The sequence below is a fragment of the Vigna umbellata genome, chromosome 7 (assembly GCF_029865625.1).
Source record: "Vigna umbellata cultivar VRB3 chromosome 7, Vumbellata_1.0, whole genome shotgun sequence".
Classification (NCBI taxonomy): domain Eukaryota; kingdom Viridiplantae; phylum Streptophyta; class Magnoliopsida; order Fabales; family Fabaceae; genus Vigna; species Vigna umbellata.
Genome location: NC_142171.1, coordinates 21,166,862 through 21,238,950, shown reverse-complemented (window position 1 = coordinate 21,238,950; position 72,089 = coordinate 21,166,862). Strand labels below are relative to the sequence as shown.

Here is a 72,089-nt window from a genome sequence, read left to right as displayed (position 1 = left end):
CACACACTGTTTCCTCTCTTCTTTTTTTTCATACGCTTTTCACTAAAGACAAAAACGCCCCCTTTTCCTAATTCTTTTTTTTTTTTAGCAATATTAATTAAAATAAGTAAAGGTAAAACTAAAAAAACAAAACTAAAGACAAAACTAAAAATATTCATTCATAAAAGAAAGATAGAATAAAATAAAATAATAATAATAAAAAATAAAAATAATAATAATAAAAAAAAAATAATAAAAAATAAATATAAAAAGTTAAATAATAAAACATACGAGAACAGTCTACGGTAAAGCCAAAAAAAATCCATCCGGACGAAATTCGGTATTGACAATAATTAAGCTCAATAATATCCTCCAACTTTCCATAATAGGATAAGTCTGCTTGCCTTAAGTTCCTATCAACAGTACTTGAAACACAAGCTGTATTAGATGTTAAAAAGACACCACTATTTTGTGTTCTCAATCCCTCATCACGAGTCAATTTTCGAAATTTGAACCCATTGATGTTGTAAGCAGTAAATCTTCTAGCATTATCCAATGGACCTCGTGCTAGAAACTTCAAGTCAGTAGACATTGAATTTATTGTTTCTGGATTCATCATCTAAATAAGGAAATAATGTTAGATATAATTAAAAGAAAACTTGGTAAGTAAGAGAAAGTGTTCTATTTGATCACTGCCTTTGAAACCAATCAACAAACTCTTTAAACACTCTAGTTTCTATCTCAGTAGTTGAAGGTCGCCTTCCTCTTGATCTTCTTTTCATTAGATCTCTAAATTCACTACAAAAATTAATTACATTATATGCATAAAATACAAGAATAATGTAGTTCAATTTGTTTAACTACAAATCACACACTTAATGTAGTGTACTTACTCAACAAACGGTGTGACTATCGCACAATTTAAAAGCACGTATCGATGGGCTTGTAGCTTTTTCATATGAGTTAAAGTAAACATTGAGCAACCTCCTACCACCTTCCCACCTAGTGGGAATATAGATGAAACAAAACACTCATTATCATCTTGGTTATCACAAACACGTCGTTGTCTATTGAACCTTGTCTCTATATCTTCAATGTATCTAGAACAAAATGTAAGAGACTCTTCAGCTAAGTATCCCTCAGCTATAGAACCTTCTGGTTGTGCCTTGTTTCGTACAAAGGTCTTTAAATGACCTAATTCCCTATAATAATGATAAATAGTTACATTAAATAAATTGGATACATATAATATCATACCTTGAACTAAAAGTAGTTAGCAATTACCTCTCCATAGGATACATATATCGATAATGAACTGGACCTCCAAGCTTTGCTTCCTCTACCAAATGGATAGTTAAATGAACCATAACTGTGAAGAATGATGGTGGGAATAACATCTCTAAGTGGCAAAGTGTAACCACAATACGATTTTGAAGCATTTCAAGGTCTTCAACATTTAAGCTTTTACTACAAAGGTCCTTAAAGAATGAGCAAAACTCCACCAAGGTTGCAGTGACATGGTTTGGTAACAAATTACGTATTGCCAATGGAAGTAATTGCTCCATAATAATATGACAATCGTGACTTTTTAGTCCTGATATTTTTTGTTGAACATCATCAACACATCTAGAAATGTTACTTGAGTAACCATCAGGTACTAAAACATTTTTCAAAGTTTTGAGAAACAACTTTTTCGTATCACGAGTTAGTGAAAACAAAGCAAGGTGGTATTTTCCATTATCATCTGGCCAAAGATCCTGTCTTATGCCCATTTCCTTCAAATCTTTCCTTGCATTAAGATTGTCTTTGGATTTAGGCTTTTCATTCAACAAAGTATAGATTAAATTGTTAAATACATTCTTTTCAATGTGCATGAAGTCTAAATTGTGACGTAACAAATTAGACTCCCAATATGGAAGTTCAAAGAAAATGCTTCTTTTATTCCACTATTTAACTTCTTGTCTACATCTTTTTTCTCTACCATCCAAATGAATTCCTCTCCCGAATGTAACATTAATATTTTCCACTTGCCTAAAAATGTCAGATCCAAATTATTTTATTCCGTTCTTCAGTGCTTCCATCAAAGCGAACACGATTCAATCTAAATCTATGGTTTCTACTTAAAAAGCGACGATGTCCCATAAAACACCACTTCCTACTATGAGGAAGACGACAAGGTTCTGCATCATAACCTGTGTGTGTGTTCCAACCAGATAAAATACCAAGGCCAGGGAAGTCACTAATTGTCCACATAAGAGCTGCTCGCATTCTAATAGTTTCATTCAATGAAGAATCAAAGGTCTCCACCCCATCATTCCATAGCTCACGTAACTCATCCACAAGGGGTTGTAAGTACACATCAATACTATTTCCAGGCATCTGCTTACCTTGAATGATCATGGACAGGATCAATGAAGTGTGCTTCATACAAAGCCAAGGTGGAAGATTGTATGGAATTAAAAACACTGGCCAAATACTATAAGTAGAACTCATAGTGCCAAAAGGATTAAAACCATCATTGGCAAGGCCTAAGCGAACATTTCGAGGATCTAAAGCAAATTCAGGATGCATTACACTAAATGTCTTCCATGCCTCACCATCCCTTGGATGCCTTATAACTCCATCCTTGTTCTCTGAAGAATGCCATCTCATATGCTCTGCAGTCTTAGAGCACATAAACAATCTTTGCAATCTTGGTTTCAAAGGAAAGTAACGTAAAACTTTTGCAGGTTGTTTTTTTTTCTTCTTTGGGTTCCATCTAGATGTACCACAATGTTTGCATGTTTGCAAATCTTTTTCATCATCTCTTAAATATAACATACAATGATTCGGACATGCATCTATTTTGGTATAGTTAAGACCAAGTTTGTTGATGATTTTCTTAGCCTCATAAAAAGAAAGAGGTAACTTTGCTTCACTAAATGCATCTCTTAGCAAATCTAGGATCATAGTCATTGCCTTGTCACTTAATCCACACAAAACCTTGATATGATATAATTTGATTACAAATTCTAATTTTGTGTACTTGCTCCCATCACACAATATTTGATTTCCGTCATTGAGAAACTCATTAAATACATTATGATTCTCCCTTGGCCTTTCATTACTAACATCATCTTCACCTAATGGTTGTGATCTGCCTGTATTAGTACCTTCTTGCCTATAATGTCCAAATGCTTCATTTATCATTGTTTCCATTGCATTTTCAAAATGAAATGCCTCTTGTGACTCATCTTCATTTCTAGAAATATCTTGTCTTTGCCTTTCACCATCAAGATTCCAAATAACATAATGTCGCAACCGGAATCGCGACGGGACGACAATCCAAAAAGAAACGAGTTTTGGAAAAGAGATTTGGAGTCGCCACCATAGTTTATTCTGGAAAACTACGAAAAAACCATAAAACGATAAAGCACGGTCCACGAAAACCAAAGATTGGGTTCGAGAGTCGGTTACGCGTGGGGAAGGTGTTAGCACCCCACAACGCCTGCCCTAAGGCAGTACCTTTAACTAAATGCACGAATATGATGTGGTTTTCAAAATGTTTAACTATCCCCTAAAATAAAATTCTAAATAAACAAAACATATTTTTTTAGTTTTTTGGGCCCGACAAGGATTGACCTTTCTCCTACGTATTCTCATTCAAAATGAGAAATCAGGGTTACGTAGTTCTTTTTGAAAATGTTTGAGAGATTTGTTTGAGAAATTGGTTGAAAGATTTGTTTGAGAAAAGGATTACGGATAAATTTGGATTTTTGGGAAAGTGAACCTGACAAGGGCTAGCCTTGCTCCTACGTATCTCCACTTTCGATGGAGAATCAAGGATCACGTAGTTCTGGCAAGCAATTTGTTTGTTGTTTGAAAATATGGATGTTTTTTTAGTCTTTGAAGATTTTATATTTTTTTGAATTTTTTGTATTTAGGAAAGAGAAAAGGTTTTTAGCACAAGGACGATGTGTGCGATCACACATGTGCTTAACCTATAAAACATATTTTGTAATTTTATTTAAGAAAGAGAAAAGGTTTTTAGCACAAGGACGATGCGTGCGATCACACATGTGCCTAAACCTTTAAAACATATTTTTGTAATTTTATTATAAAGAAAGAGAAAATGTTTTTAGCACAAGGACGATGCATGCGATCACACATGTGCCTAAACCTTTAAAACATATTTTTTTTGTAATTTTAATTAAGAAAGAGAAAAGGTTTTTAGCACAAGGACGATGCGTGCGATCACACATGTGCCTAAACCCTTTAAACATATTTTATTATTATTTGAGAAAAGAAGAAGAAAAGGTTTTAGCACAAGGACGATGCGTGCGATCACACATGTGCCTAACCCCCTTTAAAACATATTTTTGTAATTTTTAATTTATATTTTTATTTTGTATTTTCCTTTTTGTTTTGTCTTTTAATTTTAATTTTTTTTCATATTTATTAGATTTTTTTTATGAACAAACCTGGCAAAACGTAAGATGCATACATAGCCACATACAATAATATGAAAAGAAAACAATCAAGTAAAAGCAAAAAAACATTAAAGAGCATAAAACAAAGCAACCAATAAGCATAAAAGTGTAGAGATAAAAACCAGAGGTGTGGAAAGAATTGAAGCTCTTTGGTTTGAGCCCAAAACTCTTCTTCTTCAACTTTGGATCTGCTAGGGGTGTAAACATGAAATTGGAGGTGCATCCCAAAATAGTGTGCACAGGCCCAATTCTTCTTTTATTTTTGTTTGAAGAAACAGAATGGGCTGAAGCCCAAAACGGAACAGGGGTGCGAGTGGGCAGTGGGGGTGCGCTACGTAATTCTTGGCCTAGGCCCCAAAGCTTCTTTACTCAGAAACTCATTAGGGGTTCTTCTTCCTTCCTCTCATTTTATCACTTGCACTCAATATCCAAGATCCAAGTCTCTCCCTCACATACTCGCTCCACCACTCAAACACCCACTTCATCCCATAGCCTCGCCGGTGACACCGAACGCCACCGGATCCACTGTCGGCCGCGGCGCCACCACCTTCTCTCCCTCTTCTCCGTTCGAAAACGGCAACCCAAGGAGGGGTTTGCTTCTTCTACACGTGCGCCGCCACCTCCGCCAAGACCGGCCGCCGCCAGTGCGTCGATGGCTGCCTTAGATCCTGCCAGTTGCCGCGCCAAGCCCTCCCTCCTCTACCTCCCTCCTTCGAATGAGGTTCACACTTTCCTAGGTTCACCACCACGAATCGTGACTCCTCGCCAGTGCTGCCGCTCACCGCCGCGACACCGCCACACCACAACGTCGTGACCGGGAATGCCTCTGCCCTTGCGTGGAAGTGGCCCTTGGGATTTTTGCTGGGTGATGTTGGGGTGGTTACGGGTGTGTAAATGATCATTGTGTTAGAACACGTGATAGAGGCAGAGGTTTTTGGTCAGTGGTGAATGATGGATGCTGTGGGAGGTGAGGAATTGGGAGTGAAAGCGAAATATGGTTGGAGGGTAAAGTGGAACAAGATGTTGAACTGAGTCGTGTTCATGAATGGGTCATGGATTGATAATGGTAATGGAAGTTCTGTGTGTGAACCGTTTGTTTTTATGTTTTGGGTGTTGAGATGGGTTGGGGTGATGATGATAGGAACGTGGTTACGCGAAGCTGATGGTGATGGAGGTTCGGTTCAATCTTCACGATTACGGGTGGATGCTGAAAGGTGTGTGAATGACGATGAAGGTGATAGGCTGTTTGGCCAAGGGATAAAGTGTAGTAGGGGATGGATGATGATACGAAGAAGAAAGGGATGAAGATTAAGGTGCTGCCATGAAATGGTATAAGGATGAAGAAAGGTGGCCGTGAGGTGTGTTGGAGATGAAGGTGATGATCTGGGCTGTGTGTGAATATGGAGGATGGGTGTTTGGCCGTGTCAAGATGGCTGTGGTAGTGGGTGAATATGGAGGATGGGCAGTCCCTAATAGCTGTGTTTGGGTTGTTTGGAATGGATGAAGATTGGGTGATGGATAATGGAAGTTTGAGGCTAGGCCGTGATCACGTAGTATTGGAGGTCCAGTGTTGGAGATCTATGGTGTTGGAAATGAAAATTGATGTAGAAGGTGGTATTATGATGGTTGTGGTAAGGTGAAAATGATGATGTTGGCTGGGAGGAAAAAGATGAAGAAGGGGTGATAGCAGAGAGGGATCAGTGCCCCTGAATGGCCGTGTGTGTATGATGATGGTCATGGGAGATCATCTTGTTGAGTTCGAAAAATGTGAGATGATCCCTCCCCCAAGAGGACCCCTGTGTCTGTTGTAGTGCCCGCCAGACTTTACAGATGGAATTTGTACAGGCACCACATGGGCACCCGTGGCAGACAAAAGTGAAGGTGTCAGCCAAAAATATTCTCTTTTTCAGAAACCCATGCTGTCAATAACTTTCGCTTTAGACAAAATCGAAGGTGGGAATCATTACTGGGAATAATTTGAGACGTAGTGGTAGGCCCCTTTTAAAACACAGCCAGCCCCGCGAACGACCATTAGAAAAACTCAATATCTGTTTGGACGAATGCCATCAAGACCGAACGTTAAATTGAGAATAAACCATAAAGACCGAACGTTCAACTAACATAAGAAAATGACCGAACGCTATTTGCTGAACACCACTTGGTTGAATTCTATTTCGACGAACGGCAAGAGATCATACACAATTAGGACGAACGTTAAAACCGAGTCACCATACTGGATTGAATACTATTGGGCCGAACATTGTGAGATCAAAACATACTAGGCCGGACGCTCAAAACCGAACGCTGAAGAGAAACATCGTGGAGACCGAGCGTTCAAATGAGAATAACATCACCAAGACCGAACGTTCAAAGGAAAACCGAACGTTCACTGAAACACTATGACCGAACGGTTGACTCTCTGCATGGCCGAACGTCCTAAAGGAATGAACGCTTGAGGACGACCGAACGGTTGAAGCTGAGAATTGCCGAACGTCCTGAAGGTAAGAATGGACGAACGGTCGAATAATGAACGCTTGAGGACGACTGAACGGTTGAAGCTGAGAGTTGACGAACGTCAATAAGACGGGATGACTGACAACACGTGAGAACGAACGGCCGAGCGCTTGAGCTCCGTGATATTTTTCAATAAAGAACGAACGATTGCATGCAGGGTGAAGGAACCGATCGTCAAAAAAATATGGAGGAGAGAAACGCATGGTAAAGGACGAACGGTCTCGATATTGGTAAACAAAGGACGAACGATCGCTCAGTGTACAGGACTAACGGCTCGGTCGTACAGTACAAGGCCGAACGCTTTTTTTTTTTTTTTTTTATTATTATTATTATTTTTTTTTTAATTTATACTCATGATGAAAATAAAATACAACAAACATATTACTCAATCCGGACGAAATTGGGTGTTGACACATAATTTATGGGAAATTGTTTTAAAATCAAGTGCTCTTCAACTATGCCTCTAGTTTGCCATTTCACAAACCCACATTTGGGGCACGGACATCGAATTGTGTCTCCAGAAGCTCCATTCTCAAAAGCAAAATCTAAGAATTTTTCTAAACCAATTGAATTCAACTGTATTTCGAGGATTAGTTATCCAAGACTTATCCATTCAAAAATATTCCTAAACAAACTTAAATACACTAACACATAAGAAAGAATACAATATTCATGGAAAATAAAAACAAATAATGAAGTTAAAAAAATTAAACACTTGTTTCTACTAACCTTGATAACTGTGAGATTGCAATATTTAAAAGAGAAACCTGCAACATCAATTAAGTAGTGTTTTATTATGACAATTTCATTCTGAAATATAACAAAAAAATACACAATCATATAACAAAAGATACAAAAATGCCTATTGTAAACATTACCAAATGAAAGTATCATTATATCCCACACCCATTCTTTTATCAGTTTGAATAATGCATGCATACTTTAATTAATCTTTAATATCTATGTTCTCCCAGTTCTATTTCTTTATAAATAACTCACTTTTATTCCGAAACTAGCCCCTATTGCTCTTCAATTGATCATTGGCCTCCCAAAGTAAAACAAAAAAAAAATACTTGACTTTCAATGACCTTGACTATATTGCTGAATGAAGTCAAAAACTATGTAATCCAACATATGGGTTAGCTTCAAAGAAGGAATGTTTTAAGTTTTCTAAATATAAGCTTATTTGATTTTAATATTTGTAAAGACTGTTATATTTTGACAGCTAACACATTTTACTATTTGTTAAAGTAACGTTTTTTTTTCGAAAAAAAAACAACTATATGCCAACAGCTAAGAACACTGATAACACCACAAATCAGGCAAAGTGTTTTGTAATTATTGGTTTGACGTATTTTTTTATTCTAATTTCTTTTTCAGTCGCTTATTTTTTTATACAATTATTATGAGAGTTACCTTGGACGTTTGCAACGTCTATGGGACCCATGAAACATGTAGTATAAGGATGTTTATGATAATACTATTATATAAAAAATATTGTATTTTCATCAACTAACACAAATGAAAATGGAATAATTCATACAAAAGTATTTTTCACAAGAAAATGGTCATTGGCCATTTCATTTATTTATTGATATTTATATTGCTAGCTAACCACAACCACCAATAAAAAACTATGTAATTCAATAGATACCTTAAAACAGTCAGCCTACGGGGCATGCTGTTTTGGGGTTAAGAAGGAATGTGTTAACATAAATTATTAAGATCTGAAATCACGAACCTGAGAATAACACAATGACAGGGTAGAGATTGAAGCCCAGAATCGCCCATCAAGAAGTCTATCTCACCGCTTCAATGAGCGCTCCCAACATTGTGTGATAGAAAGATGGTATAATCTTTAACTAGGTAGAAGCGGTTCTAGGAAATGATAAAAAAATCCAACAACCTCTAAATTAGAAGAATTTTAAATTATTGTCACCATTACCACTACATACTATCTAAATCCAATAAATAGACTCCAGGTTAGTCAATAAAGCCAATGTACCATAGTGGAATATTCTTGGATACTTACGAACGAAATTAATACATCCTTTCCATCTGTCACAAAAGGTTACCCTAAACATAACGTAATCCTACTCTCCGATCTCTAGGTCTCAATGAGAAATGGAATTAGAAGTTGAAGCTACATTATTATACTATGTTTCATCTTTTAAACTATTTTCCCTTTAAACTGTCTACCACATACTTTGTTAATAATCTTTGCATGCATGATCCCAGGTCCAAATATATGGTAGGCGGTCAAGAGCCAACATAAACGTTGAATGTGCGTCACACGGATCAATAATACAAAGCTTATTAGTCATTTTTTAAGTAAAACATGTATAAAACAACTTTTGTACACCAATTTTACCAGTTTTACCATTATTTACGTATAGGACGCCATGATATGCCAGTCATAATCTCATTATGCCTACTATACTCTCAAAACAAAATTACAACTCCCAAGTAATGAAGATTAACCAAGAAACAGAGACACTGAAGCACTACAAGGAGTTGGTGTACCAATGACAAGGTTATGTGCTAATAAATCAAAAACCTTAAACCAAACGATGACTGCAAAATTGTATTGAGTGATAAAGAACATATAGCTCATAAACACAATGCTCAACAATGTGAGGTAATGATAAAACTATGATACACATCCTTTTCTACTTCATCCATTAATTAAAATGAAATGTTGCTTCATATACAGAAGTCAGACGGGGGCAAGTTTTAAAATGAATTGTCATACAGATTTCCTTTGATCATTTACCCTACATTGACAATTGACTGAAAACAAAGCCAAACGACCTCTTGTACATCAGATGAAACTACAATGTACTAGTTACCACAATCTAACAGAACAAACAGCATCATCCCACCTAGTACAAAAGAATCTTAGTATATGTCTGTATACTGATGAAAATATTGGTCAAAGTAATTCTCCCAGCATTCCTATATTGGGAAAGTTCAAGTGAAGAGCTGACATTACCCCACCGAAAATTTATAATTATGTTGGAACTAAAGAATAAAACTATACATTACATACTTTTGTTATAAGAAATCCAGAACCTAATCAAGGTCAAGGAAGTGAAAGGTGAAAGTCATCAGATCCTCAAATGTTTTGAGGTAAGAGGTACCAAAAACGATCTCCTGATTTGGGGAAAAAAGAAGGAAAGTATAGAGAAATGAAATTACTACAGGAAAAAACAAAATTAACGTGATTAATTACTTAATTTTTTTTACATAAAATGTTAAATTTTAAGATGGAGTTTTGCAAAAGGTCACAAGTACATTCAGTTCAGCAATCAGAAAAGGATGTGGCAACCCAAAAAGCGGCAACAAGGTAATGAATATATTTTCATAATTAATTTTCTAAGTGTTTTATGATGCACTACCTCTTTTGTCTACAACTTATTTCTTTATCAGTTATTTTCTATTTTAATTAACATAGTTCTATTCTTTCTTTTTTAAAGACAACGTTCTTATCATTCTCACTAAGTTTAATCTTTCTCCACCCACTGACACTAGCACTGCCACCACTGAAGAACATCATTTTGCTAACAATGCACTTACACAAATACAAAATTTCATTACTATACGGATAACCAAGAGAAATTTAGTCTACACTCCTCAACTAGAATCGGTGAGCTTTATGTAAGGCAATTCAAGGTATGTACACCCATAGTCATTGAGATAAGGTTTGTAGCAATTAACTATGAGTAAACGACCAAAGCACTTGGTGTTAGATTTAAACCTTAGGAATTGGGGATTCTGCAGAACCTAGGTGTTGCCGGTGCTGGTGCTTTTTTGGCTGCTGCTGGCTGCTTCGGCTGGTGTGGGGGATGCTGTTGGAGTAGGTAATAGTGGTGAGTCAGCTGGTGGTAATGGCAGTGGTGGAGGTGAAATAGGTGCTTCTTTGGGTGGTTGTGGTGGTGGGAGTTTTGGAGATGGGGATTTTGGACTTAATGCTGGTGTAATCTTGGGAACAGGTGGTTTTACAGGTGCTGTTTTGGGAGCGGGTGGTTTCACGGAAGTGGCGGTTGGTGGTAAATCCTTCGGGACTGGTAATTTAACTGGAGCAGATGACGGTGGTAAAGGCTTGGGATCAGGTAATTTTGCAGGAGCAGATGTTGGAGAAGTGTCTTTTGGAATTGGTGATTTCACAGGAGCAGATAATGGAGATGTAGGTTTTGGAACTGGTAATTTCACAGGAGCAGATGATGTTGGGGATATAGCCTTGGGGACTGGAGATTTCCCAGGAGATGATGTTGGAGATGAAACCTTAGGAACCGGTGATTTCACAGGTGCAGATGATGTTGGAGATGAGACCTTGGGAACCGCTGATTTCACAGGTGCGGATGATGTTGGAGATGAAACCTTAGGAATTAGGGATTTTGCAGAACCTAGGGTTCAGGTGAGCGGAGTGAGCGGTCTACAATCTAAATGAGAAATGAAAGAAGAGGGAGTGAGCGAATGGAATGAAGGGAGAAACTAGGGTTCAGGTGAAATGAAGGGAGAAATTGTCAGAAGATTTTTAGAGGAAAATTAACTTTTAGAAAAATAATGGCTTTAGGCAGAGATGGGTGATAGGCTGTCGTTGAAGCTATCAAATTAATACTACTTTTCAAGGCAACTTTAGTATTGCCAAGTAGTATTCAAGAGAGTAGACAAGGTTGAAGTAACCCTGAGTTGTCTCCCAACGAACACAGAATTGCTTTTAAATATCTGTGACTCTTACGAATGCTATGCAATGCTTATAAAAGTAATGGTTGAAGAGTGTTTAAAGAATAAATAAGAAACTTAAAAACAGTTACGATGAAATAGGCTAATTCCACTGCTTTTCCAAGATAAATTCATCATCGGTTATTCACGGATAATTGTTCAATTGATTATTGTTTAAGTTTCAAATTAATTAAAGTACATTCTTAATTAACTTGAGGGCGATCATGCATTTAACAAAAGTAAATTCTCAATCAAATGCAAAACCTTTCTAGATTATTCACAATAAATTCAACCAAAGTACATTCTCAATCAAATTCTATTGTGTTTAATCATGTCTATTCTTGAATCTCCTAACCAAATTAAAAGCTAATCAATCAAAGTAAATTCTCAATTGATTATAGTTGAAATTATTACTAATCAATCAAAGTACATTCTCAATTGATAGTAAAAACCATTTAATCATATGAAAGTTCCTAAATTAAATCAAAGTAGATTCTCAATTTAAACCTAGAAACCCTAAAACTCATATAATCAATATGCATGTAGATTCAAACATATAATGATGCAAAAATCTTTGCTTTTAACAAGATAGAGAGATGAAAGACATAGAGAGAACAACTTAAATCAATAATCAAAGTAAACAATTGCATTAACTGAACGTAATCTCAGAATCCGTCATGGAATTACAGCAGAATAGCCCTAGATGCTTAGCTCTCTATGAATGGAGTTGAATACAAGATGAAAGAAAAGTGAAAGGAATATGAGAGAATGAATTAATTGAAGTCCTCTGGGTCTCTTTAAATAGGGCTTGATTGGGCTTGGACTCTGAGTATTCAGTTGATAGAATCTTTTATCTTATATCTTCCAAATAACTAAAAGATTTAGATAATTATAACATTATTTGGAAGATATTTTCTGTTGATATTCCCAAATTAAATTAATTCAATAACTGAATTTTATTTTTTTTCTTTTCTGACTTTCCAAAATTGCACAAATGCCCTGAAATTTTCTCTATCTGCACTTTAGCCCCTTCTGAGTTTCTGAAATTGCAAGAAAGTCCGTTGACCAGACTTTGACCAGAGAAGGCTTATTGACCAACTTTGACCAGAGGAGGACGCGCCCAATGGGAGCTCGCCACGTGGCTGAACTCTCCCCTCCCAATTAGGGTTTCAGAACATTGGGGACGGGAAATTCCTACGCCGCTTTGCTCCTCTACGCCGCTGCTCGCGTTTTTGCGTTTCTGGTTCTTGATTGGTTTTCTGTTTGCAGGTTGAGGTCCGATTGCAGAGCGGGAAGGTGCGGTGGCGTGTGATGGCTGCCATGGAGGTTGGGCAACGGCGATAACGCGAGAAAATTGGATCTCTGTGGTTTTTCTGAGTGTAGGTGCGACGTTGGAGAAGGTGAACGAAGCTTGGATGGCAGCGGCAAGGAAGCTCGCGAGGTGATGGAGGTTAGTGGTGGTCGTGGCATGGTTGGTGAAGATCGCGAGTGAAGATCCGAGATGAAGGTGCGATTGGGTTCCGAGAATGGAGAAGATGAAGATGGTGGCGGAGTGGTGACCGGCGACGCGACATCCATGGCAAAATCGCGATTGGATGAGGATGGTGGCCTCTCGCAGATGGCAGCTTCGCGATGAAGAAGGAGATGACGGCGAGGGAGAAACTGCCATGGTTGAGGCGCTGTGGTGGTCGTATTAAAGGGTTTCGAAAGCGGCGACCATTTCGCGAATGAAGGAGGAGCTCGTGGGTTTGATGGCAGCGGCCTTGGTGGTTGACTGTGGTTGCTGTGCGACGGCGTTGGCGATGAGGTGGTCGTGGTGGTTGTCCGGTGACGGAGCGGCGTTGGGGCTTGAGGCGGCGGAGCGGCACGGCGGCAGTTGACGGCATTGGCAGCTAGGGTTTCTGTGGAGAAGATGGAAGATGATGCTCATGGGTTAGGGCTGAGGTGGCGGAACATGGTTGACTAGATCTGTGTGGGGAGGATTTGGACACGTGGCATGATCTGGTGGAGTCTAGCTTAGGAGGGGTATGGGTAAGGAAATTTAGGGGTGCAGGAGAAAAGGCTTAGTGTTTGGGCTTGGTTGTTGGTCTGTTTCAGAAATAGGAGTGTATGTAGGAATTTTAGGGGGTGTAAGGATAAAATTTGTCATTTTGGCCCATTTGTATATTACTTTGCAAATAAAATCTGATTTTGGGCCTTGAATTGTCATTTGAACCAATATAACTTATATTCTCAGCTGCACAAATAAACATTAGAACATTCAAGAATAATTTATGCACTAAAACTCATTTTTTACGTGTCTTTAATTTCCAAACCCAACAATTCCAATCATCACAAATTCATTTAAAATCAATCATTTAAGCACAATTATGTCATCAAAAATTTGAATTTAAAAGCATAAATGTGGGCATAAATATGCACTCATCAATGGGTTTTAGATCTGGAGGGAATAAAATTTTAAAATTGCTAAAATGAAACTTAGTCTAAAATTTTTAGAGGAAAAAATGTAAAAGAATTAGAAGATGATGAATAAAAATATATTTTTATTTGAAGAGGTTATAAACCTCTCTTGAAAGGAATTAAAACCCTACAAATATTGTCAGTTAGATAATTTAAATTAAACATCTTAAAGTATGTTAATTTGAGGGGGTTTTTTATAACCTCCCCAAAATAACCTCCTCTAAATAAGGTTTTTTTTGTAGTGATGTAATCAACACAAAAGTTTATGAATTGGATGAAAAGCCCATTCATTTTCTCATAGTCAAACCGCCTTACCATTTTCTTATTTATTTAAGATGATTAGTTGCACTTATAAGTATTTGATCTCAATTTTCCGATTTACAAAAAAAAAATAGATAAAAATCCTACTCGAAGCATTCCATAACACTGACCAGATTTTAATTTCCTGAAAATTTAAGTCACAATTGTACCGTAATTTTTAATCATTATCTGATATCAGATTTTACAACTAATCAAATCAATGATTCACAGTACTTATTGGCTCGTTCTCCTTGAACCTCATCACTTTCTACCTGTATTTCCAATTTTTGAAAATATTTGAAATATAATATTCTGACAATAAAAACGTTTTTATCAAATAAATATTCTTTGACCAAAGTAAAATGTATATTTTACTTGTGTCTTCCTACACCCTTTTAAATTTAAATTGGTTGTATCCTTGTGTCGTTGTTCCTTGCTCTCTCCTTTCTCCCTTGTTCTTTACGCGCTGCATTCATTGGTTTGGTTCTCCTTCTTTGCCTTGTTTTATCTCATTTTTTCTTCTGCTCTTTCAATCAATAGTTTGTGCGTTGTGAGTGCATTGCTGGATTTAGGAACTTTTGGACATCTACTCTTCTTTTTCTCTTCTTTTTCACTGAACGTACACCACTCTTTGTCTCAATACTGGTAGGTAAGCACTACTTTTAAATTTCGTTTTGCGTTTTGTTTTACGATTGAGACATGCGATATTGATTTGAATTTAACACTGGAAATGACTAGGAGATGTGCATGTTTGTGGTTCATGGTGATGGAAAATGAAGACAAAACCTTAATCCACGTTCGAAATTTAGTTAAGGCTTCGTCGACTTTCGAAAGTTGATTAAGGCCTTGTTTGATGGAAGCTTGCTAGGCTTGGAACTTGCAGGTTGCAATCTCCAAACAACAAGCCTTGATGGTGCAGCAGAATGAATGGCTATGAATGGTGTTTTGGTATGTTTTTGAATGTAAGGAGTGTGTATGTAGAGACCTCTCAGCTCAGAAGGCCTTCCTACTATGGAAGGAAGCTAGAGGAAAGGGTAGAGAAAGTGAAGAGAAGGAGTGACTCAAGAGCAATAGGGCTGGAAAACAATTTCTGCAACATTTCACTAAGCTCAAAAGTGAGAACCCTCTGTCTGAGGGCGCTGGAGCGGCCCTGGTGCTGATCCCTTGAAGTGCTTTTCCGAAATCTGATTGGTTGACCATGGCTTTTGCTTTTATTGTATCCTACAAAACATTATTTACAAATATTAGTTTTTAGACAAGGGAAGAAGGATTTTCATAAGTAACCTTCCATAGAAGTAAAGTGTTAGGTGATCCTTCTTCTTCTTGAATCTTCCTTGCCATGGCTCTAGTAAGAGGTCCAATGTGATTCCTTGATGTTCTTCCATCATTGTTAGTTTTAAAAATTTATCATGAAAACAATATTAAATGTATTCAACAAGTGCATTATAGCAAGATGTGTCCAAAATATTACCAATAAGGAACATTGGTATCTTGAAGATAATGATTTTGATGATGTTACAAAGTGAAGAATAAGAAGACTTATGTTGTATGAGTTTCAAAGCATTTATGTATAAGAGAAGACACCAGAACCGAGTGATGAGTCACCATTTTTCACTATACACTTAGCTTCAAGCACCATATTTTGTTAGTGTTGTGCTTAATTATCAATTATTCTTGCATTTTCATTATTAGGGCTCAATTTCAAGACTGATTCTTATTTTATTTAATTTGAATTATTTGGGCTTAATTATTTCAATCATTTTATGCAGGACAATCACGGTTCAAATGCTGAGAAAGGATCTGTTGAAGATGACCGAACGGTCTGCTAAAGCCTTGATTGAACGTTCTTCTAAAGGAATGAATACCGAAAACGGTCCTGGAAGCATTGATCGAACGGTCTACTGAAGACATGGCCGAACGGTATGTTAAGAGCCTGCAATAAATGGCCGAGCACTACACTACCGATCGGTTTGCTGAAGGATTGGCCGAACGGTCTGTGGAAACCTAGCTCAACTCATAAACCCAAACGGTATGTGGACGCATATACCGAACGGTCTGTGAAAGCTTACACTGAATGACCGAAAACTCTTCAAGCGAACGACAGTGCATGTGTTCCTTGAACCGAACGACATGAGCCTTTCATGACCGAACGGTCAGCTACCACCTGAGCACTATTCAACATAATGGCGAGCACGGGAATGGTTTTGTAGTGACCGAACGGTGAGCTAGAGCCTGAACTGAATGGATGAGCACCATAGAACGAACGGTCTCAGCAATTGCTCTTGACCGAAAGGTCTTGTAAAGACTGCAGTGCACCATCTCCTACGCCTACAAACCATTGTTGACCGAACGGTGGAAGCTTTTAGTGACCGAACGGTCAGATGAGATGACCAGAGAACTCAACAGCAGCAGTATTGGAAGCACATTTTGGGAATTCAAGAGGGTGGCCACGTCAGAGTTAGAATGTAAATTGTTGGGTCAACCTTAGGACTTGGGATCCAAATTTTAGGTCATGGGTAGTTTTGTCTTTTGGGGGTCTATATATCCCAAAATTCACCTTCACTTTACATAAGTCTTCCTGCCGCCACTTACGTTTTCTGGGGAGCATCTTTTTTCCTCCTTCCCTTTGGGGAGGTTTTGTTTGTTTTCATTTTTTATCTTCATGTATTGAATCTCCTCTATTTTTAATTGCAATTTCCACTTTACTTTCTTTATCTGATGTTGTTGAATCTTCATTTTCATCTACACATTGCCTTTCGTTTCCAATCCCGTTTTCAATTGTGCATTTTAATTCTGTTAGATTTTTGTTTCCATTTCACGTTTTTCAACTTTGTCTCTTTATGTTTCTCAACTTATTTTCACTGCAGCCTTTGTTTGTGTTTTGATTTACGTTTTCTAGTTGTGTTTAGAAGTTTGTTTTGCTTCATTCCAGCTCTACATGTTCATTCCAGTTCTACTAGTTTAATTTACTGTTCATCGCGTTTTCTGCTTCATTTCTGCAACGTTTTGAGCTTCTTCATTTAGACCGTTCGGTTTTAAATTAATATCGTTCGGTCTCTAACATGCTTCATTGTTAGAGACCCTTCGACTTTTTTTGCATTCAGTTTAGTTTTCAATCTCATTTCTATTGTCTTGCTTTATTATCGTTCGACTTTTACACTGTAATACTGTTCGGTCTGTTAGAGACCGAACGACCCCCTTATCTCTTGCTTTATTACCGTTCAGATTTTACACTGTAATACCGTTCGGTCTGTTAGAGACCGAACGACCCCTTCATCTTTTGCTTTCGTTACCGTTCGACTTTTGTGTTTTGCTCATTTCTATTTCGTTAATTCAAAGATTGTTCGGTCTCAATGTTAAGACCGTTCGGTATATATATGTTTTGCAGATTTCTACTTTTAATTATGTTTGGTTGTCTTTAATTTCCAATTTTAATTTAATTTAATTTTCCTTGTAAAAACACTTTCAAAACCCCTCCACTACGTGTTTGACCTAAGTCTCGAACCACATTTGGTCCTTGAGAGACGACCTAGGAGTCACTTCCTAGCACTATACTGCATTCTTATTTGCACATCAAATTTGATGGGCCGCGATAGCCGCATCAAATTTTGGCGCCATTGTCGGGGACCAACGGTTCGGTCTTAGGTCTTTTGTTGTGTTAGTGTGTGTTGTGTTTTGTTTTGTGTTGTGAGTGTGATGTTTTGTTTTGTGTGTGCGTTATTGTGTGTGCGTGTTGCATGTTTAATTGTGTTGTGTTTTGTTTGTTTCGTAATATTTAGCATTTCCTTTCTACCTTCCCCCGTCTTATTCCATGTCTACCTATTTTGATTTTGTGAATACTACTTCTTCTGCCTGTGCCTATGACTATGATTATCCTTCTGCATCTGACTACAATCCTCATGTATATTCTGCTGATTTCTATGTTCAGAACAATATGACTCATGTATATTCTGTTGATTTCTATATTCTGTTGATTTCTATATTCTGTTGATTTCTATATTCTGCTGATTTCTATATTCTGCTGATTTCTACTTTTAATTATGTTTGGTTGTCTTTAATTTCCAATTTTAATTTAATTTAATTTTCCTTGCAAAAACACTTTCAAAAACCCCCACTACGTGTTTGACCTAAGTCTCGAACCATAGTTGATCCTTAAGAGACGACCTAGGAGTCACTTCTTACCACTATACTGCATTCTTATTTGCACATCAAATTTGATGGGCCACGACAGCTGCATCACTGAGAAGTTAAGACCGAACGGTAGAAGGCATGAACGAAGACCAAGCGGTTGGAAGGTGAAGTGGTGGTAGAAAGAATTGAACTTGGCAACCGAGCAGATGCATGACTAAGACTGAACGATCACAATCAGTCAAAAATCGAACGGTATGTAATAGTTGAAGGCTGCACGGTGTATACTAGTTCATGGCCGAACATTGTTTAAGACCGAAAGGACACTGACAAGACGGAACGGAGTTGAACATTGGCCAAACTCAGTTGAATATCGAATGGTCACTAACAATAAAGGTCGAACAACGTACAACAGTTAAAGGGTGAACACTGTTCAAGACCGAATGGTCATCATTAGTTGAAGACCCAACGGTCGTATCAAATAAAGGTTGAACGGCGTATAGCAGATTAAGGCTGAACACAGGCTAAACACAGGCCGAACAATTAGTGACCGAATGGTGTCAAACACAAGCCGAACATAGTTACGGACCGAACGGCTTTGTCAAGCAGCTGAACGATATTGAGTCCAACAAACACTAGAATAAAAAGTTAAGTGTTGGAAGGTATATGAGAAATAAGCCAAGCGATGGAAAGCTATGGGAAAGACCAAGCAAGGAATGACCAAGATCGAGCAGTTAGCACCGACGCTAGAAAGCTGTGAGGAACCGAGCCGAACGCCAAAAGATCATAAGGGTTTGAACCGAACGGCAGGAGGTTGTGTTGAATCAAACCGAGCGGCAGAAGGTGAAGAACTGGAGCCGACCGGTCGAAGAGTTAAATATCTTAACTGTTCCAAGTCGTGAAACTGTTATTGTTCCGGTTGCTGCATTCTTCCGATTCATTTGTCGAAGGAATGTGTTTTTGTTATTTTCTATTCACTTTCATTGTAACTATGAAACTATTTTAGTGAAAAAGTTAATCACTATTGATAGTGATTAATGACTGGACGTAGAATCTTTTAATTCGAACCAGGATAAAAATCATTTGTGTGATTTTTCTACTCCAACACTCTTTATATTTACTGTTCATCAACTGTTCGATAAAACACTTATAAGAAAATTAAAGGAACCAATTTTTTAATTGGTTTAATAGGTTTGGAGGTCCCTATATTTGCGGGTTCGTTTCAATTGGGTCTTCCAATTTTGGAAGTGATCAATTGGGTCCCTAATTTGGTCAATTTGATTCAATAATAGCATTTTCGTTAAATGCAGTTAACGACATTAACTTTTTTAACATGTGGCAAGCTGAGGCATCCAGATGGCACCGTTTGAGCTGTAAAGGTGGATTTTTAACATTTTTAATTGTTAAATATATTAATAAATGAAAATATAATTAGAAATTATTAAACATATTAAATTATTAAACATATTAAAGCAATTTTTCCTATTTTGAATAAGATATACGTTGCTTTTTCATTCATTTGAGATCTGTGACTACTTGAGATTTGGTTTACTTATATCTAACTAATTTGAGTTTGTATTTGTTATGGAGGGGCGGATGAGTTAGCTGTGAGAAGATTTAGTTGTAGTAGTTGATTTTTTAGGTTTTATATTTTGTTTTTAATTCAAGATTCCTAATGTATGTATGGAACTTTTGTCTCAGAAAATGGCTTTAGGTGGAACAACTCCCCCAAGAGGAAGTGCAGCTGCTACTGCAAACATGAGGAGGAGGAGAACAGCCGGTGGTGGGGCCTCTAGAGGAGCAACTGGAACTATGCTCCAATTTTACACTGATGATGCCCCTGGACTCCAGATCTCCCCAAATGTGGTTCTTGTAATGAGCATTGGCTTTATAGCATTTGTTGTTATCCTTCATGTGATGGGAAAGTTGTACTTTGTGCGTAGGGAGGCTTAGAAGAGAAAAGATTTAGGTCGATTTTGGAGATCGAGACCAGTATCTCCCCAAATGCCAGCACAATGCCATTTCCAGCAACGAACCCTAAGTTCGCAGATTTCCCCAATTTCTCAAACACAGGCTACCCCAAAATAGGAAACATTGCTTTAATATGTTTAATAATTTAATAATTTCTAATTATATTTTCATTTATTAATATATTTAAAAATTAAAAATGTTAAAAATCTACCTATACAGCTCAAACGGTGCCACCTAGATGCCTCAACTTGCCACCTGTTAAAAAAGTTAACGTCGTTAACTGCATTTAACGAAAATGCTATCATTGAATCAAATTGACCAAATTAGCGACTCAATTGATCACTTCCAAAATTGGAGGACCCAATTGAAATGAACCCGCAAATATAGGGACTCCAAACCTATTAAACCTTTTTAATTTGACCGAACACTCTTTCTGTAAATTTTTTATTCCGCTGCGCGACTCGAAGATACCGGTTGTTTTGACCAACACAGAAGAGGTCACTTACCACCTCATATTTGTCACCACATCTACTCCATTGGATGTATTTATCTCGATTTAACATCATCATCAGCTATTGCATTTTCAGTTCTCAACCCTCTCAAAGGTCGTCTATATGTATACCTTGCGTTATAGATTTGTTTTATTGTTGTCACCTTAGAATTATTATGTTTTGAGATTCAGTAGAATATTTGAAGACATTACTTGATTCTTAGTCATGTCAACATGTAATGACGATCCAACATGATTTAACCTATCAGCAAAAAGGCGATCAACTAAAGTCTCGGGCAATTCATGGTTGTGATATCCGCAAATTGCCTTTAACACCCAACCCTCTACATTAGAATAAGATTTGTCCCTTAACTTAAAGGGACACTCACATTTTCTTGTGCCGAATACACACAATTGAACATTAGATTTGTACTTCTCACTCTTTTCACAACCTAACAACACAAACGTCTTTTCTCTAGGTTCACCAGTTATTGTATCAGATCCTATAATAATCACAATAAATCTAAGATTAAATACAGTTCCTCAAACCCATTCATTACTGAAATAAGAAAATTCAAATACAAAACTCAAATTTATTGGTGAATCCATCAACTCAAATAAATAATTATTCATCTTAAAATATTATTTATCTACATGTTGTTGGTTACTCCATACTTCACTTAATACTAATACTAATATCAATATTAATAATAAAATGCTCGGATATTAAAAATTAAATAACTAGCAAAAATACTAAATTATAATAAAACTCTAGAAAAAATTAAAAATAGTTAACATATTTCGAAAATTGTTAAATTCTGACTTTTGACTTTTGAAAGTCGACGAGTTTTTAATTAGATTTCAAAAATCGATTATTTCAAAAGTTGATTAATGTTTTTACGGTTTTTAAAATTCGTTAAATTCTTAACTCATTTTCAAAATTCAGTTAAGAGTTACTAACTTTCGAAAGCTAGTTAATAATTTAAGAAATTTTGAAATTTATTAATTTTTTAATTAATTTTTAAAATTCCTCGACGTTCAAAAACTAATTTAAAGTTTTACGATGTTTTATAAGGATTTGGGTCATACGTATTACCTGAACCTTCCATGCACCTCACGAGCACAGACAGAGATCACCAATAAAAATCACCACAAGATCCACATCGCAGGAGGACCATCACCAAATCAACCAACGCAAGATCACAACAACAACGAAAAACAAGAACATAAAGGCAAATGAAAGAGTACAAGTAAATATAACAACTTCATTTAATTAAGTTAATGAAAATTTATTAAATTAGGTAACATTTAATTACCACGGTACATTTTTTCTTTATTTTTCATTCAATTTAAAGGGCAAAAAGGTCTTTCTGAAAGGTGCAGGAAAAAGAGAGGTACATGAAGAAGCATCCGTACTTGTTCTATGTAAATGACATTTTTCATGTTCAAATTAAAAACTTAACAAATAATTTAATATATAAATTGTTTAAAGTATGTGAATATTCAAATTTTAAATAATGGATGACAAATCGTCCATATATAACCCAAGATAAATATTAACATTAAAATTGAAAAATTTCCTCTTAAAAACCCATCACTTATGAGAATGAGTATGAGTGAACAAAACCGCACCTTTTGTGATACCTTCTCCCAACCCCCATCAAAAAGGACTTGTAAATGTCACTATATCCTTGTTCTAGGCTTTCATTTGTAATTTGGAGGGTTGTCTTCCCATAAAAGTTTGAGTCAATATTATTGCAATTCAAATGGGATGGACTAAGTATAACTTTGGTGAAACAAAATAATATTAAATAGATTTTTTTTTCATGGGCCTCTTTAATTAAAAGAAATTGTGGTATATTCAGTTGGTGAAACTTATGAGAATTGTACTGGTATATATTCATAAAAACAAAAAAAAAGGAATCTATATAAGCCACAAAAAGGGCTCTGACAAAATCCTAAAGAAAATAACAAAACCAATACAAGACATGTTGAATCCTTTATCCTAAGATTCTTGGTACTGTGCCAACCACAGCAAGGAAATCCAAGTATACAACAGAAATGTATCTCTTTAAGATCTCAATAATAGAACAGGAAAACTTCATCACCCCAATCAATTTTTGCATATTACTTTGAAATCCACCAGAAAAAAGTAATGGTTCTAAAAGTCTCACTGATGGATAAAAGAGTGCATTCCACCATGCTTCTAATAGAGTATACCACCACCAATCCATACTTCGATTTATATGCTTTAAAAATGAATTTATTTAAGTTTATACCCTCGTACCATGTCCAACTACCATTTATAGCACATGCACTTTATTACAACGACAGAATGCCCAAGTGTGCAGCCTCTTTCTCTGGTGCCTCTGAAATTTTGATTAAGAGAAAATAAACAAATCATTGTCAGCAGACAGAGTTTAATATCCTATAACAGATGAACTTTTCCATATACTTCTAGAAGAAGAAAATAACATTACAGATCAAAATAAGTTTTTCCATAAATAAAACTTAGTTTACGAACAAATTAATAGCTTTTCAAATATTAGATTTTTAACTTATGTATAAGCAAGTCCAACTTGTGGAAAAATTATTTCGTTTTTTTTCTTCTGCAAGTGTTCCCAGAGAAGTTTATCCAAAAGACCCTTTAGACAATATAGACCAATAATTCAAAAGTAAAAGGGGAAACAATACAACTTGATGCTCTAGAAAAGAGAAAAATAGTTTTGCCTAAAAAAGTGCTGATACTTTCATCCTTTCTTATGTTACTAATTACAAGTCAAACACTCAAAATTCAAACCCCACTTAACACTAATCTTAGATAAAAACATAAGCCAAGAAATCCACAAGCAGTACTCACAGATAATTTTTAAACATAGCATATATCCTATGACAATTATAAATAAAAGTCTCTGTTCTGCAATCAAGACACGTGGATTCATTTACATGTTTGCTTGAATTTCACACATTTTATGGCATCTGCATAAACTCATGACTGGGCTTCTTATTTTGTCTGTGGTTTATCTGCTGCTACCTTTCTTTTTTACGGACCACAATCCAAAGCCCTACACAGTGTTTGTGGAAAAGACGTTAAGAAAACAGATCTACCAAAGCAGCATGAGTACGATGGAAACTGAAGGAATGACCTAACTTGACTAACTCATTATATAAAAAGGAATAAGGTCATGAAAAAGGAATATTTTGAGTCTATCCTAAAAGGACAAATTTAGAGGGAACCAAGCCTTCAGGTCAGTTTACTATATATCGACTCACAATTGAAATAGAGGAACACTTTACTAATGAATGAATTAATTTTAGGATTTTACTTCTGGAGATGAGGTCACGGGATATATTGCAATGCTAGAAATTCTTCCTTGAGTTAAGAGGACAAGACCCAATTTATTAAAGAGGGAGGCAAAAACTTTTAGGGAGAGCAATGGTGTGGCTTGTAGGGATAAAACAGAGGGTTCCTAGCAATGCTACATGTGACTAAGATAGCCTTAGCCAACAAAAGAACCACGCAAAGAAACTTGACCCACAGCTGAAAGCTGGCACACAAAAATATGATCCATGCAAACTAGGAAAACTCTGATTCTACCATTTGTATGATTCTGCATGGTGAGTCTACCGGTTCTGCTCAGCAGTGATTCTACTAGTCAGAACATTATCCTAACTACCATAAGCAATACGCCACTTAGTCATTGGGACTCCATACCAAGTCAAGAAGACAAGAAGCAACAATACCAGAAGAAATGGTTTTGGATTACATCACTTCACAAATGCCTACCAACATAACATTAAGATAAACTCTGACCAAATGAAAACAGAAGAAAGTAAGACCGAAAAAAGGGATTAGATTTCAAGGATATATGGTTCCTTTCATATTGGGGCCACTGGACCAAATATTCTATACACAAACAATCTCAAGGAAAGTGAGAAAATGTGTATATATGCCATACGTGATAGAAAATAATTGAAAGCATTAATTAATACTGTGGGTATAAACTTCAGATAGTAGACAAGCTTAAAGATAAATCTAAAATCAAGACCGACAAAACTTACATTTCAGAAAATATTGAGGTTATCAATTGCATATGGGTTTACTGAAAAAGCACCTATCATAGAAACAAGAAGAGGAGCTTGACTTGCAATATAAAAATAACTTTTGACATTGAAGGATGCCTTTTTTTAGCAAGTATCCTGCAGAGATAACACACAGGTAGCAATTAACACAACTAGGGTACAAAGAAAAACAGAGGCACTAAGCTCAACATCAGTTCAACTAAAAAAAGTATGCTTAGAAGGGAAATACAATTAGCATTAGGGCTAGACGTTTTCGGAATAAAAAATGACGTAAAAAGCAAGGCTAAACTTAATATTTGGCTCATTTATGAATATGTCACTGTACAGGAAAGTGACAAAAAAAAGCCTTAAAGTTTAATTCCGATTAAGGCATATAGGAACTAGAACTAATGATTTTTAGGGCTAGGACTTGAGAAGCACAGAAAAGCAGGGACCAACGTGTACTAATATGAGTGTATGGGGTTTAGGGTTTATGGTTTAATATTAGTATTTTGCACAAATATGAGTGTATGATAATGAAAACTTAAGTTTTCTCCATACATGATCGGATTCCTAATCGTGTATAACCTAAGTGGATCAGGGACCAAATTTCTACCAAACAAAGGCCAATTAAAGATACAAAAAAAACAGATAGAAAGTGTTTCTATTTTCTTTGCACTTTCCTGATAAATATTCATTTGATGACCATATCTAAGGTTGGAGAAAGTGAAATAATTAGAACTAAACCCTACATAATCATCCCCAATCTTAGACAATCATTTTATCTTCTCTTTATTTGATCATTTAAGGCTGATGTTCATAAGCTTTACGTCCCTCATTCCCAATTTTCTGGAAGGCCATAAAAGATTGCTTAAATTGGCCTCGATGTCTAAATGTAAAAGATAAAGCAATTTAAAAGGCACATATGTACTCTCACATTCAAAAGGCTACAATTAAGAGCACTAAACACATTCATTTCTTACATAGAACCTGTTTATGTAAAAGATAATATCAACAGACACTAAATTTCATGTGGCCTCTAGATACCCATAAAGCTAATAGTCATTCAAGGGATCATCAAACTTATGTAAAAACCATAAAAGCACGAGTTTATCAAACAATTGAACAAATGGTGATGCTTCCCAAACAACAATCATATTTGAGGCTTCAAAGATAGGAACTAACAATAAAATAAACTACGCATCAAATACAAAAGAAATATTATTATACATTAAATCATATACAAAAGTCACCCTCAACTTAAGTAAAGGAAACACAAGTTTGAAACTTACTCCGTTCATCTTAAATGCATGTTGGAAAGGAAATCCGACAACCTGAAAGCATCATGTTTTATGTTAGTGAATGGAAAAAAAAAAGGAGGAACATAGCAAGGTTAAGGTCAGAGATAATGAGAAGGAAAAGAGCAACCTGATATCTTTTGCAATTACGGTATTTCCATCTGCAGCACCTAGATGTCGCAATACTACCTGCTCCACACGGCCATCTCGATATGCATGCTGCAATTATTGATTTAAAAAACCAATCTCGAGTCAAATTTTGCAAACAGATACCTCAAAACACTTCTCAAGACTCACTTTTAACACAATTCAAACCCCAAACCACAATCTAGACATCACAATTCAACACAAGGTAGGGGAATTGAAGCTGTATGCCTGAAAATACTAATAGACTTAGATACCAGAAACGTAGAAGTTGCACCACTGTTTCTAATGCAACAAATTCTATAGTATATAAAAAACCATATATATTATGGCACAACAAACAAAAGATATTTATTAAGTGTTTATTAGGAAAATAGAAAAATGGCTGGCAGGGGGAGAGCTTGTCAAAATAGAACTAGATATATTCACTAAATTACCTTGTAGAAACAACTAGATCCGAAAGGGCAGTTACCATCCCCAAAGTCAAAGTGCTTGCAGTCAATTGACCTACAAAAGAAATTAAACAATTACCAAAAGTGTATCATAAAAGATATAGTCATTAACTATTTCACTCAGCTGAGATATTTTTTTTCCTTGTTGTGAACTATATGATATATTGCTCGCCATCAGCTGCACTGGCACAAGCAAATCAATATAAAGAAGGGGTAATGGAAACGGGTCGTCCCGCATCAATAAGACAGCATACAACGGTGAACTAAAGTTAAAACTCTCTGAACTTCAAATGTAATCAGATCATGAATTAATTGGATAGAAAAAGAAAAAGAAGTCATAAGAGTTTGTGAGAGATCAAGAAATTACTTGAGCTTTTCCTTGTATTTGTCAATGATTTCTTGTTTCTCTTCAGTTGTTGAGTACCAAACGACACTTGGAATGACAAAATACGATAACTTACGACAAATAGGACAAGCCCTCAATGTACTATTAACATCCATCCCCAATGTTGGGTTACTACTCCGCCAATTCCTAATACAGGATATGCAAAATGGATGATCACATTCGGATAGCAGCCCAAACTTGCGCTCAGCTAATATAGGCTTTGACAGAACACGCTCAAGGCAAACACTGCATTCAATTTCTTGACTTCGTTTCAGTGCATCAAGATACTTATGCCTACTTTCACAAGTCTTCATATGCTCTTCTCTTTCCTCAGGTCTGAAAGGATGTAAGCAATGCTTTCCACAGGTGGGACACAGATCCCCATGAATATGAGGACATTGTTCCCCTCGTGGACAGTTGCCAGCAGCAGCAAATGAACAAATTGAAAGCTCAGAAGGTGAAGTGATTATGGATTGACCAACATTGTCTTCCCCTAAAATTTCATAATACTCAATTTCTGGATTCCAAACCAGTTCATGATTCCAAGCCGGTTCACTAGGAAGAATGTACGGACTACTGGAAAGAGACAAGTCTGCAGCCGTACCAACACCATTTGAAGTAGTTATAATATTTCCAAAAGCACCAGTATCTGAAACCAGAGTATGGTGTTCAATTGCTGAAGAAGATGGAATGGAAGATTGCGCTTGAGAAGCTTTGATGTGATCATATCTGCAACGACTACCATAAGCACAGACTCCTTTCTGATAAAATGTGCATATCTGTCATAACAAGACAGCAAGCAGAAATTATAAGAGACATGTACATTAATAATAATCAATTAGGTGGTCTGCAACAAAGAAGAGTTTGCATCACCAACATTATTTGGAGGATCTTTCCAGTCATGAGAATATTCACAATGCTCCCCTTTCAGACAGGCTCCATGAGCAAAGAACTTACAAAGAACCCTACAAAATTCAGAAGACAAGAAAGAAATTACAAAACTTATAATAATCTCAAGTTGCATAAGAAAGGAGAGAGAGAAAAGGCCCACACAAGACTTATCCTGTGTATAAAAAACTAAGGTCCCCAATGAAAACCTTTTATCCAAATTTCCACAAAGGAAAACAAAAGGATGGATTCAAATTATTTCAATACAATCCACAAAAAAGATAGCAATGCCAAATATCATTCTTCTACCTACTACAGAAATCAACATTGTTATGGCATCCAGGAACGGTTTACTGTCCGTCATGATCATAGAAATCTATGTTAAGAATAATGATACGCTAAATATTATAACGTGATTGAGTTCCAATAACAAAAAGTCATCCGAATCGAATCGAATCAAATAACGATTTTCAAAAGTCAATAACAAACGGGGGCAACAAAGAAGTTAGCAACTTCAACCAGCCCTTTTCTTCTGAATTCTGATCAACGAATGGGACACACCACCAGATAGAAAACAAAATAATCTGAATCGGGTTCAAACATAAAAAAAAAAAAAAAGAACCACGATTATAGTAACACAAATAGCATAAACATACAGAAATCAATCAAGAATCAACAGAAATTGAAGAATCAAGAGAACAAAAGACAGAAAACCCACATCAAGAAAAGTCAATCAACCATGGGAAAAAACAGGATGGTGAGGCTCACCTCTTAGACATGGCAGTTATTGAAAAGAATGAAATATCCTTAAATTAAGCGAGAGTTGTTGAGAGAATCAAAACCCTAAACCTCCAAAGGGATTATTGGACAAAGAAAGTGGTGAACAAAAAAAGGGGGCAACCAAAAACGTGAAGGAGGTAACACGTGGGGCTTTGCAGCCACTCAAATTAAGAAAAGATTGAGAGCACAAGAGAAACGGTGGTGGTTAAGGTTGGATGGATGGTGGCAATGAGATATTAATAATAATAGGAATAGAAATTGTAGGGAAGATTGGAAATTGGATTTGGATGGTAAAAATTACGGGAGAGAAAAGTAAGAACACAATGTTACAGCTTCCCTGTGTTCAAAACTTCCCAAACTCTCACTTCTGTATCACGTGTACGTGAATTTGTTTTCTCCTATGAACACGTGTTCTCTATCACATTGTTCCCACAACATACATGAATCAATACATTGATATTTTCTTTGTTTATCACATACCTTCCAATTTTGTTAATTCAAATTGTTATTCGGAAAATGTTGCAAAAAATATGGACAATTCTAGGGTTACACTTGAATCGGACGAATTAGATATGTTGAATTAGGTAAAATAGCTAACACATACAATCCAGTTTGTATTATTTTTCAATTTAAATATTTAAGTTTGTGTTTGGATAAAATATCAATTTAAATTAGTGAAAATATGTATATTTAAAAGAAAAGAGAAGTAAAAGTTGAGTTGTTGAGAGTAATAGATAAAATGTTATTATGTGAGAATTTAGAAAAAAAAATTTAATTATTTTAATGATAAAATATTTTTATATAAATTAAAATTTTATAAAACATAAAAACACTTTATTTTTATAAAAACTCTTTTTTAAATAGGTCTTTTCTTTTTTTAAGATTTTTTAGGATCTACTATTTTTTCTATAATAGGATTTTTTTCTTGTGGCAAATTTGTCAAGATCAATTGGTTGGTTTCTATTTTGGGATAAGTTAGTTTCCACTCCATTTTCATCGTCTTCTTTATGTTACCAGGTTGTATGGGATTATATGCTTGCATGTATCCTTGTGTTGTGTTTCTTAATCTTTGTTTGTCAACATCTTTATTGGCATAGTCAAATCATTTAGATGTTGTCCATTACAAGAATTATTACAATTATTGGTGGATTTTTACCGACAACTAATTATCTGTCGGTAACACACATTTACTGACAAATTTACTGACGAAATGCATAATGGTACTTACCGATGGGCCTATGGCCGTCAATAATAGACTTCGTTACTTACTGACCGATATATCGCTGATAACACTGTTAGTAAACGTCATCAATCACTGTCGACAGGCGATGATCGTCAGTAAATTCTTCAAGTTTATTAAATTAGAACATGGTTCCCTTCTCCCTCATTTTCATTTTCCAAAAATAACCCTCTCCCCCAACCCCTAATCTGAAACAACCCTAGGTGGTGGCGTGATGGATGATGCAGGTGACTGGTGGTGGTGGTGCGACGTTGATGGTGCGAGCATGACGCTGGTGGCACGACGGTGGAGCTACGCTGGCGTGATACTAGTGGATGGTGGGCGACACTAGTGACTAGTGGCGCACTGGTGGTCGCTCTGCATGTTGCTGGGTGACGGTGGTCGCTGCGCCATGATGGTTGGTGGTGGTAAGGGGTTTGTGGTTGTCTAAAAGCCCTAAACTGACAGTGAAGGTCTGGTGGAGGTAAGTATGTGTTGAATGGATTGCCTTCTTGTTTTAATTCTGAAATTAGTTTAATTGATTGCCTTAATGATGTTTGCTAGCTTACATGTGTTTTAGTAGTACCTATTATAGGTTTGGTTTTCATATCTTTCTGCATTTTGGTGTACATCATATGATGACATTTTTCATTCTAGGATTACCATTCCATAAGCTTTCAGATTTAGGTTTGGTTTTCATATATTTCTGCATTTTGGTGTACATCATATGATGACATTGTTCATTCTAGGATTACCATTCCATAAGCTTTCAGATTTGTCTTGCACTTGCTATCATTGCATTTCAATTTTTAATACAACATTGTAGTTATATATTGTAATTGTAATCTAAACTCATTTATCATGAGTTTTTCTATTGTCGAGGGATTATTACTGCGAAGGTTTGTGCTTGCTGTATGTTCGTCGTGGGAGTTCGTGGTTGTGCAGAATCCCCAAAATGTTAACTTCCTCATAGACCATGGAGGTAAGTTCTTAGTCCTTCTTTATTTGATTTTAAGTGTTCAAAGTCTAGGTTCCTATTTAACTGTCACACTTGAGCTTTTAGATATTGGGATAGTAGATAGAAATTAATCCATATTTATTCATAGATATTGGGCTAGTAGATAGAAATGAAGCTTCACATTTTAGTGGAGCGACCCAATGAGCGCAAGCGAGCGACCCGACAAGATGCACATTTTAGTGCAGCTTCACAACCATCATTAGATTTTGTGTTTGCCTTATGTGTTTTGTTTTCACCTGAAGCACTAGACCCAAAATTATCTTCCTTTGTTTATTCTAACTTTGTTACTTACCCAAGCACCCCAACCATTGGATTTTGATTCAGTCTTATTTGAATTTACATCCCAACCATTGGATGTTGAATCATTTAGTACTTTAGGATTGTTTTCGAAGACAGCCTTAAAACCAGAGTTATGTGGTGGAGACATTTCCTGATGGCATACCCCTAGCCATGGCCTAACACATTCATGAAGAGTTGGAGTCATCTATGGAATATGAGGCTAGACTCTTTCTCTTGGGTCAACTTAAGCCATCATGAAGATTTAGTAGAGTAAGAATAATTTTGGGCCAAGTAGTCTAGACTTTCCTTAAGCTTTGTATTATGGGCTAAGTAATCTAGATTTTATTTGGGTTTTGTATTATGGGCCTAGTAGTGTAGGATTTTAATTAGGCCTTGTATTTTAGGCCAAATAGAATAGGGTTTTGACCACGTAAGTCAACATTGGGCCTTAAGCCCAACATTGACCAAGGTGGACGTCCAAATGGGTGTGTTGACCAAGGGGTCAACATTTTTGGGCAAGCTTAGAGACCATATGAGCCTTTTCATCCTAGACATATATAGGCAACCTATTGAAGAGTTTTTTCCCCTAATTAGAGGCCATGTGTCACTCTAGGAATGAAGATTTTTTCCATAGGTAGTGGCCACATGTCACCCTTTCATTTAAGAGGATTTTTTCCACTTGTCTCCCTCTTATTGGAGAGGATTTCTCCTTACTCTTCAAGCCAACCAAGGTGACTCTTTTAGGTTTATATTTCTGCCTATTTTGAGACACCTTAGCCTATAAATAGAGGTGTCTCTTTGATAACGGTTGAAAACATCGTTATCTATGATGTAATTTTGACACTAAATGCATCATTTTCTGCTTAGAAACTTGCTTGAAATCATCTTTTTGCTTTAATTTTGTGAATAAGAGAATTGAGGTTATACTTGCTGATTTTATTACTAAATTCCCTTTATTTTGTAGGCTATTGGAATGATTTGAAGAGTTAAAGTACAAAATAGTTGGTGTAACACCCCTTACGGAGTGCCACTAGAAAATAACAAAATCCAAAATTTTTCGCCAGTTTTTTTTTTCTTTTAAGATTAATATCGCGGAACTAAACCTCAAAAGTCTACGCGTCTTATAACATAAGGTTAAAACCTTACAAATATCAAATTCGTTATTTAAAGACATAAAATTACTTTAAAACATGATAAATCCCCCATAGTTATTCCCATAACTCTCGTCATGCTACTCCATCTCTGCCTCATCTGCAACGCCATCTACTCCCGTACAAGTACGATCATCGTAGGTGGAGCCACAACCACAAAAGGAAAGGGTGAGTAAGTAAGAACCTAACATAGCATATAATTTCAATATCAAAATATCATAACTTAGATTATCCTAGTCAGAACCTTACAATACAACACAATATTCAACTCATAACTTAGATCATCACCACCCAAACTATCAAAGTCACAACATTACAATACATCACAGTATTAAACTCACAACTCAAATCATTTACACAAGCTTCTGTTGTTTCCTTGAATTTTGTCGTACCAAACCTGTTTCGCAAAACAGGGCGATTTGAGCCGTCTTGCATCGCAACTTCAGACCTATCTCCCCGACTCCTCAAGGAATTACGAGTAAAAACTTCGGTTAGGCGCACCCACCGAGCACTATACTCACACGAGCCGAAGTCATTGGGCGAGACATCCAACCCTCTCTAGTCCCCGCGCACGAGGAAAGGCTGACACTCGAACCTCAGTCTCCGCAGAGACTCAACACACTATCGTATCGCAATACGAACACCATCGATTCGATAAAAATTCTAAGGAAATGACAGAATGCTTGCTCTCACAATTTTACCATCACCATCATATATAAAGTCAACTAAATTCATTGACTAACAAATAATTAAATAACTTAATTTAATTATTTATCCTACTGCCGCACCCCTCTGAAATTACTAATTTCACACTTCCATAAACTAGAACAACATTTCTAGTGCACCCCCACTTTTACTAAATTCCCAACACCAAAGAAAACACCTAATTTCAATACACCCCTTTTTACTCTAAACACACTCCCTTCTACATCCAACTTTTCATGTGAGTCCCAAGGCTATTAAATTATATCTTCTCTAACCAAGTGAACCCCACTTAAAATATTCTTTTCTCATCAAAACTCTCTTTCTCTCTCCTTTAGCCACTTTTTACGTAACCAAACCCTCTTCCTTCCCTCTTTCTCTTTTATTTTCCATGCATTTACACAAAACTCTACTTCACCCACCTTTCCCTACTATTACGTGGCCCCACTCCCAATATCTACCACTTTCACTCTCTTTTCAAATGCTAAAAGCTACACACTTCATTCCATGCACCAACACCATCTATGTAACCACCTCTCCTCACACTTCCACTTTCTTCTCTTTTGACTTTTCAACCACACCTTACTTCTACCTTTTTAAATTTCATTTCATTCTTCTCTCTCTTTCCTTCCATGTTCACGGCCCCATCATTCTTTCATTTTCTCCTTTCTACATTAAAGCTCACAACTCACACACTACACTTAACATTTTATTTTTATTTTCTTCTTTCTTCACTCTCCCAACCTCATTTACATACAAACACCCTCACACACTAACCTTCTTTCATTTCACTCGTCTCTCTCTTTCAAAGACCATCCCAAGCTTCTTCCTTCACGGTTTTTGGTCCTCTTCCAACACCTTTCTTTTTCTTTGCCACTTTTACATCAACCAAGCCATGCCCATCTCCATCTTCCACTTATATTCTTCTTCCATCATGTTCGCCTTCTACCCAAGACATCAAAACTCCATCCTTCTTCATTATTTTTCATCAATCACATATACCCCAACTCACCAAACATCACTTTCACTCCTCTCATTCTCATAATTCATTCTTTCCTCTTCCAACAATGGAAGAGAATTCCCAATACCCTCTTACCCACACTATTGGTTAAAGAGTGAAGATAAGTGCTCCCAACAATATATAATCCTTGTAAGGTAATAATAACTAACATATACAAAATATACATGATTTTAAAGTGTACCCATGACACTTTTTCATACACAAACAACACCCCAATACATCCAACATGTATACCCATTACAACAACACCATTTTTTCATAAAATATCAACATGTATAATCCATTAACTACCCCATATAGTAGAAAAACGAAAATGAACATGTGAATACCCATTCTCCATTCAACAACACATGAAACTTAAACCCAAAAGAAGAGTACATGTCTCAACATGTTAACTTTAATCCTAACACACAAGAAAGAAAGCATGCAACAACATTATAATGTTACCTTCTACCCATCATACACTATGTTATATCCCAAGTTAAACCCCTTACCTCAATTCCAAGCTAGCTTCCAAAGGCTCTTAGGTTTCTTTCCTCACTAGACAACAAGCTTCCACTCCTCTTGGTCTCATACAAGTGAAGTCCAAAACTCCAAGGCTAGGGTGGCTCTTCCTTTCTCTCACCAACTTAGTTGCTCTCCAAAATCTCTTTTTCACTATCCAAGCTTTAACCTCCCCAAGGTCACTTACAAGCTTCCTAAGTCTAGAAAACATATGCCCAGGAAACATGTGCCCACCCAAGCAAAGTGCAAAAAAGAGAAATGGCCCAATGAGAGATTAAATGAGAATAAAAGCTCTCCACGCTCATCTTAACACTTCAAATTCTATCTTTCTTAACTCATAGTGGGACCAACATGTCAGGGTGGAAATTAAAAAAAACTAGGAGCCTTTTTGGTTTTAGGAGAGCTTGAACTTGAGACCAAGCACACACACCCTCCCATGCACACTCACATTAACCATTAGACCAAGCTCCATCCGCTGATATAATAGCGCAAACAATTATACTTAAATACTCTTTCAACTCTTTTTTTCGAAATTTACTATGAAACCAATATTAATTTAATTTTCTTCCCTTCCTTAAATATTTCTCAACGTTGTTTTTCATCACAATTTATTATATAATACCACAAAATAAAATACTTAAGGTAAGAAATCATTTTATTTATACGGGTCTTACAGTTGGACTGCAGAAAATTCAACCAGAATGCAGAAAATTCAACCAGAATGCAGAAAAGTCAACCATAGTGTAGAATTTTCATCCCGTACTGCGCCCGGGCGCTCCTCAAGGGCGCTTGAGCACCAGAAATGCACCGCACACCACCCAGGCTCCCCATTTAGGGCGCTTGAGCGCCAGTTCGTGGGTTTTGACCTGTTTTCTATTATTTTTATGTTCTATTTAAGGACTTGGACGTCCTAGGGATTGTATCTTTTGATGACTTGAGCACAAAAACACACTTTTGACCCATTGGGGGTAGATTTGGGGATGATGACAGCTCTCCTATTCCTAGAGGATAGATTTGGGGATGGTGACAACTCTCCTCTTCTCTTTCTAGGGTTTTTCTATCTCTTTCATTCTTTAATTCCATTGTAATTCTACTTGTTGATTGGGGGATGATGTAACATTGTGAACTCTCATGTATTTGAATTTATTCTTATTATTGATATATGTTTCTTTCATTAATTGTTAGGGATATTCTTCTTCATGTATGACATAAATCTTATGATTTGTCTAAGTATCTGGAGATTTCGTACTCATAGGGTTGAATGATTTAGGGATGTGACAACTCTTCTCTTCTCTCCTTAAGATTGTTATCGAGAGATATCTTACAAATCACGATCTGGAGAATTCTCCCAAAAGCGGTATTTCTCAGGGATGGGGGTATGAGTTTTGGTCGTCTTAAGCTCCTAATCTTAATGCAAAATTAATTATTAGGGATGCAAGGGATTATGACTTAGTAATTAAGGATAGACTTTCTTCATCGAGGGATCGAGTTTTAAGTAATTTAGCGAGTGACGTTGACATTAATGAAAGAAGAAGAATTCTTATATACATGAGAGTAAACTAAGTGAATCTAACTCCAACAACATATTCATCTCATATTTTCAATATCATCCATTCACCCTTGTGTTTAGCCTCAATTGATCAAATTGCATTCATGTTTAATTTATTGCATTTGCATTAAAAAACCCAAAAATATGTTCTTTAGAGTCTTAATTAGTTGAGTAATCACATAATTGTCTAGTGCCGAGAGTCCTTTGGGATACGATACTTGGTCTTACCATTTTATATAACTTGTGCAATTCGATACTTGGTCTTACCATTTTATATACCGTTATTTTTTTATGTTTATCTTTTTATTTTTTTTATTTTTTTTTATCTTTTAGTTTTTTATTTTTATCTTTTAGTATTAATTGGGTGATCTAGTGCAATGTTCTTTAGTGTTTGCAGGATAAAATTAAAAAATTTGTACTAGGAGCTGTTAATACCCAATTTCCTCCGGGTAGTTAAAAAATATATATAGAGTTAAGAAGGGGTAATAAGATAAAATAAACGGGCAAAGATAAATTTAATACGAAGTCTCAAAAAATGATTTTTGTTCCGTTTCTATTCATTTTCTCTCCTGTTTATATTTTATTTTGCTTTATTTTATTTTTATTTTTACTTCATTTGGTTTTATTTTATTTTTTTTTCTCTTTTTTTATTTTTTTATGTTATTCCATTTCGCTTTATTTTATTTTATTTTTTATTTCCGTTTTTTAGGGTTTATTTTTATGTATTTTACTTTTTATTTTTATTTTTTTATTATTTTGTTGTTTCCCTTTTAATTTCGTTTTTATTTTTATTTTTATTTTTTTAAAAATTCAAGAAAAGGTTACCTTTTATGTAAAAATTTGCACTGCAATGTTCAAAAAAAAAGAAGTGAAAGAAAAAGAAAAGGGAAAAGTAAAATCCCAAGGTCAACTCTTTCCCTCCTCCTGAAGCCATCAGTTGCAGTGAATGCTTAGAATGTGTTTGCGTGGTGGCAGCGTGAAAAAGTTACTTGTTTTTCTTGCTGAAATTCTTAAGCGGCAACAGCAGCCATACATGGAAGAGGAAAGATTTTTGAAAGAGCTTTTGCCAACTGCAAAGTGGAAACATGAAAAAAGAAAAGAGAAGGAAATCTCGCGCCAATGGAGATCCCAAAGTGTACAACAGAAAGGAGGGGGATTTGGTCTTGAAAAGGGCATAATGACATTGGAGAGGGATCACGAATCATCACCCTTAGAGAGCGAGAGACCTCGGACCAGAGAAAAACAGAGAAGAAACGACTGTTGGTGAACCTAGCTGCCCAGTCAACCTCACTTCCCGGCACCTGCAAGATCATTTTGGTTACTAAAAAAGAGAAGTTCGGCTGAGGAGAGAAAATGAATTAAAGCCCAAAAGGAAAGGCATCTTGAAGCTGCGAAGGTAAGTCTTCGTTTACCTAAGCTCCTTGGTCATGATCCTTGTAGATAGATATGCTTTCCTTATACATGCTGACAGATGAATGATTGATGTTCGATCAATGTATATGGTTGCGTTTGCTTGCATTCCTCTGTTAATCAAAACTGCACCCGAAATGCAGTTTCAGTACCTGCAAATTTCATCTCTTTAACTAACAATAGAAGATAGACATACACTTCCCTAACATTGATGGACAAATTTGTAAGCACCAAAATATGATGTCACAAACTTGTTTCACAATCGGCAAGTATGACCGAATCGTTCAAGTAATAAAACTTGGTAAGACCAAGTATCGTTCTTCCCAAAGGACTCACGGCCTAGTTTAGTTATGTGATTTCTTGATTAGCTAAGACTTAAGAAAACAATGATTGAAATTTTAATATGCAAGACGAAAATAAACATGTATGCATGAATTGATCAATGGCAAAGACATAAGATAAACACTTTCAATGGATTAAATGAATGAATATGTTGTTGGGGGTCAATTTCATCTCATCCACTCTCATATATTTTAGGAATTCCTCTTTCAAATCATCATTGTTAATGCCACTCTCTAATGTACCATTCTAGATGGCTTCTCCCTAATCAAATAGTTCATACAATTCCTAGCATTCCTAATGATTAGTTCATGAGTGCAGGAGCTTAAGGCAACCAATATAATGTTGTCAGTAAAATATTGGGAGAAATTCCCCGGATCTAGATTTCCCCGTACGTGTCCGTATCAACAAAACCAATAATCATGCATTAGAATGAGTTAAACAATGCAAGCATTGAGCAAAGAGGAAAAACCCTAACTAATGATGAAAAGAAAACATATGTCTTAATTCAAAGATGTATTCAACAAATCCATATATGAGAGCTTCAAGAGATTACATTGATTCCCCAACAAACATACAAGGTTTAGTTCACCATATTCATGGTGAACCTAGATGAATAACAATGAAAGTATGAAAGAATAAACCCAATAAAGGTGAAGAGGTAGCCTGAGCATCCAAGATCCTCCTTCAAAGGGGTGAAAGAGAGAGTGTTTGCCTCGTATCTACCAAAGATCTCTAACTAAAGGACGTGCAAGCCCTTATATACTAATCTAGAGTTACAAAAGATTACAAAAGCCCAAGCCCAAAAAGTGCCGCTCAGCGCCATTTACCGCTCAGCGGTGGTTACGCGTCTTCTTTCTTCCCCTCAGCGGCCATTTGCCCCTCAGCGGTTCCAACGCCACCTCTTGAGTGCCGCTCAGCGGTAGTTTGCCGCTGAGCGGTGCCTTCGACTTCTCCTTTTTGCACTCTTTCTTGTCTTTTCTAATGTCCTCTCTCTTATTCTTCACTTCTTTCGCCAAATTCACCTCAAAACCTGCACAAAAACACTTAAATCAAGCATAAACCTGTCCAGCTCTCTTATTTCTGAAAATATAAACAAAATGCATGATTTCAAGCTAGTTTCTAAGTCTAAAGGTTGCTTTTAGTATCACTTTTAAGCATGAAAATAACAGTTTTTCAACTGTTATCACAACCCCAAACTTAGAACTTTGCTTGTCCTCAAGCAAACAAAATGTAACTCCATCTCCAACCAATTCATATGATGGTTCACTCATTCAAAATCCTCTTTTCAAGATAAGTAATAACTTCACTCAAACTTATGACCAAGAGTTAATTCAAGATGTGCACATGCTTTAGTGTTCACAAAGTCATTTAAATTCCAACAAATGCTATTTTTCATGAATGATCAATCAATTAAGCATGGATGTTCATGTGCTTATGGAATATTTCCTCACTAGGTAAAGTGTTTCACTCAACACACAAGTGTATAAGAGGTAAAGTGTTTCACTCATTCACTCCACTATCACAATGTCACATGAATCAACTTTGCCTTTCATTTAACCACAATCAAATACATTCACAAGCATGCATCATCACAAGGACTTTTCAATGGCTTATAATGTGGCTGGGCTAACAAGAAAATTGGTTTTTCTGGATCACAAAATCCTTGAGTTAAGAGAATAACAACACAATCTTCTTATTCATTCCCAACTTTCTTTTGCCTTTGCTTTTGCATTTGCATTGAGCTTTGCTTCTTTTTCTTTTCTTTTCTTTGCATATTCTTACTTTTAGCTCTTAGCTCAATGCTTTTTCCTTTTTCATGTTTCCCCAATAACCCCAAACTTGAACATTTAACAATACCACACAAGATCTTCTACTTAACTCAAGGTAAAGATTTTCAATCAAGGGTGTTCAGTGTATATTTAAGGCTAAGGGTTCAAAGGATAGAACACAACGTGTTCTCTTTTAGAAGGCTAACTTTATGAATTTGGCCAATAAAAAGGGTTTCAAAAACACGGCCTTTGATCATATGATGCAAAACAAGCAATTGATTCAATCATAGAAAACCTGGGCAAAGTCATTCATGCTTTCAAAGTAATAGCATTCAACAATAATAACTCTGGAGCTCAAAACCTCACATATAAGCTCATTCACATTTGACATGCACATCCTGCTTAATTTCACAATCACAATCATGATATTATGCATTTGTTCACAAAGCTTGTGAATCACCTGTATAAGCATTTTAATGTGCACATCATCTCAACATCAATCAATCAATAAGCATCATCAAGCATTACTTATCACACAATCACAGTTAATAGCAAACCATCATAACAAACCAGGTGTTCAATAGAGTACATCAAACCCTAATCTAAAAACAAAAACAAATAAGTTCAGAAAACTTAAACCACAAAAGCATAATCATATGATAGCATTCATCAGTAAATGCTATCTCAGCTCCTCATCAGTCCGAGCTCTCTGTATCTTCCTCTTCCTCTTCATCATCATCTTCATCAAATGCATCCTCCTCCTCAGCTTCATCTTCATCCATGTCTCGGGCTGAAGCTTCAGCTGCTTCAGCTCCTCCATGCCATGGTTCTTCTGGCCAAGCTACCACATTATGGAATTCATCCATAGCCCACTTGTGTGCTGGAGGGGTATCATACATCCCCACTATCATCTCAGCCGTGGCCACCTGCCCTCTGTGGATGGACTGCAACTGAGCACCTATAAGAGACATATACATGTCCCTCATCTGGAATGGTTCTGCCTCATGAGTATCAGCAGAAGTCCTGCTCTGTGCTGGCCTTCTCTCTCTACGAGCCTGGCGTGGTGGCACTGGCTGGGCTGCCTCCTCACCTCCACAGTACTGTCTGTAATAGGCCTCATCTATAGCTTTTCTTGGCCTCTCAAATGGTGGAACAGAAGTGTCCACCCCAGCTAGCTTGCAAAGGTGAGTGATCAAAGAAGGATGTCCTAGTGGTGCTTTGTTGTTTGAGGTGTTAGCACACACACTAATCTCATCAGCTATCACCTGCCCAATATTAACATTCAAGTTTCTGATAGCACAGTAGATGAAGAGTGCCCTGCTGAGAGTAATATCTGACACATGTGAACATGGCTGAATGTTGGCATGAGAAAATGCCATCCAATACTTTGCAAGAGGAGTCAAATTTGTCCTCCTAATATTAACCACTGAGCCAGATCTATTCCTTTGGAAGTGTCCTCCAGGTATGCACAATACTCTCTCAACATCCTCAAAGTCAGCACCTTCCTCCATGCTAAGAGCAAACTGGCATTGCTCACCAGCCCACACAGTATCCAGAAAGTTATTGATGGAGTCAGGATCATACCTGATAGCATGGCCTCTAACATAGCCCAAATAATTCTCAGCTGGATAATCACCAATCTTCTTTGCATTGGTGTAGAATTCTTTCACCACAGCTATGTTGGCAGGTGATGGATAAGTGGCTAGCTTCCCCCAATCATTCCCTAACACTTGCTCTCCAAATTGAGGAGCAAAGTTAGGTATCATTCCAACCTTTCTCTCCATTAGAAGTCTCCTGTCCTGAACCACCCTAAAGTGCTTCTCATGTTTCCTAGAGAGGAACCTGCCATTATGGGGCTGCTCTGGTTCCTTTTCCTTTCTCTTGGTTGCCATGGTTTTCAATCTCTTTCCTGAAGAGGATGCCATTCCTGCATTCAAACATAAATCCAAAACCACAGAACATGATGTTAATCATTAGTAAACACAACAAAACTCCTTTTGAAGCTAAACCACCGCTGAGGGCCAGAATTTCCCCTCAGCGCCACCAGTGCCACATTCAAACACGCAATAAACCAGAAAAAACAAATCTGGCAAAGTGCCGCTCAGCGGTAAATGCCGCTCAGCGGTGATCTGCAGATTTTTGCAAATCTTCTTTTTAAAACAGTCCTAACTCCACCCAAATGCAATTTTCAGTTTTCCAGTTCATAATCAAGCAGTTTAATCGGTTCAAACATCAAATATATCATCAAATCATGCATAGAAACTAAAACCCCTAAGTATTCATGCTTTGACAATCACATTCAAATTCAAGAACCCTAGAATGAACAAAATGCATTTTACTTACTTGGGTGGAGATGCTAGATGATATGAGAATGCTTCCAAACTAGAATGCTCTCTTCCAACCCCAAACTTTGATGGCACACTAGTATAAAAGTGAGTGGAAGAGAAATCTTCTAAAGAGGGAAGAGTAGAAAGATGTGGAAAACCTAGGAGAAGAGGTGTGGAAGTGTTTATGCAGAGAAGAACTTGAAAGAGTGTAAAAACGCGCAACTTAGGGTTTAAAAATACCCCAATGGGCTCGGGTTCCGCTAAGGGGAACTTAAGCCCATCTGCGTTAGTACCGCTCAGCGGTAAATGCCGCTCAGCGGCACTTTCGTGATGTGCCCTTCTCCTTCTTTTCTTGACCTACGTGCCTTCCTAGCATACCCCTCATAGGTTCCCTGCAATTCAATGTTAAAAATGCTTATGCAAACCCTAACTAAAATAGACAAACAGAAAACAATCAATCAACTGGGTTGCCTCCCAGGTAGCGCTTGTTTAACGTCACGAGCCTGACCCAAAATCCACCAACACCCATCAGTAGGTGTTTCAAACTTACCAGCACCCATCAGTAGGTGCAAAATCTTCTCACCAACACCCATCAGTAGGTGTTACAAACTTAGTATCCTTCAGTAGATACTTAATCACCTAGCATCCTTCAGTAGATGCTAGATCCAACAAAATAATGTCCAGAATAATGTTCTCAAATTATAAATTACAAAACCAAATCAAAAGTTTGTAAATCCACTGGGTTGCCTCCCAGCAAGCGCTTCTTTAACGTCATTAGCTTGACCCTGTTAAAGCTCATGTTCCTTCTTCTTTTTCTTCTTTCTACTGAACTTCTTCAGAAATTTGATCAAACCAGGAACCGGTTGCAATGTCTCAATCATAGGAACTTTAATCTCCAATTTCTTGAAGATTTCCATAAAGCACTTAAATTTCTTTTCCTTCCTATGATTCTTCTTTAGATGAGGATGTGATTTTTCATGTGATTTCTTCTTCTTTCCTCTCATCTTCTTTTTCTTCCTTTTTCTCTCCCTAAATTTTCTCTTTTTCTCTTCTTTTATTTTTTTCTTCCTTTCTCTTTTTCTTCCTCAACTTCTTTATCTTCACACAAATTTTCTTTCTCTCTTTTCTCTCAACCAATTCTTTTTCTTTTTCTTCATCTTTATCTTTCTCACTCAACTCTTCTTTCTCTTTTCTCTCTACCCTTTCCTCATCTCCCTCTAATTTTTCCTCATCAAGAATCTTGTCACTTTCAGTGATAATGACTTGCCCTTCCTCCTTAAGGTTAACATCAGTATTAACATCATCATTTAATATCTGACTAATGTGACGAAGTTGCATCTCCATTCTTTTACATGATTCTTCAATGCTTTTCTGAGTAGAGTCGGAATTTTTCAAAAATCGTTGAAGGGTGTCCTCCAACCTATCCAAACTTCCTGATAGAAAGGGTTGTTGCTGCCATTGTTGTTGTGGTTGGTTCTTCAAATTGTCCAGCAGCTTGCCAAAATTGGCTTTGATCCATGCTTGAGTGAGGTTCCCACCATTGGTTGAGATTACTTTGGTAGAATTGAGTGCCCCTATAAGTTAAACTCTTGACCAAATTGCATTCTGCAGACATTAGGCACAAAACCCTAAAAACAATTGTTAGCACAAAAAGATAGAGAAAGAAAATAAAGATTGAAAAGATATAAGAAGATAAGAGATTTAGAAGATAGAATCAAATAAAATAAAATAAAACCTAATCTAAAAAATAAAATCTAATCTAAAAGATAAAATAAAATAAAATCTAACCTAACCTAAAAGATAGAATAAGAATAAAATAAAATCTAACCTAAAAAGATAAAAAGATAAAATCTAATAAAATAAATAAATCTAATCTAAAAAAATAAAAATAAAATCTAACCTAAAAAAAAATCTAATCTAATCTAACCTAAAATAAAATCAAATCAAATAAAAACCGAAAAATAAAAAAACAGAAAATAAAAATAGAAAACAGAAAAACAGAAAACAGAAAAATAAAATAAAATCAAATAAAATACAAACTGAAAAATATAAACAGAAAAATAAAATAAAATTAAAAAATTCGAAATTTAAATTAAAATAAAAAAAATAAGTCAAAGATAATCAATAATCACACAAATTAACCAGTTAAACCACGAATCCCCGGCAACGGCGCCAAAAACTTGATGGACAAATTTGTAAGCACCAAAATATGATGTCACAAACTTGTTTCACAATCGGCAAGTATGATCGAATCGTTCAAGTAATAAAACTTGGTAAGACCAAGTATCGTTCTTCCCAAAGGACTCACGGCCTAGTTTAGTTATGTGGTTTCTTGATTAACTAAGACTTACAAACGAAATATTTGAAGTTTAATATGCAAGACAGAAAATAAACATGTATGCATGAATTTGATCAATGGCAAAGACATAAGATAAACACTTTCAATGGAATATATGAATGAATATGTTGTTGGGGGTCAATTTCATCTCATCCACTCTCATATATTTTAGGAATTCAATCATTCAAATCATCATTGTTAATGCCACTCTCTAATGTACCATTCTAGATGGCTTCTCCCTAATCAAATAGTTCATACAATTCCTAGCATTCCTAATGATTAGTTCATGAGTGCAGGAGCTTAAGGCAACCAATAGAATATTGTCAGTATAATATTGGGAGAAATTCCCCGGATCTAGACTTTCCCCGTACGTGTCCGTATCGACAAAACCAATAATCATGCATTAGAATGAGTTAAACAATGCAAGCATTGAGCAAAGAGGAAAAACCCTAACTAATGATGAAAGAAAGCATATGTCTTAATTCAAAGATGTACTCAACAGATTCCATATATGAGAGCTTCAAGAGATTACATTGATTCCCCAACAAACATACAAGGTTTAGTTCACCATATTCATGGTGAACCTAGATGAATAACAATGAAAGTATGAAAGAATAAACCCAATAAAGTGGAAGAGGTAGCCTGAGCATCCAAGATCCTCCTTCAAAGGGGTGAAAGAGAGAGTGTTTGCCTCGTTTCTGCCAAAGATCCTCTAACTAAAGGACGTGCAAGCCCTTATATACTAATCTAGAGTTACAAAAGATTACAAAAGCCCAAGCCCAAAAAGTGCCGCTCAGCGCCATTTACCGCTCAGCGGTGGTTACGCGTCTTCTTTCTTCCCCTCAGCGGCCATTTGCCCCTCAGCGGTTCCAACGCCACCTCTTGAGTGCCGCTCAGCGGTAGTTTGCCGCTGAGCGGTGCCTTCGACTTCTCCTTTTTGCACTCTTTCTTGTCTTTTCTAATGTCCTCTCTCTCATTCTTCACTTCTTTCACCAAATTCACCTCAAAACCTGCACAAAAACACTCAAATCAAGCATAAACCTGTCCAGCTCTCTTATTTCTGAAAATATAAACAAAATGCATGATTTCAAGCTAGTTTCTAAGTCTAAAGGTTGCTTTTAGTATCACTTTTAAGCATGAAAATAACAGTTTTTCAACTGTTATCAAACATCAACACTTCATACCCCTTTAGCACCCAGGAAACACGTAAATAAAAGCAAACAACAACAGCAAATATAGGTCTCGTACTATCTCCTACCTCTATTAAACAAAATAGATAAACCAAATCTCAAATCCTATACTAATAAACTCAAAGCTTGTCCCTGGAATAATCGCTATATCTTGCGCCTTCAATCAGAGATAGCAGGTTAACCTTTCGAGCTCCATGCTTAATGCACCCAAGACCCATGACCCCATTACCATGCCCCAGATGTTTGCTACCTTCGACCTGTAACGCAAAACACCCATCCGGTCAGCCCCTCTCTCAATACTGTTATACTGTAACATTCATCAAGTTAACTCAAAATGGCCATGACTATTCACTCCTCACGTTCAGAAACACACCACCTCTCCTTCTTGTGTCGGCAATGCAAAGCCTCTCAAGTCAGTCACCATCTTCGTTTCATCCAACCACAAAAATGAAGGTCTCCCTTTCATATACGCTGAACACGCTTAACACAGGACTCATCCTTCACCTCTCACGACTTCCATTCACTCAATAGAACCATACCCACCTAAGTCAATTTCTTCGCCACGCACATCCCAGAAACCTATCCCTTCACCCAATCTTCAACCGTCATCCATCCCTGTTGCTACAGCCACCATTCATCTGCAAGAGACAAGGAACTCATTCCTTCATCACAACCGGACCCATTACAGTGGACCCATTACAGTGAGAAGATGAAGAAGAGAACCTAGGCGTGGTAGGCGTGGTTCGAAAGGGTTGTTGGCGATGGCAGCCGCGAAAAGAAGAGGGAAAGGGCTTCCTCTGTTTGCAAGCGAGGAGGGAAGGAGGATGTTGACGTGGTGACCGGAGGCATCTCTGGCGACGACCGGTGACGCTAGCGGAGCCCTGGCCGGCGCGGTGGTCGAGCTCGCCCAAGAGGCGATTCACGAAAGAGAAGACAGTCTCTCTTGCGCGCGAGAAGAGAGGAACCGGATTCCGGGGCCGGCAACGATCCTGACGGCGAGCGGCGGTGTTGGCGACGCCCTGGGTCGCGTCTCGCAGTGGCCGGTTTGGTGGAGGCAGCCGTATGCGCGCGAAGAGACGGAGAAGAAGGAGAGGAACTCGAGCCTCTAGGTGCGTTGGAAATGAGTTAGGATGTGAGAACCCCTAGGGTTTTCCAGATCTGAGAAGTGAAAAGGGCCTTGGACCTTCTGATCCAAAAAAAAATAAAATAAAATAAAACCTTTTCTCTCCTACGCGCACCCCCCATTTCTCACCTTTACACCCCTACGTCCATTCCTTGCCTTGGGCTCAGGCCCGTTCTGTTCCCAAAGACCAAAAAACGAATTTCTTTCCTACGCCCCTTATTCTCATTTTCGCACCCCTCCCCGCTTGGGCTTTGGCCCAGTTCGTTTTTTTTAAGCACCCCTGTTTCTCATTTAGCACCTCCACACCCCTTTTTTATTTACTTATTACTTTACTTTTATTTTATTTTATTTTATTTTTATTTTTTTTTCTCTCTCTCTTTTGTTCTCATTTTAAATATTTATCTACTTTCTAAATGCACTTTTATAAAAAATGATAAAAAATATATTTTAAAGGTTTAGGCACATGTGTGATCGCACGCATCGTCCTTGTGCTAGAAACCTTTTCTCTTTCTTTCATAAAAAAAATAAAATATTTTTAAGGTTAAGCACATGTCTGATCGCTCGCATCGTCCTTGTGCTAAAAACCTTTTCTCTTTCTCAAATAAGTTATAAAAATATGTCTTAAAGGGTTAAGCACATGTGTGATCACTCGCATCGTCCTTGTGCTAAAAACCTTTTCTCTTTCTCAATTAAATTATAAAAATATGTCTTAAAGGGTTAAGCACATGTGTGATCACTCGCATCGTCCTTGTGCTAAAAACCTTTTTCTTTCTCAAATAAATTATAAAAATATATCTTAAAGGGTTAAGCGCATGTGTGATCGCTCGCATCGTCCTTGTGCTAAAAAACCTTTTCACCTTCTTTTTCTCAAAAAAAAAAATACCAAAAAATATAAAATCTTAAAAAAAAAAAACTAAAAACATCAACACTTTCAAGTAAACAAACAATCTTTATAAAAGAACTACGTAACCCTGATTTCTCATTTTGAATGAGAATACGTAGGAGCAAGGTCAATCCTTGTCGGGTCCAAAAAACTAAAAAATATATTTTGTTCATTTAGAATTTTATTTTAGGGGATAGTTAAACATTTTGAAAACCACATCATATTCGCGCATTTAGTTAAAGGTACTGCCTTAGGGCAGGCGTTGTAGGGTGCTAACACCTTCCCTACGCGTAACCGACTCCCGAACCCAGAATATGGTTTTCGTGGACTGTGTCTTATTATTTTATGGTTTTTCTGTAGTTTTCCAGAATAAACTATGGTGGCGACTCCAAATCTCTTTTCAAAACAACGTCTTCTTTTTGGATCGTCATCCCGTCGTGATTCCGGTTGCGACAGGAGCACAAGATCATCAAAAGAAGAAGGTCGTAGGGTGCGCCTGGGCACCCCATTAGGGGCGCTGAGCGCCGACCTTCAAGTGATATGTTCATCAAGACTCTATGCATGAAGTGGTTAAAGATATCAAAGATGGTGAATAGGAAGATGTTGCAGATAAGTTGGTGTGATAAAAGCAAAAGGAACACTAACATCATAGATGCAGATTGTGCTTAATGGTGTTAGGCTCGTGACGTTAAACAAGCGCTTATTGGGAGGCAACCTAATTTCTGATTTTTTTAAGTGATTATTTGTGTGGTTTAGATTTGATTTTGCTTTAATGGAATGACAACATCTACTGATGGATACTGGATAACATCTACCGAGGGATGCTAAGAGGATTCAGATAACAACATCTACTGATGGATGCTGCCACGATGAATGATAGCTTATTTTTCTGAATTTTTCTTTTTAGTTGATTTAATTGTGTTGTTTTGATTTGATTTTTTTCTTTGTGTGTTTGAGTTTTTTTTAGGTTAAATGCTGCTTCTGATGGCAGTAATGATAACATCTACTAATGGACGCTTCTAAAACATCTACTGATGGATGTTACTATGATGAGGATGATGAATGACAACATCAACTAATGGATGCTGTTATGGAAGAGGACGGTGACTAGACATCTACTAATGGATGTTAGGTGATTAGGCATCTTCTGATGGATGCCGATGAAGATGAGAAAGATTGGTGTTTACTAAGGGATACCAATGAAGATAAGAAATATTAGCATCTACTATTGGATGCTATGTGATTAGACATCTACTGATGGATGTTACTAACAACATCTACTGATGGATGCTATGATGATGAAGATGGTGTCAAGCTAGTGGCGTTAAAAAAACACTTACTGGGAGGCAACCAGACTTTCTAAACCTTTCTTTTTAATCAATTGTTTTGTTATTGTACTTTGGTTGAATGAACTATAGTGCTTTGGTTCAACTAAGCTGTGTTTTGTGATAAGTATTGCTTTGTGATATTCTAGTGTATTGATTGATGTTGAGATGATCCATGATGTGCTGATATACAGGTGATGGCTCACAGTGTATGAAAGAGGTGCTTGAGGTAAAACTTGATTGAGATACTGAGCAGGGTGTTTTTCTGAATTCTAGGACTTGTGAGTTTACCTGTGAGTTTTGAGCTTTAGAGTTGTTGTGAATAATTGTTATTACTTTGGAAGCATGAATGATTTTGCCCAAATTTTCTGTGATTGAACTACTTGTTTGCAGGTTTCATATGATCAAGGACATCTTTTGTTGTCCCTTATTCTTTTAGCCTTCACATAAATTTTTGCCCATTGAAAAAAAGAATAATTTGTTCTAACCTTTGAACCTTGAACCTTATGCATGTTTTGAAAATCCTTTTTGAAAATCTTTACCTTAAGTTAAGTTGAGAACATTTAATGAGGTATTGATAAAGGTTCAAGTTTGGGGTTACTGGGAAAATTAAAAAGAAAAAGCATTGAGCTAAGCAGTGAGTACTTGAAAAGCAAAAGCAAAAGAAAAAGAAAAAGAAAGATGAAAAGAAAAGCTCAATGCAAGCGAAAGCTAGGAAAAAGAAAGAGAGTTTGTACTTGAATGATGAAATCATAAATGTCTCTCTTAACTCAAGGATTTTGCTGACCAGAAAAACCAATTTCCTTCTTAGTCCAACCATGTTATAAGCCATAAAAAGCCCTTGTGATGAGAACTTGCTTGTGAGTTTGTTTGATTGTGGTTAAATGAAAGGAAAAGTTAATTTGTGTGATATTGTGATAGTAGAGTGAAAAAGACACCAACACCTCACTATACACTTGTGAGTTGAGTGATACACTTTTGAGTGCTTGAGTGATACACTTTTGAGTGCTTGAGTGAAACGCTTTCCTTGGTGAGGAGTAGTTCTTTGAATTTCTTATTACATCTTTGCGTGGTTGATTAAGGATAACATTTGTTTAATTATATGAGCATCACATTGATTTTGATTGGAATAAGGCATTTGTACATCTTGACTGACATTTGTATGTTGAGTTGATAAAAGTGATCTCTTGCCCTGGAAGAAAAAGTTTTTGAAAAATATTGAGTCATTGTAGTGATTGTTTTGAAAAGCTGAGTTACATTCTATTTTGCTTGAGGAAAAACAAATTTCTAAGTTTGGGGTTGTGATAACGGTTAAAAATACCGTTATCTATGATGTGATTTTGACCATAAATGCACCCTTTTATGCTTAGAAACTTGCTTGAAATCATGTTTTTACTTTAGTTTTGTGAATAGGAGAGTTGAGGTTATACTTGATGATTTTATTACTAAACTCCCTTGACTTTGTAGGCTATTGGAATGATTTGAAAGAAGAGTTAAAGTACCAAATAGTTGGAATGCATAAAAGTCAACAGAATGCAAAAAAGTCAACCAGAGTGCAGAAAAGTCAACTAGAGTATAGAAATTTCGTCCCGCACTACACCCGGGTGTCCCTCAAGGGTGCTTGAGCGCTAGAAATGCACCACACACCGCCCGAGCGCCCCATTTAGGGCGCTTGAGCGCCAGTTCGTGGGCTTGGACCTGTTTTCTATTATTTTTATGTTCTATTTAAGGAGTTGGACGTCCTAGGGATTGTATCTTTTGATGGCTTGAGCACAAAAACACACTTTTCACCCCTTGGGGGTAGATTTGGGGATGGTGACAGCTCTCCTATTCCTGGAGGATAGATTTGGGGATGGTGACAACTCTCCTATTCTCTTTCTATGGTTTTTCTATCTCTTTCATTCTTTCATTCCATTGTAATTCTATTTGTTGTTTGGGGGATGATGTAACCTTGTCAACTCTCATGTATTGGAATTTATTCTTATTATTGATATATGCTTCTTTCATTAATTGTTAGGGATATTGTTCTTCATGTATGGCATAAATCTTATGATTTGTCTAAGTATTTGGAGATTTCGTACTCTTGGGGTTGGGCGATTTGGGGATGTGACAGCTCTCCTCTTCTCTCCCTAGGATTGTTATCGAGAGATATCTTACAAATCACGATCTGGGGAATTCTCCTAAAAGCAATATTTCTCAAGGATGGGGGTATGAGTTTTGGTCGCTTTAAGCTCCTAATCTTAATGCAAAATTAATTATTAGGGATGCAAGGGATTGTGACTCAGTAATTAAGGATAGATTTTCTTCACCGAGGGATCGAGTTTTAAGTGAGTGACGTTGACATTAATGAAAGAAGAAGAATTCTTATATACATGAGAGTAAACTAAGTGAAATCTAACTCCAACAACATGAATATCATTCATTCACCCTTGTGTTTAGCCTCAATTTATCAAATTGCATTTATGTTTATTTTATTGCATGTGCATTCAAAAACCCAAAAATATGTTCTTTAGAGTCTTAATTAGTATTGTCTAGTGCCGAGAGTCTTTTGGGATACGATACTTGGTCTTACCATTTTATATTACTTGTGCGATTCGGTACACTTTTCGATTCATTAACAAGTTTTTGGCGCCATTGGCGGGGATAAAAAATGTTGTTAGCACTCTACTTCATGTAATCACCTTTGATTGGGAGTAAAGTTATGCTGCCATTTTTGTGTCATACTACTCTTTTAAGGTCACCCTAGGCTAGAGCAACCCATGTGGCCTCTTCTAGCACCTTCCTCCGATAGTTGGCCTAACCTCTCTTAGAGAACCCTTAAACACCTCCTTCATCACCATACAAACACCCAAAACCATGACAACATCCACCTTCTACCACCATGAATTTCGCATTCATCAACATCGTGAAATATGGCTTGGTTGCTTCTAGATTTGGCTTATCCTAGCTAGAGCATTGCCATCACTATGTTACGTCCACATGAATATTCATTTTACAAACTTTGACTTCGATTTTGAATGACCTGTTTAAGCATCAGTTACTTAGTTGATTAGTAGTTTGGTTCTAGGTCTACGGTTTGAACGTACCTTAGTTCTTTAATGCTTGGTAGGGATTCAACTTTAAGGTGATCAACCTTAACCAAGGTCCAACTTTTTTTTAGGAGGGATTTACTATTGAACATACCCTTAACAAATACTTACCATCGGGAGCGATTTTTTCTAAAACACACCCTTAATCGACTCAGTATGGCGACCAGGAGGGTTTCATTAGCCTAAACTCACCCTTAATCGATTGACTCAATTAATCGAGAGGGGTTTAATTTTGAATGCGCCCTTAGCTGATCGGGTTTATGCACAAGCTAAACAAAAACATCATTTGGAAAAATATGAGTTTCTACCGTTTGTTAGGATTTTTCAATTAAGCTCTTTTCACAATGTATAACTATCATGAATATATACTTCATCATAAGATGAGGTAATTGTTAAGCACTTGGTATCATCTGGTTAAGTAAACGCTTCTTTAGATATTTTCATTGGATAGAAGGCGTTTAACTTGTTGAAGTTTTCTTTATATTTTAATAATTAAGTCTTTCTAAAACATGTGTTGTCAAAAACCCTATCTCGACCTATTTTGTGCGTCTAGGTGTTTTAGTCTAAATGTTTTTCTATTTCGTAGAACCTAAGTGTTTTCCTATGTTTTTCTATGTTTGGGGATTCTGGTTCTAGATTGTGTTTGTTTGGGGTTTAGACTCTAAGTCTTATGTTCTCACCTTAGGTTATTTTTTGATTGTTAACCTGTTTTAATGTTATTTCATTAAACTTCAAAACATGAGAGCGTTTGCTCGCATAGTGATGACTTGGGCCCAAGCCCAATAACAAGTTAGGAGTCGATTACTAATGGAGTGACAAAAAGGAACAAACAAGATGAGTTGACACCTAGAAAACCTTGCAATCAAGGTGATAAACAAATTTTTAATCCCTGAAAACGAAATCAAAAACTGGTTAAGACCTTGGCAAGTGTACCGAATCATATCAAGTAATAATAAATGGTAAGACCAAGTATCGTTTCCCAAGAGACTCACAACACTAAACAATTAAGACTCTAAAGAACAAATTTTGGGGTTTTTGGATGCAAATGCAATAAAATAGACATGAATGCAATTTGTTCAATTGAGGTTAAACACAAGAATGAATGGATGAAGTTGATGATATTGTTGTTGGGTTTAGATTTAACCTAATTTACTCTCATGCATATATGAAGTCATCTTCTTCATTAATGTTAATGCCACTTTGTAATTTACCTTAAACCCGATGTCTGGGTGAAGAAAGCCTAGTCCTAATTACTAGTTCACAATGTCTTGTCTCCCTAGCAATTAATCATGCATTACATTCGCACAAAAGCTAAAAGGCATTTGATCCGCCTATTCCTATGTCTAGGTAATATTGCTTATGGGAGAATTTCCCCAGTTCTAGATTTCCCCATATGTGTCCATATCGATAAAATCAATGATCATGCAATTGAACGAGTTAAACAAAGCATGCAAAGAGCAAAGAGGAAAAACCCTAACAATTAATGAAGTAAAACATATATAATCAAGAATCAATTCAATGCATGAGAGTTTAAGAGGTTACATCTTTCCCAACAACAATTAAGGTTTAGTTCCCCATTATCATGGAGAAACTAGATGAACAATGAAAGAATGAAAGAATGAAAGAATGAAAGAATGAAAGAATGAAAGAGATAGAAAAACCCTAGAAAGACAAGAGAAGACCTATCACATCCCCAAATCTACCCCAAGGGGTGAAAAGTGTGTTTCTGTGCTTAAGCCATCAAAAGATACAATCCCTAGGACGTGCAAGTCCTTAAATAGAACATAAAAATAACAAAAAACAGGTTTAAGCCCATAAAAATAACAGAAAACAGGTTCAAGCCCACGTCGTCGACGCTTATCAGCACTTTTGGTGCTCAATGGTAAGTGCGGCACTGGCACTCAGCGTAATTTTGCGCTCAACGCAACTTTATCTACACTCTGGTTGACTTTTCTGCACTCTTGTTGACAGGTTGACTTTTCTGCATTATGGTTGACTTTTCTGCCCTCTAGTTGACTTTTCTGCATTATGGTTGACTTTTCTGCATTCCAACCATTCGGTACTTTAACTCTTCTTTCAAATCATTCCAATAGCCTACAAAATAAAGGGATTTTAGCACAAAACCATTAAATTCACCTTCAACCCTCTTATTCACAAAACTAAAGCAAAAACATGAGTTCAAGCAAGCTTCTAAGTCAAAAAGGGTGTTTTTAATATCAAAATTAAGTATAAAAATAACAGTTTTTCAATTGTTATCACAACCCCAAAAATTAAACTTTGCTTGTCCTCAAGCAAAATGTAACTTGGCTGAAACAAAATACTCATACTACAATGGTCTGACACACCAAAAAACATGTTTCTCTTAGGACAAGTAAATCACTCATGAATGCTCATCATAGAAAGATTAGTCAAGATATAATGATGCTTTAACCAATCAAGCTTCAACTATGATGCTCACATAACCAAGAAATACACAATAGATGCAAACCTCATGAATAATCAACAACCAAGCAAGAATGTTATCATAAAATGCATGGAACAATTCCTCACCAAAGGCAGTGTTTCACTCACGCACTCAAAAGTGTTTCACTCAAGCACTCAAAAGTGTTTCACTCAAACTCAAAGGTGTATAGTGAGGTGTCGCTCTTACACTCTACCATCACAATGACACATGAATCAACTTTGCCTTTCATTTAACCACATATCAAACACACTAACAAGCAAGTTATCATCACAAGGACTTTTCAAGGTTTGTCACATCCCCAAATCTACCCCCAAGGGGTGAAAAATGTGTTTCTGTGCTTAAGCCATCAAAAGATACAATCCCTAGGATGTTCAAGTCCTTAAATAGAACATAAAAATAACAGAAAACAGGTCCAAGCCCATAAAAATAACAGAAAACAGGTCCAACCATTTGGTACTATAAGTCTTCTTTCAAATCATTCCAATAGCCTACAAAATCAAGGGATTCTAGCACAAAACCATTAAATTCACCTTCAACTCTCTTATTCACAAAACTAAAGCAAAAGCATGAGTTCAAGCAAGCTTCTAATTCAAAAATGGTGTTTTTAATATCAAAATTAAGTATAAAAATAACGGTTTTTCAGTCGTTATCACAAGGCCCTATGTCAAGAAGAATGCTTAGAAGACTTCAAAAGGACCTAAAAGACACTTGCAAGCAAGTAATCGTAAAGAACTACTTCATTTGGAGTAATGCATGAGTTCTATTTCGAATTGGGTTGTGCTCAGCCTAAAACCCCTGCCACCCAACACACCTGTGAAGCTATTTGGCAATAGCATGTGCGAGCTTGACAGTTGGCAATCCAAATTCCTCTGCGACATTCTACACGTGTTGAAAACGTGGCATTTGATCTATAGTATGAGGCTGATCATCAACTTCCATTCTATGCACCATGGGTGAGATTTGATGATTCTATAAATCCAAATTCTCTCCACACTTGTAATACACTTAAGGAAGTTAATAGAGATATGCTGTTGCATTCGATCCAACCTTTTCTCTACACCAAAAGTCTACCATGTGCTTCGTCCAACACTCGTCTAGCTTCCCATAATATGAGGTTTTAGAAATGAAAAATCACAAGCACATAGCTTCTGGTGTTTGAACTTTAAGGTGTGGCAAAAAACCAAGTTTTAAGTCGATTACATTATTGGTTAAATCCATTAAGACTCGTATGTCTGCACAAATATTTTTAAAGTGTGCTCTGATGTATTTTGAGAAGAAAAGTTCTCTAATATATGTTAAGTGTTTCTACTTAATTGATTACATGCTCTTTGTATTCGACCAAGTTTGTTAATATTTGAAAACTAGTTAAATGCTTGACATAACTGTCACAACGATCATAGTTTTAAATATGTTGACCAAGCATTTATTGCAATTCGATTATATTAATTGTGCATTCAAGTAACTGCTTTGATTGATGTTATTCTGTTATAACTGAATTGCGTATTCGATTAGATTAATGAGATAATCGATTAAAAAGCGTATGAATTCTTTACACTATATATAGACGCATGATTTGAATTCTGTAAAAAAAAAGAATAATGATTTTACACTTCCATATCTATTTTCAATGAATGATCTGAGTTCTTACTGAAGAGATAAAAGCTCCAAGAAACAAGAATTACCATGGTGATAAAGTCTTGAAGATTTCTTGAGAAGCAAGGTTGATATACAAAGTCTGATCGTTCTGTACAGGAAGGTGCATTCTGCTTGACTAGGAAAAGCTTTGGCAAACGCTGAGTGTTACTGATTTCCCTGTGGTGTTACAGGAAGAAGAATGTGGTTCTTGACTTTGAGGGTGTCTCAAAGGGGTTGACAACAAAAGAGGATTGTTCTTGCTGCTTATCTATTTTTGTATTGCTTATAGTTAGATTAGTGAGTTACAGAGGTGATTTACATTTTGACATGAGGTCGCTATAAAGCCCTTGGTGTAAAAACTCAGATCTATATAGTGCATTTGCTTCTATCTCAGATTGATTGGAAGGACATGAGATGTAGGCTTGGCCGAAGCAGTATAAAAACTCAGTGTTTGAATTTTCTTATCCCCTCTCTCTACATTAAATCGATTATACTGTCATTACATTCGATTAGGTAAACTGTTGCATTTCACATATTCTTACTTACGATTCAAGAAAAGTTTAAAGACTTTCTGTTTTGCAAAAAAGATTTTAAAAGCAATCATTTTTTATACGTCACCAATTCACCCCCCTCTTGGTGTGAGAAATAAAGCACTTCTTTTTTAACAATTGGCACCAGAGCTGATTTTCACAAGATATTTGAAAAACAAATCGATTAACCCTTTGTCTAATCGATTTGATCTTGAAAATGACTTTCGTTTCTCAAACTTTTGGTGAAGGTGATTCAACAAATAAACCTCCTTTATTTGCTAGGGAAAACTATTGTTTCTGGAAAATTAGAATTCAAATTTTTCTTGAATCTGTAGATAAGGGTGTATGGGATGCTACACTTAATGGTCCATTTGAACCCACTCATGTTGTAAATGGAAAAACTGTTTTAAATTTTTTTTCTGAGTGGACTCAAGATGAGAACTAGAGAGCACAATATGATGTTAAGGCTAGAAATGTAATTGCCTTTGCACTAACAATGGACGAATTTTTCAGGATTTCCCAATGCAAGACAGCAAAAGCGATGTGGGAAGTTCTTGAAGTAACACGCCAGGAAAAACTCTCTTGTACAGGAATACAAGCTGTTCAGGATGAAGGCTAGAGAGATTATCTATTATGTGGAAAAAATATTCACACACATTGTAAATCATTTGATGGCTCTCGGCAAGGTGTTTGACAAAGAAGAAATAAACATCAAAATCTTGAAAAGCCTGAATAGAAGCTGGCAGCCAAAGGTAATTGCTATATCAGAATCTACAGATTTGACTAACATGAATATGGCAACCTTGTTTGGCAAGCTTAGGGAACATGAACTAGAGCTTGGTAGATTAAGAGAGGAAGAAGAAATTGAGCAAAAGCAATCGATTGCTCTCCAAGCTACAAGTAAGAGATCCTCCAAGAAAGCTGAATCTGAGGTTGAGTCAGATGCAGGAATGTCAGAAAAGGAAATCACGAACATAATGGTAAGAAAGTTTAATAAATTCATGAAAAATAGAAATACTACAACTAATAATGTAGGTTACTCAAGAGGAGGAAATAAAATTTCAAAGAACAACACTATCATATGCTATGAATGCGGCAAGGATGGTCACATAAAGCCGGATTGTCCAGAACTGAAAAACAGACAAAAGGCTAACACCAAGTATCCACAGGACAATAAAAGCAAGTAGAGAAAAGCTTATATAGCCTAGGAGAACAATGATGATGATTCATCCAGTGATGATGATTGCAATGTTGAAGAGGAGACCAATCTTTGTTTCATGGCAGGCTCTGCACACTCTGATGACAGCGACAATGATTTTGAAAATGAACCAATTGAGGGGAAATATGATTTGCTACTGAACGTTTTTCACTAAATACATGTAGAAGCCATGCGACTACAGTATAAGGTAAATCGATTAAACTCTAAAAGAAAGGATTATGAATATCGAATTTATAACCTTGTTAAAGATAATGAGAAGCTTAATTAGGAGTTAGAAAATGCTTTACAATTTGCAAAGAGTGTTAAAACTGAAATTCAGATTTTTGAAAACAAATGTGATAATTGCTCTGTACACTTAGAGAAAATCGATTACTCAACTAGAACTCTAGCAAAATTCACTCAAGGAAAAGATATTCTAGATGCTATGTTAAGATATCAGAGTAGAGCAATAAATATACAAGGCATAGGTTACAAAGTAAAGAGTAATATGATTAACCATAAGAAGTTTATTGATCTGAGTGAACCTATTACAAATGCTTGTTTCTATTGCAATAACATTGGTCATAATGTAATAAATTGCTACTACAGAAAGGTTGGTGTTCCTAAAAGGAAATATAAGTGGATTCCTACGGAACAACCCCCTGCAACTAACAACAAAGGACCCAAGTTTTTCTTGGTACTTGCTTCAAAACCATTAAATTATTTTGCAGGAAAGTAAGCTGCTGACTGAAGCAGTACAGTGCTCAAGGATCATTTGCAGTGGAAAAATCACAAGTTCCTGAGCATCTTGATGTGGTAATTACAACTGTTATTTTCATGCACTCATGCATCATAAGTATCTGTATGAATGATTGTAATAAGCGTGTTTGCTGAATGCCTATCTAGTTGATCTGTTAATATGAAATACTGTTTGCACGTTTTTTAATTGGCTAAACTAATAAGGGAATCGATTACGATCTATATATGTTTCTCTGTTCTAAGTAAAATTCTATTAAACACAAAGTTGATTCTAACTGATGAAAACCTAATGAGGCAAGCCATCCAAAGGAGTACTAACTCATGCTAAGGCTAGGAAAGGGAAGTTGAAGAAGAACTTTTAAAGGCTTTCTTGATTTTATTTCTTTATGTCTTATAAGGATTCCTCTTTTAATACTATATGGTTGTTTTGTTTTGTAGGATACAATAAAGGCAAGAACCATGGTCAACCAATCAGATTTGGGAAAATCATTCTTCAAGGAATCAGCACCAGGGTTGCTCAAGCACCCTCAAATAGGAGGGGCTCCAACTCAGATGCACCAAATGGACTTCCTGGCTCACGTGCGCTCCAGCACCGTCAAACAGGGGGGAGCTCTAGCGCCAGCGAAGCAGCCTAAAGCACGTTTTGGCAGCACTGTCCATGTGACCCAGCATGCTTCCCGTGACCCAACTAACTTAGCCTTCAAGCTCGTCTTTTATTTTGAATTTTGGAGGGAAATTAGCTTAGAATTGAGGCCCTTCTTCACCTATAAATAAGAGGGCCTCCCCTTTGTAATTATCACTTTTGAGCTTTAGTGAAATGCTACAAAATTTGATTCCAGCCCTATTTGCTCTTGAGTCACTATTTCTTTTCACTTTCTCTACCCTTTCCTCTAGCTTCCTTCCATGGTAGGAAGACCTTCGGAGCTGAGAGGTCTCTACACACACTCCTTCCATTAAAACACACAAAAACACAACTCATCTTCATTCATTCTGCTGCACCATCAAGGCTTGCTGTTTGGAGATTGCTACTAGCAAGTTCCAAGCCTAGGTGGGCTTCCATCACTAACAATAATAAAATCGATTAAAATTCTCTGTTATGGGTCTTTCTATATTAGAAAATTTAAATGGGCCTGATTCTGTGAAATTTCACGCTGCGCCCTTATATGTGTTGATTTGAGAATCTTGTATATATTGCTTTGCCTACCATATTGCATGACACAAAACCCTTATTTGTGCCACGATCTCTCTAAACACTTCAACACTTGACATGGCCTCTTCATCTTCTCGACGGGGAAAACGTCCTGCTCTCATGATAAGAGAGGCAAACCCATTTGGATGGTTCAACGATGATGAGCAACGTACTGACTTCATATGCAAATGTGGTTTCAAAAAGTGTATCCACCACAATATGAACAGTTTTTTCTTGCAGAAGGATTTCTATTTCAAGATTGGCTACTCTCCTCTAGCCTAACCAAATTTGTAGAAATTAAAGGGGATTATTACCCAAATTTGGTAAAAGTATTCTACGCAAACTTGAAGGTAGAAAGAATTGGTCTTTTGTCCTGAGTAAAAGGTGTAACCATACATATTGATGAGGTTGTGTGGAGAATAGTTGCTGGATTTCAATAAGGAGGTTTGAAGTCAATCCTTGGTATACCTGGTCTCAACAAAGTGAACATATACAATGATTGCTTAAGGAGTCCAAATATGGTAAAAGATTATGATTCAATTTGTATTGTTAATCTGATTAAAGATGAAAGATTATGTGCATCTATCATTACCTGGATTCTACTTCCAAGAGGTGAAGATCAGTCACTATTGACAATTGAAGATGTTTATCTACTACATGCCTTGAGGATCAAGATTCAAACGAATTGGGCATCTATAATAGGTGATCGCATGTTAAAAGTCACAAGAAAGAATGAATATCATCTTCCATACGTTGTTTTTCATTAGTCAAGTCTTAAGGTTTTATGGTGTGGATGTCACAAATGAAATAACTATTAGCTGCACTAAAAGAAATGTAATGGAGAAGTTGTTTCTAGATCACATGGGACTTCGAAGAAATGAATATGGCTGGTCCTACAAAGATGAGTATCATCCTAGAACTGAGGAGACTGAACCCATTAATGTTGATACATCAAGGCATCGATCAGACCTCCAACTGACTTCAAGAAGTTTGTTGTCGACCAATTCAAAAGACATGATAACAAGATGGAAAAACTTCATAAATCCATCTTTGAACTACACAAAAAATGGACTATGCATTAATGATCAATGCTTTTGGTGGTTCCTCCGAAGATGATTCTTAAAGTGAAAATAACAATGCAGATGAGAAGTTGTTAGAGACGTCTGACTCAGATAGGGTCTCAGTGCCTTGATATGGAGTCAGTCTGTCTGTGTTTTGTCTCTGTGTTTTTTTTGTTTCTTTTGTTGTGTGCTTATTTTGTAATGATTGGCATTGATTTCCATATATTTTGTGTTTTGTTTTATCTAGTTGTAATCAATTATTGTTATATGAATGAAGATTCTATTTTGGTTTAAAATCAATTTGTGTGAATCATATTTGTGATTGATAACTAAATCTGATTGATATAAATCTATTAATCTGTGTGTATGTATGCAATTATAATCATTTCATTGTCATATCATATCATTGCATATTCATACCTTGATTGTGATGATTATTGTACTGCATTGTTACTAAAATGCTTGATCTAGTTAAGCCTGAAATGTTATGCAGGAACAATGCTTGCTGACTAAGCTACAGTGGAAAATCAACAATTCTCTATAGCAAGGAATCGATTAAGATGAAACTCTAATCGATTGGTTTTAGTAACCCGGTTTGAAGATTCCAAACTTCTAATATCTAATATCTTTAAACCTTGTCTTACTATCTTTTAAATGTTTATTCAACTTATATCTCTGTGCAAATCCGTTGTGAATATGTTTTGAGTTTATAAGTGGTTTGTTGATTCAATATGTATCAATTTTCTCTTATATAAAGTGATAAAAATTGCTATGATTGATAACCGTTGAAAAACTGTTATTTTCATGCTTAAAATTCATACTAAAAGCAACCTTTAACACTTAGAAACTAGCTTGGAATCATGCTTTTGTTCATATTTTTGGAAATAAGAGAGCTGGACAAGTTTATGCTTGATTTCAGTGTTTTATTCAGGTTTTAAGGTAAATTTGGTGAAAGAAGTGGAGAAGGATAGAGATAATATCAGAAAAGAACTCAAAAAGTGCAAAAAGAGAAGTCGCAAGTGATGGACAAATTTGTAAGCACCAAAATATGATGTCACAAACTTGTTTCACAATCGGCAAGTATGACCGAATCGTTCAAGTAATAAAACTTGGTAAGACCAAGTATCGTTCTTCCCAAAGGACTCACGGCCTAGTTTAGTTATGGTTTCTTGATTAGCTAAGACTTAAAACGAAATATTGAGTTTAATATGCAAGACGAAAATAAACATGTATGCATGAATTGATCAATGGCAAAGACAAAAGATAAACACTTTCAATGGAATATATGAATGAATATGTTGTTGGGGGTCAATTTCATCTCATCCACTCTCATATATTTTAGGAATTCAACATTCAAATCATCATTGTTAATGCCACTCTCTAATGTACCATTCTAGATGGCTTCTCCCTAATCAAATAGTTCATACAATTCCTAGCATTCCTAATGATTAGTTCATGAGTGCAGGAGCTTAAGGCAACCAATATAATATTGTCAGTAAATATTGGGAGAAATTCCCCGGATCTAGATTTCCCCGTACGTGTCCGTATCAACAAAACCAATAATCATGCATTAGAATGAGTTAAACAATGCAAGCATTGAGCAAAGAGGAAAAACCCTAACTAATGATGAAAGAAAGCATATGTCTTAATTCAAAGATGTACTCAACAAATCCATATATGAGAGCTTCAAGAGATTACATTGATTCCCCAACAAACATACAAGGTTTAGTTCACCATATTCATGGTGAACCTAGATGAATAACAATGAAAGTATGAAAGAATAAACCCAATAAAGGTGAAGAGGTAGCCTGAGCATCCAAGATCCTCCTTCAAAGGGGTGAAAGAGAGAGTGTTTGCCTCGTTTCTGCCAAAGATCTAACTAAAGGACGTGCAAGCCCTTATATACTAATCTAGAGTTACAAAAGATTACAAAAGTCCAAGCCCAAAAAGTGCCGCTCAGCGCCATTTACCGCTCAGCGGTGGTTACGCGTCTTCTTTCTTCCCCTCAGCGGCCATTTGCCCCTCAGCGGTTCCAACGCCACCTCTTGAGTGCCGCTCAGCGGTAGTTTGCCGCTGAGCGGTGCCTTCGACTTCTCCTTTTTGCACTCTTTCTTGTCTTTTCTAATGTCCTCTCTCTTATTCTTCACTTCTTTCACCAAATTCACCTCAAAACCTGCACAAAAACACTTAAATCAAGCATAAACCTGTCCAGCTCTCTTATTTCTGAAAATATAAACAAAATGCATGATTTCAAGCTAGTTTCTAAGTCTAAAGGTTGCTTTTAGTATCACTTTAAGCATGAAAATAACAGTTTTTCAACTGTTATCACAACCCCAAACTTAGAACTTTGCTTGTCCTCAAGCAAATAAAATGTAACTCCATCTCCAACCAATTCATATGATGGTTCACTCATTCAAAATCCTCTTTTCAAGATAAGTAATAACTTCACTCAAACTTATGACCAAGAGTTAATTCAAGATGTGCACATGCTTTAGTGTTCACAAAGTCATTTAAGTTCCAACAAATGCTATTTTTCATGAATGATCAATCAATTAAGCATGGATGTTCATGTGCTTATGGAATCTTTCCTCACTAGGTAAAGTGTTTCACTCAACACACAAGTGTATAAGAGGTAAAGTGTTTCACTCATTCACTCCACTATCACAATGTCACATGAATCAACTTTGCCTTTCATTTTACCACAATCAACAACATTCACAAGCATGCATCATCACAAGGACTTTTCAATGGCTTATAATGTGGCTGGGCTAACAAGAAAATTGGTTTTTCTGGATCACAAAATCCTTGAGTTAAGAGAATCATAACAACACAATTATTCTTATTCATTCCCAACTTTCTTTTGCCTTTTTTTTTTTTTTTTTTTTTTTTTTGCATTTGCATTGAGCTTTGCTTCTTTTTCTTTTCTTTGCTTTTTCTTTGCATATTTTTACTTTTAGCTCTTAGCTCAATGCTTTTCCTTTTTCATGTTTCCCCAATAACCCCAAACTTGAACATTTAACAATACCACACAAGATCTTCTACTTAACTCAAGGTAAAGATTTTCAATCAAGGGTGTTCAGTGTATATTTAAGGCTAAGGGTTCAAAGGATAGAACACAACGTGTTCTCTTTTAGAAGGCTAACTTTATGAATTTGGCCAATAAAAAGGGTTTCAAAACACGGCCTTTGATCATATGATGCAAAACAAGCAATTGATTGAATCATAGAAAACCTGGGCAAAGTCATTCATGCTTTCAAAGTAATAGCATTCAACAATAATAACTCTGGAGCTCAAAACCTCACATATAAGCTCATTCACATTTGACATGCACATCCTGCTTAATTTCACAATCACAATCATGATATTATGCATTTGTTCACAAAGCTTGTGAATCACCTGTATAAGCATTTTAATGTGCACATCATCTCAACATCAATCAATCAATAAGCATCATCAAGCATTACTTATCACACAATCACAGTTAATAGCAAACCATCACAAGAAACCAGGTTTTAAATAGAGTACATCAAACCCTAAAACAAAAACAAATAAGTTCAGAAAACTTAAACCATAAAAGCATAATCATATGATAGCATTCATCAGTAAATGCTATCTCAGCTCCTCATCAGTCCGAGCTCTCTGTATCTTCCTCTTCCTCTTCATCATCATCTTCATCAAATGCATCCTCCTCCTCAGCTTCATCTTCATCCATGTCTCGGGCTGAAGCTTCAGCTGCTTCAGCTCCTCCATGCCATGGTTCTTCTGGCCAAGCTACCACATTATGGAATTCATCCATAGTCCACCTGTGTGCTGGAGGGGTATCATACATCCCCACTATCATCTCAGCCGTGGCCACCTGCCCTCTGTGGATGGACTGCAACTGAGCACCTATAAGAGACATATACATGTCCCTCATCTGGAATGGTTCTGCCTCATGAGTATCAGCAGAAGTCCTGCCCTGTGCTGGCCTTCTCTCTCTACGAGCCTGGCGTGGTGGAACTGGCTGGGCTGCCTCCTCACCTCCACAGTACTGTCTGTAATAGGCCTCATCTATAGCTTTTCTTGGCCTCTCAAATGGTGGAACAGAAGTATCCACCCCAGCTAGCTTGCAAAGGTGAGTGATCAAAGAAGGATGTCCCAGTGGTGCTTTGTTGTTTGAGGTGTTAGCACACACACTAATCTCATCAGCTATCACCTGCCCAATATTAACATTCAAGTTTCTGATAGCACAGTAGATGAAGAGTGCCCTGCTGAGAGTAATATCTGACACATGTGAACATGGCTGAATGTTGGCATGAGAAAATGCCATCCAATACTTTGCAAGAGGAGTCAAATCTGTCCTCCTAATATTAACCACTGAGCCAGATCTATTCCTTTGGAAGTGTCCTCCAGGTATGCACAATACTTTCTCAACATCCTCAAAGTCAGCACCTTCCTCCATGCTAAGAGCAAACTGGCATTGCTCACCAGCCCACACAGTATCCAGGAAGTTATTGATGGAGTCAGGATCATACCTGATAGCATGGCCTCTAACATAGCCCAAATAATTCTCAGCTGGATAATCACCAATCTTCTTTGCATTGGTGTAGAATTCCTTGACCACAGCTATGTTTGCAGGTGCTGGATAGGTGGCTAGCTTTCCCCAATCATTCCCTAACACTTGCTCTCCAAATTGAGGAGCAAAGTTAGGTATCATTCCAACCTTTCTCTCCATTAGAAGTCTCCTGTCCTGAACCACCCTAAAGTGCTTCACATGTTTCCTAGAGAGGAACCTGCCATTATGGGGCTGCTCTGGTTCCTTTTCCTTCCTCTTGGTTGCCATGGTTTTCAATCTCTTTCCTGAAGAGGATGCCATTCCTGCATTCAAACACAAATCCAAAACCACAGAACATGATGTTCATCATTAGTAAACTCAGAACACAACTCCTTTCGAAGCTAAACCACCGCTGAGGGCCAGAATTTCCCCTCAGCGCCACCAGTGCCACATTCAAACACGCAATAAACCAGAAAAAACCAAATCTGGCAGAGTGCCGCTCAGCGGTAATTTACCCCTCAGCGGTAACTCTGCAGATTTTTGAAAAATCAGTTTTAAAGCTTCCCTAACTCCACCCAAATGCAATTTTCAGTTTTCCAGTTCATAATCACGCAGTTTAATCGGTTCAAACATCAAATATATCATCAAATCATGCATAGAAATCAAAACCCCTAAATATTCATGCTTTGACAATCACATTCAAATTCAAGAACCCTAGAATGAACAAAATGCATTTTACTTACTTGGGTGGAGATACTAGATGCAATGAGAATGCCTTCAAACTAGAATGCTCTCTTCCAACCCCAAACTTTGATGGCACACTAGTGAAAAAGTGAATAGAAGAGAGATTTTCTTAAGAGGGAAGAGTGAAAAGATGTGGAAAACCTAGGAGAAGGTGTGTGGAAGTGTTTGTGCAGAGAGAAGTCTGGAAATAAACCCTAAAACGCAGCTTGGGGTATAAAAATACCCTAATGGGCTCGGGTCCCGCTAAGGGGAACTAAAGCTCAGTCTGCGAGAGTACCGCTCAGCGGTAAAATACCGCTCAGCGGCACTTTCGTGATGTGCTCCTCTCCTTCTTTTCTTGACCTACGTGCCTTCCCTACATGTCCCTCATAGGTTCCCTGCAATTCAATGTTAAAAATGCTTATGCAAATCCTAAAAATAAACAAACAGAAAACAATCAATCAATTGGGTTGCCTCCCAGGTAGCGCTTGTTTAACGTCACGAGCCTGACCCAAAATCCACCAACACCCATCAGTAGGTGTTTCAAACTTACCAGCACCCATCAGTAGGTGTAAAATCTTCTCACCAACACCCATCAGTAGGTGTTACAAACTTAGTATCCTTCAGTAGATACTTAACCACCTAGCATCCTTCAGTAGATGCTAAATCCCACAAAATAATGTCCAGAATAATGTTCACAAATTACAAATTATAAAACCAAATCAAAAGTTTGTAAATCTACTGGGTTGCCTCCCAGCAAGCGCTTCTTTAACGTCACTAGCTTGACCCTGTTAAAGCTCACGTTCCATCTTCTTTATAATTGATGTAGTCCTTCCACCAACCTTTCAACTGCTTCCTTTGGACTGTTTTGGACTCTCTAGAATATGGAGACTCTATCTCTATCATCTCCTTCTCTTTAAAGCCTTTTATAACCCACAACTTGTTCTTGAGTCTTACAGGTATGCCAAGTTGGAGTTTTAATTTTTTCCAGTCTCTAGGAACTTCTTCTCCTTTTCCAATCTCTTCTACCTTGGGTGCCTGAAAATACAAACAATGGTTATCAGAAACCTCAAGATTTTTATTTTTACCTCTAGTTATGGGTGCATCTCGAAATGCAGCTTTATAACTGGCTTCTTCCTCCTTTGCTTGTGTTTCATCTTTGAAGACATCCACCACCACTCTCTCCTCTCCGTCTTGGAGAACCACTATACCTTCATTCACATCTATGATAGCCCTGGCCGTTTTCATAAACGGTCTTCCAAGTATAAAAGGTATCTTCTCGGTTTCCATCTTCATCACCACAAAGTCTGCCAAGAACTGAAGTTTGCCAACACAAACTACAATGTCTTCTGCAATCCCACATGGCTCCTTTGAAGATCCATCAGCCATTACAAGATTAACCTTTACAGGTTTTATTTCAACATGGCCAATTTGCTCCAATAGAGAATAAGGCATCAAGTTAACACTTGAGCCTAAATCAAGGAGAGCTTTCTTTACCTTTTTCTTCCCTATAATGCAAGGGATAGAAAAACTGCCTGGATCTGCTGCTTTTGGTGGGAATGATTCTTTCTTAACAGTTATACACTTTTCTTCCTCATCCTCTCTACGTCTTCTTTTTGTAGAGGTTCCTTCATCTGATTTGGTGTAAACTTGCTATTTTCTGTAGAATTTGTTCCCAAGGAGCTTCATTATCAACCATTTTGAATAAATCTGTGAAATCCATTGGTTTCTCCTGATTTGTTAGAAAAGGAAAAGTGTCCTTTCTTTCTTCTTCTCTTCTCTCTTCTGTTTCATCTTCTTCCAACTCAATGATCTCTTCATTTACACTCTTGACCACTTTGCACTCTTCTCTGGGGTTAACCTCAGTATTAGCCCCAAAGTTTCTGTTGGGTCTTTCTTCCAATTGCTTGGTGATCTGACCCATCTGAATCTCCAAATTCTTTATAGCAGCTTCAGTGCTCTTTTGAGAAGATTCAGTTTTCTGGATGAATTGCTGAAGAGTTTCTTCCAACCTTGTTGATCTGTCATTAAGCATAGATAATTGTTGCCACAAGGTTGGTTGCTGCTGCTGCTTATTATACTGATTAGCCTGCCCAGTTTGTCCTTGGCCAATGCTTGGATGTGGTTTCCAACCCTGATTATAATTCCCTTGACGGTATGGAAACTGATTAGCCATGAAGTTAACATCCTCCAAGGCCTCCACTGGAAAAGCACACTGGCCATTTATGTGATCACCTCCACATAATTCGCACAACTGGGTTTGTATCTGGGCAGCAGACTTCAACTCTTTAGGTAATTGAGCCAAAGTTTTTGTCAGAGTCTCTAGCTGTTGAGTTAGAATTTTATTCTGTGCTAGCAGAGCATCATGCGTTTATAATTGTAGAACCCCTTTCTGTGGCATAGGAGCTCCTCTTTCATTGTGCAGCTCATTATCACTTGTAGCCATATTTTCAATGATTTCAGTTGCTTCCTCTGGAGTCTTCCATTTGATATTGCCTCCAGCTGAGGCATCTAGCATCATCTTGGTTTGTGAACCAAGCCCTCCAAGGAAAGTTAGGACTACTTCTTGATCTTCAAAGCCATGCGTGGGAGTTTTACGTAACAAGCTTTTATACCTATCCCATGCATGTCCAAGTGATTCTTCCATGCCCTGCTTGAATGAAGATATCTCTTGCTTTCCCTTAGTCACTTTAGATTGTGGGAAGTATTTATTCAAAAACTTTGCAACCACTGCTTCCCACTCCGTGAAACTTTCTTCTGGAAAAGAGTTCAACCAAAGCTTAGCATTGCCTCCCAATGAGAAAGGAAACAAGCTAAGTTTGATAGCTTCGTCTGGCACCCCATTAATCTTGACCGTGTTACAGATCTCATTAAATGTTGTAAGGTGCTCATATGGGCTTTCATGTGATAACCCATTAAATTGATTACTCTTTACCAGTTGAATTAATGCTGGTTTGACCTCCATGTTGGCTGCATTGACTCTAGGCCGAGCTATGCTATTGAAGTGCTGAGGTCCAGCAAGATTAGTGTAATCTGCAAGAGTTCTTCTAGCATTATTATTGTTCTCCATACTCCCTGTGCTATGAACAGAACCTTGTGGTGATGATTGTAGGAGAGTTTCAGGAGAAGGGAAAAGTTCTCTGGACGTTCTGATTCTTCTCCTCCTTCTACTCTCGTCTAGCCCTTCAAGTAGTGGTTCTGTTGTTTTCTTACTTCTAGTTCGAATTGCCTTCTGCATGCACAAGAAAACAAAACCCTAGAACAGATTTGTTAGCACAAAAAGATATAGAAGAAAATAAAGATTGAAAAGATATAAGAAGATAAAAGATTTAGAAGATAGAATCAAATAAAATAGAATAAAACCTAATCTAAAAAAATAAAATCTAATCTAAAAGATAAAATAAAATAAAATCTAACCTAACCTAAAAGATAGAATAAGAATAAAATAAAATCTAACCTAAAAAGATAAAAAGATAAAATCTAATAAAATAAAATAAAATCTAATCTCAAAAGATAAAATAAAATCAAATAAAAACCGAAAAATAAAAAAACAGAAAATAAAAACAGAAAACAGAAAAACAGAAAACAGAAAAAATAAAATAAAATCAAATAAAATACAAACTGAAAAATATAAACAGAAAAATAAAATAAAATAAAAATTCGAAATTTAAAATAAAATAAAAAAAAATAAGTCAAAGATAATCAATAATCACACAAATTAACCAGTTAAACCATGAGTCCCCGGCAACGGCGCCAAAAACTTGATGGACAAATTTGTAAGCACCAAAATATGATGTCACAAACTTGTTTCACAATCGGCAAGTATGACCGAATCGTTCAAGTAATAAAACTTGGTAAGACCAAGTATCGTTCTTCCCAAAGGACTCACGGCCTAGTTTAGTTATGTGGTTTGTTGATTAGCTAGGACTTACAAACGAAATATTTAGATTTTAATATGCAAGACGAAAAGTAAACATGTATGCATGAATTGATCAATGGCAAAGACAAAAGATAAACACTTTCAATGAAATATATGAATGAATATGTTGTTGGGGGTCAATTTAATCTCATCCACTCTCATATATTTTAGGAATTCAACATTCAAATCATCATTGTTAATGCCACTCTCTAATGTACCATTCTAGATGGCTTCTCCCTAATCAAATAGTTCATACAATTCCTAGCATTCCTAATGATTAGTTCATGAGTGCAGGAGCTTAAAGGCAACCAATAGAATATTGTCAGTATAATATTGGGAGAAATTCCCCGGATCTAGACTTCCCCGTACGTGTCCGTATCGACAAAACCAATAATCATGCATTAGAATGAGTTAAACAATGCAAGCATTGAGCAAAGAGGAAAAACCCTAACTAATGATGAAAGAAAGCATATGTCTTAATTCAAAGATGTACTCAACAGATTCCATATATGAGAGCTTCAAGAGATTACATTGATTCCCCAACAAACATACAAGGTTTAGTTCACCATATTCATGGTGAACCTAGATGAATAACAATGAAAGTATGAAAGAATAAACCCAATAAAGGTGAAGAGGTAGCCTGAGCATCCAAGATCCTCCTTCAAAGGGGTGAAAGAGAGAGTGTTTGCCTCGTTTCTGCCAAAGATGTCTAACTAAAGGACGTGCAAGCCCTTATATACTAATCTAGAGTTACAAAAGATTACAAAAGCCCAAACCCAAAAAGTGCCGCTCAGCGCCATTTACCGCTCAGCGGTGGTTACGCGTCTTCTTTCTTCCCCTCAGCGGCCATTTGCCCCTCAGCGGTTCCAACGCCACCTCTTGAGTGCCGCTCAGCGGTAGTTTGCCGCTGAGCGGTGCCTTCGACTTCTCCTTTTTGCACTCTTTCTTGTCTTTTCTAATGTCCTCTCTCTTATTCTTCACTTCTTTCACCAAATTCACCTCAAAACCTGCACAAAAACACTTAAATCAAGCATAAACCTGTCCAGCTCTCTTATTTCTGAAAATATACACAAAAGGCATGATTTCAAGCTAGTTTCTAAGTCTAAAGGTTGCTTTTAGTATCAACTTTAAGCATGAAAATAACAGTTTTTCAACTGTTATCAGCAAGTACCGCTCAGCGGCAGTTTACCGCTGAGCGGCACTCAGGAACACCCGTTGGCTCCCCTGAGGGGTGAAAATGCAGTTGAGGGGAAGAATCAACTTCACGCACTTACCACTGAGCGACACTATTTTGGGCTTAGGCCTAATTTTCTGTATATTTTAGAATAGTATATAAGCTTTAGGACGTCCTAGGGTTTGTATCTTTGGCTGGAGACGAAGCAAACACTCTCTTTTCCACCCCTTGAAGGAAGATCTTGGATGCTGAGGCTACCTACTCAACCTTCTAGGGTTCTATCTTTCATTCTTTCATTATTGTTCATCTAGTTTCACCATGAATATGGTGAACTAAACCTTGTATGGTTGTTGGGGAATCAATGTAGTCTTGTGAAACTCTCATATATGGAATTTGTGTTTTAACATCTTATTTTAAGATATATGCTTTCTTTCATCATTAGTTAGGGTTTTTCCTCTTTGATTAAAGCTTGCATTGTTTAACTCATTCAATGCCATGATTATTGATTTTGTCGATATGGGAACGTACGGGAAAATCTAGATCCGGGGAATTTCTCCCAATAGCATATTCCCTAGACATAGGAATATGAGGGTTGGTTGCCGTTAAGCTTCTGCACTTC

The 72,089-nt window shown here is 36.8% G+C and overlaps 3 protein-coding genes and 1 pseudogene across 5 annotated transcripts; 1 reads left to right on the top strand and 3 right to left on the bottom strand.

The window, feature by feature from the left end:
• Positions 1 to 732: 732 nt before the first annotated feature.
• On the bottom strand, positions 733 to 1,929 carry LOC148195405 (uncharacterized). Its single transcript, XM_088093848.1, has 2 exons — positions 1,264 to 1,929; positions 733 to 1,181 (listed from the first exon to the last, which is right to left on the bottom strand). Exons 1-2 carry the CDS (start codon positions 1,851 to 1,853, stop codon positions 869 to 871), a joined length of 903 nt encoding a protein of 300 aa, XP_087949974.1. The 5' UTR covers positions 1,854 to 1,929; the 3' UTR covers positions 733 to 868.
• On the bottom strand, positions 1,906 to 3,177 carry LOC148195404 (uncharacterized). Its single transcript, XM_088093849.1, has one exon. The coding sequence runs from the start codon at positions 3,175 to 3,177 to the stop codon at positions 2,020 to 2,022; it is 1,158 nt and encodes a 385-aa protein (XP_087949975.1). The 3' UTR covers positions 1,906 to 2,019.
• A 17,009-nt stretch (positions 3,178 to 20,186) lies between these two features.
• Positions 20,187 to 20,528, top strand: LOC124839409 (protein transport protein Sec61 subunit beta pseudogene; annotated as a pseudogene).
• Positions 20,529 to 22,933: 2,405 nt separating this feature from the next.
• Positions 22,934 to 29,407, bottom strand: LOC124839407 (zinc finger (CCCH-type/C3HC4-type RING finger) family protein). 3 transcript variants are annotated; one of them, XR_007028935.2, is made up of 8 exons: positions 29,034 to 29,407; positions 28,255 to 28,342; positions 27,360 to 28,156; positions 26,978 to 27,047; positions 26,527 to 26,615; positions 26,391 to 26,432; positions 25,099 to 25,236; positions 22,934 to 23,405 (listed from the first exon to the last, which is right to left on the bottom strand). XR_007028935.2 is itself a non-coding variant. In XM_047315222.2 (7 exons), exons 1-6 carry the CDS (start codon positions 29,042 to 29,044, stop codon positions 26,396 to 26,398), a joined length of 1,092 nt encoding a protein of 363 aa, XP_047171178.1. In that variant the 5' UTR covers positions 29,045 to 29,407; the 3' UTR covers positions 22,934 to 23,405; positions 26,391 to 26,395. The 3 variants fall into 3 exon arrangements, 1 of the variants encoding a protein (XP_047171178.1); XR_007028936.2 differs by having other exon boundaries at positions 25,152 to 25,236; XM_047315222.2 differs by lacking the exon at positions 25,099 to 25,236.
• Positions 29,408 to 72,089: the final 42,682 nt, after the last annotated feature.

Coding starts and splice junctions, on each gene's coding strand:
- LOC148195405 (XM_088093848.1), bottom strand. CDS start 1,853: ATGCACATTGAAAAGAATGTATTTAACAATTTAATCTATACTTTGTTG. Junction 1,182..1,263: donor TATATGTATCCTATGGAGAG/GTAATTGCTAAC, acceptor TCATTATTATAG/GGAATTAGGTCATTTAAAGA.
- LOC148195404 (XM_088093849.1), bottom strand. CDS start 3,177: ATGGAAACAATGATAAATGAAGCATTTGGACATTATAGGCAAGAAGGT.
- LOC124839407 (XM_047315222.2), bottom strand. Junction 26,616..26,977: donor GATCTAGTTGTTTCTACAAG/GTAATTTAGTGA, acceptor CAATAATTGCAG/CATGCATATCGAGATGGCCG. Junction 26,433..26,526: donor GTAATTGCAAAAGATATCAG/GTTGCTCTTTTC, acceptor TGATGCTTTCAG/GTTGTCGGATTTCCTTTCCA.